The sequence below is a fragment of the Ursus maritimus genome, unplaced genomic scaffold (genome assembly GCF_017311325.1).
Source record: "Ursus maritimus isolate PB19 unplaced genomic scaffold, ASM1731132v1 scaffold_10, whole genome shotgun sequence".
NCBI classification, from domain to species: Eukaryota; Metazoa; Chordata; class Mammalia; order Carnivora; family Ursidae; genus Ursus; species Ursus maritimus.
Genome location: NW_024423344.1, coordinates 66,722,813 through 66,783,760, shown reverse-complemented (window position 1 = coordinate 66,783,760; position 60,948 = coordinate 66,722,813). Strand labels below are relative to the sequence as shown.

The window sequence follows — 60,948 nt, the reverse complement described above, 5'->3', positions numbered from 1 at the left end:
TCTGGGTTTCACTCCTGGGGTCCGTCTGACTACCAACCAACCAGTTCTATGTATGCAGTAATATCCAGTTTTCAAACCTCTCAAACATCTCAATCCAAAGAATACATGTGGGGAAAAGGAGAACTCAAAATCTTCTGATAACCTCAACTTCTTCTCAAGTACATAAGCACACAGGAACACAATGCCAAAAACTGTGACAAGCATTTACAACTGAGAGACGACGGTCTGAACTTATGTATACAGAAATGAGGTAATTTATGTAGAGATATTCATAAGATGATTGCAAAAATAGATATGTACCTTGAGGTTTCTCACTTAATCTTTATGAATGCAACTGAAAGACCGATATAGATAAAATAATAAATGCCTTTTTATTCTTTGTATCAAGTCTAGCCCCTGATGCACTGTAGATGCTAAAAATGTTTAATACTCTAATTTCCAGTGGTCTAAATCAAGTTTCAGAAAAAATATTCTTTTTTTTTTTTTTAAGATTTTATTTATTTATTTGACAGAGACAGCCAGCGAGAGAGGGAACACAAGCAGGGGGAGTGAGAGAGGAAGAAGCAGGCTCCTAGCGGAGGAGCCTGATGTGGGGCTCGATCCCAGAACGCCGGGATCACGCCCTGAGCTGAAGGCAGACGCTTAACGACTGCGACACCCAGGCGCCTCCAGAAAAAAATATTCTTTACTAGGATATCATTCTCAGAAAATCTTGCCCAGCTGGGACTATTAGTTTGATAGTTATACTATGCTAATTCTAGTAGACACTTACAAACATTAAGTCAAATACTAAACTCTATTCCATAAGGAACTAAAGTCAATGGAGGAATAGTATGAGTGACATCTGACTCCTGAGAGAGGGTTCTCCCCATTTGTTATGTTCCACTGTGGCAATCCAGATATAGTATTACATTTACACCATAACACTGGTCAAGGATAATAGTTTGGCAAAAAGAACACAGCCCTAAAATCAAGTTATTAGCCTAAACAGACTGAGTTCTACCAAAACAGGGATGGTATCTCTTTCTCCTTGTATTCCCAGCACCTAGCAAATTGGAATGCAGCAAATACAAAGAACATATATATAAAGACTATATAAAAATACAAAAATCTTTCTAAGAATATCCCTAACACTAGGCCAGGCAGGTTCAGGGAATGTAGCCAGTGTTGTGGCAAACAGAATTTCAACTTCATCTGATTTCACCATGCGCAATCAATGTAAAGATTTCACCTCCCCCTTTCCTGCTCACAAAGAAGAAATGCTAATAAGTACTTATTTCACTCATTCCCTAAGTATTTATTGTGAGCCTACCTTGCATATGAAGAGGGGACAAGTTTTACCTAGTACAACTTTTACCTAGTAAACATCCTGGTTCCTCAAAAATCAAGTATATTTTTCAATGTTACCTTCCTCCAATTAAAATCTCATTAATGAAATTCTGTATTAGAATCAATGAAAAACAAAGTCATTGGGAAAAATAAGAATGTAGAATCCATGCATATGATTATTAAAATACTTAAGCTTATGTCATATAAAAATGCCTAGTCATGAATGCCATGGACATTCAACTTTGTATTACCTGTCAACTACTTATTCAATTGTTTATTCATGTTATTGTATTTTGAGACTTAGGGGCACTGAAATCATTTCTTCAAGCATCAGAAACATTTTTTGTAAAGTTAGAGAAAAAAAATCCTTGAAGATTTAACAGGAACAAAATATAAAGCCCACCAAATGGTTTATACAATAGAAGTTTTAAAAACTTTTAAAAATTTTGAAGACCTTTAATGTTTTCAATATATTACAATAAAGTCTTCTACTGTACTTGATTTCACATTTGAATATAAAACAAGTCACCTTACTCAACAGTTTGGTATTCGTATCAACTAAGTATTTTTATTCCGACGGAGTAAATTACAAAGATATTTACCGACCTTCTGCCAATTCTTTAGTTAAAAAAAATTTCTGTATTTGCTATATCAGACTGTAATACTCAATTTAATTTAGTTTGATTACTTATAAACAGCTCATTTCATAAGGCAAAAGAGGGGGTCTTAAAGTACCATTATATGCAGCTATTTATTTTTCAAATAATATTTTGCTTTCTTAAGAAGCTCTATTTACAGTCCGGCTTTGTGTTATCTGAGAAAAGGAAACTTCGCCTCTAACATTTACCCTTTTTTGGTGTCAAATTAAGAATATTCTATTTTATAATACCTAATTTACATATTGTTTCCGGGATATACAAAGAAAGTAAAAATGTACTACCTGAATGATAGGAATAGAGACTAACAGTACAGTTGACCCTTGAACAACATGGATTTGAACAGCACAGGTCCACATATACTTGGATTTTTTTTCTTTTATGAATCCAGGACAGTACTGGAATGTATCTTCTCTGCTTATGATTTTCTTAATAACATTTTCTCTAGCTTAGTTTGTTGTAAAAATATAGTATATAATACATATTACATACAAAATATGTGTTAATTGGCTGTTTATGTTATTGGTAAGGCTTTCAGTCAATAGGAGGCTATTAGTTAAGTTTTTGGGGAGTTGGGGGTGTGGGCTGGTGTCCCTAACCTCTGAGGTGCTCAAGGGTCAACTGTACTTTTCAATTGTTCTTTATGAGAAAATGTGCTGAATGCTGCTAACTATCCCCAAAGTGATGGAAGTGATAAAAGATTTACAACAGGCACCAACTGGAATTCAAGCTGAACCAGACACTGGTATTTAGTTCAATAGAAGAGAGATTCCCCACTAGGCTTGACAATAGAGACTTAAGCAACTGGAGGGAAGAGGGAGAATTAAACTCGCTTACTAATTACAATGCTGTTCTGCTTTGTAACACATGGCAATTTCTATTATGGGTTGGGATTAAGAACTTATTTTGGTGAAAAATTACCTCCAGAGTTAGCAGAATGCATTAAAATGTTTTTATAGGCATCATCACATCCCTCTGATAGGAGTGCAAATTGATGCCACTAATCAATGCACATTACTTCCAAGGACAAATGCTACTTTTAAGTATTCCACAAGTAAACCCAGCAAAGTCTGAAAAGATAAGTATGCATGTACTCCTATTTTTAAGAGGACATTGGAAACCTAATGTCCATTCATAGGAGGGTTGGTTGAGTAAATAATACATCCATTATGATGGAATACTACATAGCTGCTTTAACAAAATCTCTTATGTGGCAATGTGAAATATGTTGAGTGAAAAATCCAAGCTGCACAACAGTTATGCATATGACAGGCCCATTCATGTAAAAATTAATGTATACATTTGCACTAGTAAAGATATTTTCAGGGACTGACTACTCACAAGACACTTAAAAGTAATTATCTTTGGGGAATGGGATAAAAAACTATTTGCGCTGTTTAAATTTTTACCCTGAACACATATCACATGTATAATACATGAATCAAAAATGATTAAAGTTAATAATTGTTTAAAGTGCTTTTTCATACAGAAATGAACTTCCAGTGTATTTACTTCACATATTATAAAACCACTAAGCGTAGCCAGCATATCCTAATCTATTCAAAGTAAATATTAACAACATTGTGATTCTAAAGACATCTATAAAATTCATGAGGACAAGAGGACTTGTCCCCCAACTTCATTAGCTACATGTAAAATAAATTTCTGCTCTGTAAAAATATCTGGCTGAACATTCTTCACTGAATCTTATAAAAATCTTCAATCTCGTGGTGGCGGAGAACTCTACATATAATCAAGTTTGAAGACAGGTTCTTATAATGCACTTAAAAAAACTAGAAAGTTTCTGCCCTTCCCTTTTAGTGTCTCACATATATATCGTGGTCTCGACACTGACAGCACTAACATCAGTCTTACACTGAACCAAGTGCGTCTTGCTGCTACTTGGTAAAGGAACTTGCAGATACATCTGAAATACTGTCTCTTGAAAATATATCCACAGCTCCACAATTTGGAGGCCAGAAGCCAGAGGTGGTTTAAAAAAAAAAGAGAGAGAGAGAGAGATTCAGGTTAGATTTAATGAAATTAAAGACTTAAACATATGGTGGCACTGGCCCACTTAAACAACGGAAGTCCCAGGACATCTCAGCTATGCTATGAGACCACAAATCTCTAGAGATCAAAGAAAATTTGAAGAAAGAATAAAGGTGGAAGGTACTTAGAAAGAAACCCTAAAGGCAACTTCACAAAATTGTCGGGGGGAGGAGGGAAATCCAGCTTCCGATGTTGGGAACTAGACAAGAGAAAGAGGACTAAATGGAAGTAAGTGGAAAGGCAAGAGAAGACACATATTTCAAAAGGAGGGGATGGGGGAGGGAGGGAAAGACGGTACCGAAGAATGTGGGGACAGGGGAGAAACAGGGGTGATGGGTCAGGGAGCAGCCGGGGTTTGGGGCACCAGGAGGGCTAGGCTGGGTGGAAACCGAGGCTGCAAGGGCGGGGGAGGCTCCCACCGGGAGAAAGCGGGAAAGGGGCGAGGGGAACCCAGCGGCCCGCCCCACACCCCACATCTAGTCCCAGTGGTATAGGCCTCCCTGGGTGCCATGCACTCTTTGATTAACATGGCTCAGTTCCAGGCCCCTTATCTGACAAGATAAGACACAATGAGACAAGAGGGGCTTGCACTGAGAAAGGTGGGGTCCCGCGTTTAGTAAATGTGACTGACCTGGCCTGTATTCTTCCTGTGCCTGGGCCACCTCGCCCCTGAAGGAGCCACTGGCACCCATGTCCTGCCTGCCCTTAAAACAGAGGCCCCATTTCTGGGATCAGTTCTGGCTCAAAAAAGAAGCAGCTGATCTGTTCTAAGCTCATATTCTATGTCAGCATCAGGCCCTACTTACCAATAGCTTGGGCTGAGTCTCTGGATTGTTCCTGGCCAGTTCTCTAGGCCTGAGTCTCTGACTTGGAAACCTTCTTAGTGATGATGATAATAAGAGTAAACACTTGCCTTTAGTTGGTATTTTACCATATGCCAGGCTCTGTTCTGAGCACTTTTCATGTTCTTGGTTTACTTAATCTTTACAACCATCTAATAAAATAAGTACCATTAGTAGTCCCATTTCAAAGATGGGGAAGCTGAGGCATGGAGAGTTTAAATGACTTGCCCCAAATCACACAGCTAGCAAATGCTGGAGTCGGGATGTGAAGCCAAGCAGCCTGGCTCTGGAGCTTGTGCTATTAACACTCACCCTACAACAGTTTAGTGAAGACTATAAACATCTATGGTAGACTCAATTTCCCAAAGATGGATGCAACAGTATCTCCCAACCCACATGCTTTTCTTACAGTGTCACTGTGACATTCATCTCACTGAGCAGTGGGTCATATGCTCAGCGCGGGAGATTTCGGCGCCGCGGGCTGGCCGGCCTCCTCCTCTGCCGCCTGCTAGCCCCTCCCCGCGGCCCGAGGTGTGCTCCCCAGCTCTAGCTTCCTAGGTCTCTGAGACCCTAAACCCCCACTCCCCGGGGAGGAGCTCCTTTGAAACCCACTTCCCACTTAAATTCCACTCCCGGGTTCCCAGATTCCTCCATCTGTCAGACCCTCTGACCCCCCACAGGACTATGACTCAGGCCGCCCCTTCCTCCCGCGGTGCTCACCAGTGACTCACACCTTCGGCTTGTCCGGGAGAGGTGTTACTCAGCCCTGGCCTCTCCCGCCAGGCCTCGCCTCCCCAAACCAGGGTCGTCCTGAGTTGTCCACATAGCACACATGCCTCCATCCCCTCCCCACCCAGGATCCGAGACTATTCCCTTGAATTCCTTGTTTCGGGGTCCCGTTCTTTCAATGATTGGGAGAAGTTGAGAGAGATAACCCCTCCCTAAAGCAACACTGGTTTGCAGGGCTGATCTACATGTTTATTGATTCCTACCGGTACTGAGGGGCCCAGAGACCCGATTTCAATGGCATAGACAGTACACCCAATCTTCCCTTTACTACTGGAGCTGCCCAAATCGGAGAAGGCAATGTTCAGATCAAAGGGCACTTTTCCTGAGCCCCGACCGAGTACAGCGTTTTGAGGTAAGGGTGATAGTGGAGAAAATAATAATTCATTTTTGCCTCAAAAGGACCCTGGTAGGGAGGAGGTTCCACATTGGGTGAGATGGAGAGTACTACACTTCTGGCAGCCTGTAGGAAATTTAAGTTCCTATCGACTATCCTGAAGTTCTGCTCTCTAGAAGTCTACTTAAAACATTTGCATTTAAGTGTATGATTTTAAACGTTAGCTGTATATTAGAATCCAGGCCAGTACGTCCAGAATCTCTGGGCTGAAGCCCCAGGATCGCTATGCAATTGTGATTGCCAGCCACGATCTTTTAAAGGATTCTAATGGATTGGTGGAGAAAACTCCTGTAGAAAGTTTTAGCTGTATCAGTGATGAGTTCTCTACAAGAGGTCTGCAGACCTATCTTTGTAGAATTGATGTTTCTTAGATGTGACAATTTGTTTTTCTTGTGACACATTACTCCTTTAAAGATAGACCATTATGTAGATTAATTTGGGGTAGGTTTTTTTTTTCTCCTTGATATTTATTTATTTAGGTCAGCCATGGTCATGTCTGGATTGTGAGGAGGCTTTTTCCTCACCCAAGATTATTAAGATTTTGGGAACTACTTACCAAAACCATTTTATGACTAGGTTAACAGTGAAATAAAATGAATTGTCCAGAGACTTGCTTAGGGTATGGCCTGATCTCCAGTTACTTTTTAACATCTGTGGTACGTGTTTTATTGGCAATGACCCTGTAGATTATATATATTTGTTTAATAATTATTAAATTATAGAAATTCCAACGTAAGTGTACAGATAAGTCAAGATAGGGAGCTTGTTTTTTGGTGAGGCAAAGCATAATCTTATTATTTCAGGTTACAAATAAGACAAGTTAATGGCGACATCAACTGCTAGAATATGAAATGTCAGCCTAGCCTTATTTTAATATTGTAAGTATCCAATCAAAAGGGAAGGAGATTTTTAAGGGTAAATGAATAAAGAGATCCCCAAATGGCAGAAATTCCTATAAACTTGGGGTGAATATCAGCCATCCTGACAATTGAGACCAGTTGTGGTATCCAGGAAGCGTCCAAAGTGGGAACTGCATTTTCAACAGCAGGCCTGCCAGTTTGGAGAGTTCCTAATGCTCAGCCTTCTGGGAATTTATTGCACTTAGAAACCCATTTCCCATGGAGAGAGTCCTGTTTGTTTTATGAGTATTATCTCTCCATAAGAAAATAGCTCAGATATTGTATAATGGCAGCCCACAAGGATATAGGTTTATGTCCCAAGGAGATTAGATGGTGGAAGGTAAAGAACCTTGAACTTAAGTTGAATATTTAGTTTCTTACTACTTAATGTGAACTTGAGTGAGCACTTAATGTCTCTAAGCCTCAATTTCTCATCTACCAAATGGAATAATAATAACTGTTAAGGTATGATATTAATCACAGTAGTTCTGACATTAAATTATAATTGGAAATGAGATGGAGGGGTGGAAAACCTTAAGTTTTATTCACTCCCCATTAGCTGTCATTGCTTTGGGCCAGTTAACTGTGAACAGCCAGCTCCTGATGCCTTTCACTTCAGCTTATTAGACCCAACCCTACCTCTATTCAATTCTGGAGGCATATTTGCTCAGAGCATTTACAACCCCTTGTGAAAAAGGGTGAGGTTGGGGAAATGGAAGACTTGAAGTTTTTCTCAACTGGGATATGAAATCTAGGTAATTTAGTTTTTTTTTTTTTTAAAGTTTATTTATTTTAGAGATTTAGAGAGAGAGAGAGAGAGAGAGTGGGGAGAGGGGCAGAGGGAGAGAATCTTAAAAAGCAGACTCCCTGCTGAGCACAGAGCCTCACATGGGGCCTGGGGCTGGATTTCACAAATCCTGAGGTCATGACCTGAGCCAAAACCAAGAGTCAGTGCTTAACTGACTGAGCCACCCAGGTGCTCCGGTAATTCGGGATTTTTGGTGTTCGTTAGAAGGTACTGCACAGCCTAGTCATGACCTATTTATAATACAGGAGGCAAGTCTTAACGAGAGAGCATCAGAATCTTCAGGTACTGCTCTTGGTTTTAGGGTTTTCGTGTTAATGGAAATGGCTGGAGAAGTTGGGCTTTAAAAACCCCTGTGAAAGCTTCTCTCGGCTGGAGCAGAATTTGGTTTTGTCTGTCATTTCTGGTTTATTGGCTGCTGAACGTAAATAAAATAAGATTCTCCCAAATGAGCAATCTGTGAATTTTTAAAAGTTGCTCCAGGACTCCAAAAGAAACTCAACGACTTGTTCTGGTAGTTGTAAGCACATGTGCTCTCTGTATCACAACTTATTATGAGGGTCAGTTTAAATAAATAAATGAAAATGTTATAACCGATAACTGTATACAGATATGAGGTGATGTGTTTTTTACAGGTGTTTGTGTTCATAGTTAACATGGTGTGATGAAAAAAGTTGCCTTTGTTTTCTCATTTGTAAAAGGAATAATACTTCATAGGGGTATTGTAGAAGTTAGGATAATATTTGTAAATGCTCATGGCATGGTGTCTGCATAGTACTCAATAATTATCAGCTATTATTAATTAGATGGATTTTAGGGTTAAATAAGAAATAGACCTTAGACAAGTAATTACCCTTAAAGCTACATGTGATATAGATGTACGCGTCATACTTGCGTGAGTAGAAAGTGTATTTGTATATTTTCTATTAGTCTCCCTCCCAATTATGCAGAATAAAATAGTACGTTGATGGATTAAGGAGAGTTAATAGGCATTGGGCTAATAAATAAGATTTCTAACTCTTTCTAATATTGATGCTAGTTGTTGCTTAGATAAGAGCCAGCAAAAGACATGAGAACTGTTGAGAAAAGTTGTTTGATGAAAATAAAATGCTGAACTGTTTACATTTGTTTAGCTGCTTTTTATCGAGACTTTCAAGCCCGGGTCTGAAGCAGTCTGTTACGATCAGAGCATGCCAACCAGGGGCAAGTGAAACCTTCATATTCCCAAAGGGCACTACACACAATAGTCAGCAAATTGTTGAATTGAACACAGGCAGGGGAAATTTGGATTCGATTAGTCTCTTTTGCTCTCTCTGTTTCTCTCTCTCATTGTTTTATATATGAAATTTACTGAATGTCTGCAGGTGCTTGGATACATTTTAGGGAGGTGTAGACTTTGGAGGCTAGGATCACAGGCTCCAAGAGCCAGCCAGAATGAGAGTTCAAATAATGACTTTGCAACTTGCATGCTGTGATCTCGCCCAAGTTAATTAAACGTTCTCAGTTCCAGTTCCCTCTTCTATAAAATGGAGATAACAGAAGTACCTTCCACCACGTGTTAAAATACTTGGCATAGTGCCTAGCACAGAGTAAATGCTTAATAAATGTTAGCTGTCATTACTGATACGGATTGAAACCTCCAAGATTTGTAAATTTAATTCTGATTGCACATCTACTTGTTAGGTTATTATGTTTTTATACTTCTATTATATAAGCAGTCATGTTATAGCAATGTATAATAAGTTGTGGTTAAGAAAAAAAATTAAGTTTGATATGATCATCGTAGAGCATTTTAAGGCCATTTTCAGTTTAAAATGCTATAGTTCTTTGTCCAGAGTGGTAGCTACTAATCATTGTGGTTATTGATCACTTGAAATGTAGCTAGTTTGAAATTAGGTGTGCTTTAAGTGTAAGGTGCAGACTAAATTTCAGAGACTTAATAGAAAATTGAGAATAACAATCTTGGGGTGCCTGACTCGGTCAGTTGGTTAAGCCTCTGACTCTTGATTTTGGCTCAGGTCATGATCTCAGGGTTCTGAGATTGAGCCCGGAGTCCAGCTCCGTGCTGAGAAGGGAGTCTGCTTGAGATTCTCTCTCTCCCTTTCCCTCCACCTGTCCTGCTCCTGCGTGCTCTCTCTCTTATTTATTTGAGAGAGACCGCGTGGGCATGCACACGTGCATGAATGGGGGAGGGGTAGAGAGAGAGAAGGAGAAGCAGACTCCCCGCTGAGCAGGGAGCCCAACATGGGGCTCCATCCCAGGACCCTGGGATCATGACCTGAGCTGAAGGCAGATGCTTAACCAACTGAGCCACCCAGGTGCCCTAAATAAATAAATCTTTAAAAAAGAATAACAATTTAATATTGATCACATGCAGAAATGATAACATATTGGGTTAAATAAAATATGTTCATTATACTTATTAATAAGTGATAATTATTAACTACATTAACAATTTTTCCTGTTTTTACTTTTTAAAATATGACTATTAGAACTTTAAAATTATGTATGTGACTTGCATTTGTGGTTCACATGGTATTTCTTTTCAACAGTACTTTGCTAGAGAGTAAAATAACCAACTAGCTATACACAAGTGTCCTACATACTTTGTTAATTTAGATTTAAGAAGTGACTTGTCAACAAAGTGAAAAATCAGTTACCTTATAGTGCTTTCTGTTGCTTCCAGTTTTCCGACTTAATTCTCAGGGATTTGGAGACATGGTACAGTACTTCCTGAGCAGTGTTCCTTGCTTAGGAATTTCCTTTCCCTGCTGGTTGGACATGAAAGAGATTTGTGAACCTCTGGAAAGTAAGATTCCAGATTTGATCCTCTAGAATAAACCCTTATAAGTTTAAGTCAAGAACTAGTTAAGAGCTGTGGGAAAGAAGAACACCTTTTATTTTTTTTATGTTGATTATTTTCATCTAAATGCGGTGAATGGTTTAAAAACCGTCATTCACTGTATTTTAACACCTGAAATAAAAATAATATACATAGCAGAAGAATTTAGTTTTCAGCGTTTTTCTGTAGAACACATGTAGGTTGAAAGTAAAAGGATGGAAAAAGACATACCATGCAAACAGTATCCAAAAGAGAGCCAAAATGGCTATCGTATCAGACAAAATAGATTTTAAGATAAAATTATCCGAGACAAAGGATATCTTATTACGATCACAGGGTCAATCAATCAGGAAGACACAACAGTTACAAACACATGTACCTACCAAGAAAGCCCCAAAATACATGAAGCAAAACTTGACTGAATTGAAGGGGGAAGTTCAACAAAATAGTTGGAGACTTCAGTCTCCACTCTTAATAATGGGTAGGACCTCTAGGCAGATGAACAAACAGAGACACGAAGAACACTATACACCATCTAGACCTAACAGACATCTGTAGGACCCTCCATCCAACAATAGTGGGATACATACTCTCCTCAAGTGCGCAGGGAACATTCTCCAGAAGAGATCACATGTTGGGCCATAAAACAAGTCTTGGTAGGTTTAAAAAGACTCAAATCATACAAAGTATGTTCTCCGTCCTCAGTAAAATGAAATTAGAAATCAAGAACAAAAGGAAATCTGAGGAATTCACAAATAAGTGGGAATTAACCAGCGTCCTTCTAAATAACAAATGGGTTGAAGAAGAAATCACAAGAGAAATTAGGAAATACTTTAAGATGAATGAAAACAAAACCACAGGAGACCAAAACTTATGGGATGCAGTGAAACCAGTGCCTTTGGGAAACTTTAGAGTTGCAAGCATCTTTAGTAAAAAAGAAAAGAGAGCTCAGATCAATAATGTCACCTAATTTCTTCGAAACTAGAGAAAGGGCAAACTAAACCCAAGCAAGCAGAAGAGATGATAAAAGCAAGAAAGGAAATAAGTGAAATGAGAATTAAAAAAACAAGAGGAAAAAAGTTTTTCCTTTGAAAAGATCAACAAAATTGACAAACCTCAGCTAGACCAAGGAAAAAAAAAAAAAGACTCAAATTACTAAAAAATAAAAGGGGCTATTAATATCAAACTTTCAGGAATAAAAAAATTATAACGAAATGCTATGAACAATTGTATGCTAACAAATTAGATAACATGGATGAAATGGAAATCCCTAAAAAGTCACAACTACCAAAATGAATTCAAAAAGAAATAGAAAATCTGAGTGGTGGGGCACCTGGGTGGCTCAGTTGGCTAAGTGTCCAACTCTTGATTTCTGCTCGGGTCATGATCTTGGGGTCCTGAGATGGAGCCTCGCATCCAGCTTGGCACTCAGTGTAGAGCCTACTTGTCCCTCTCCCTCTGCTCCTCCCCCTGCTTGCTTGTGCTCCTTTTCTCTCTTAAATAAATAGAATCTTAAAAAAAAAAATCAAGAAAATCTTAATAGACCCATAACAAGTAGACTGAGTTAGGAATAAAAAAATTCCCACAAAATTCCAGGACTAGATGGCCTTATTGGGGAATTCTGCCAAACGTTTAAAGAAGAATTAACACCAATCCATTCTAAGCTCTTCCAAAAACAAGAAGCAGAGTGAATATTTATTCTATGAAGCCAGTTTTAACTTGATACCAAAGCCAAAGACATCACAAAGAAACTGCATACCAACATAAATATTGATGCAAAAATTCTCAACAAAATCCTAGCAAACTGAATTCAGCAATAATATAAAAGGAATCATATATCATGACTAGGTGGGATTTATCCTAGGAATGCAAAGTTGACATAACATAAGAAAATCAATCAATGTAATATACCATATTAATGGAATAAAGTATAAAGACCACATGATCATCAAAATTGAGGCAGAAAAAGCCTTTGACAGAATCCAACACCCTTTCATGATAAAAACACTCAACAATCTAGGAATAGAGGGAAACTTCCTCAAATTGCCATCTATGAAAAACCCACAGCTAATATCATACTTATTGGGGTAAAAAATGAATGCTTTCTTCCTGACATCAAGAACAAGACAAGAATTTCCATTCTCACCATTTCTATTTAACATTATACTGGAGAGTCATAGATGGTATGATCTTGTATAGAGAAAATCCTGATGAATCCACAAAAATGTTATTAGAACAAATAAATGAATTCAGCAAGGTTGCAAGATACAAGATCAATACACAGAAATCCTGTATCATATACTATCAATGAACAATCAAAAATGAAATAAAAAATCTCTGATAGCATAAAAAATGATAAAAATACTCAGATCAAGTTTAACAAACATATAAGACTTGTACACCCAAAATTATAAAACATGGCTAAAGAAATTTAGAAAGATCTAGGGGCGCCTGGGTGGCACAGCAGTTAAGCGTCTGCCTTCGGCTCAGGGCGTGATCCCGGCGTTATGGGATTGAGCCCCACATCAGGCTCCTCCGCTATGAGCCTGCTTCTTCCTCTCCCACTCCCCCTGCTTGTGTTCCCTCTCTCGTTGGCTGTCTCTCTCTCTGTCAAATAAAATAAAAAATAAAATCTTTAAAAAAAAATTTAGAAAGATCTAAATAAATGGAATGACATCGCATGTGAATGAATTGGAAGACTTCATATTAAGATGGCAATACTCCCCAAATTTATCTACAGATTTAAGTAATACCTATCAAAATTTCAACTGCTTTTTTTTTCTTTAGAAAAAGCTGATCCTAAAATTCATATGAATTGCTAGAGACTACACATAGCCCAAATAATCTCAAACCAAACAAAAGTTGAAAGACTCACACCTTGATTTTAAAGCTTACTATAAAGCTACACTGTGATACTGGCATAATGATAGACATAAAGGTCCATGAACTTGAATTAGAACTTCAGAAATATTTGTGGTCAATTGATTTTTGAGAAAGGTGCTACGATGGTTGATTTTTATGTTTCAGCTTGGGTAGGTTATGGTGCCCAGTTGTTTGGTCAAACACTAGATGTTTCTGTGAAGGTGTTTGTAGATGTGATTAACATTTACAGTCAGTTGACTCTTAAGTAGATTACCCTCCATAATGGGTGGGTCTCACCTAACCAATGGAAGGCCTTCATAGCAAAGGCAGGTTTCCAGAGGAAGAAGCAGGACATAGAAACACCTTTTGGTTTGCTCTGTAAATTTCAGACTCCATACTGCAAAATCAACTCTTGCCTGAATTTCCACTTGCTGTCCTGCCCTAAGGATTTTAGACATGTCCGCCCCTGTAATCACATGAGCTAGTTCCTTAAAATAGATCTCTTGATACATACCCTATTGGTTCTTTTTCTCTGGAGAACCCTGACAAATACAGGTGCCAAGGCCATTCATGTGTAAGAACAGTCTTTTCAACAAATGTTGCTGGTGCAATTGGACATCCACATGCCAAAGAATGAAGCAGAACTGCTACCTTGTACCATATGCAAATCTCAAAATGGGGCATAGACCTAAATATAGGAGGTAAAACTGTAAAATTCTTAGAAGAAAGCATAAGGCCTTTGATTAGGCAATGGTTTCTTAGATATGGACCCAAAATTACAAAAGACAAAAAAAGAAAAGATAAATAGGACTTCATCAAAATTAAAAATTTCTGTGCTTCAAAGGAAACCCATCAGGAGAGTGAAAAAGCAACCCATAGAATGGGAAAGAATATTTGCACCTCCTATATCTGTTAAGGGACTTGTATCCAGAATATATAAAGAACTGTTACATTCAAAAACAAAAAGACACCCGATTAAAAAGTAGGCAAAACAGACATTTGAATAGACCTCTCTGCACAGAAGATACATGAATGCAAATGGCTAGTAAGTATGTTGAAAGATGTTCAATGTCATTAGCCATTAGGGAAATACAACTCAAAACCAAAAAAAGGGTATACCACTCGGCTAACTGTAATAAAAAAGACACTAGCAAGTATTGATGAAGATGTGGAGAAATTGGACCCCTCATCCTGGAACCCTGGTACATTGCTGATGGAAATGTAAAATGGTGCGGTCAAGTTGACAAACACTTTGGCAGCTCTTCAAAAGTAACACATAAAGTTACCATGTGACCCAGCAATTCTACTCCTAAGTATGTGCTCAAGAGAATTGGAAACATATGTCTACACAAACGCTTGTACATGAATGTTCATAGCAACATTATTCATCATAGCCAAAATGTGGAAATAATCCAAAATATCCACAAACTGATGAATAGATAGACAAAATGTGGTATATCTATTTGGCAATAAAAAGAAAGTACTGAAACGTATTGCAACATGGATGAACCTTAAAAATATTATGCTAAGTGAAAGAAGCCAGACACAAAAAGTCACATATTTTTTGGTTCCATTTATGTGAAATGTCCAGAAGCAGCCAATCCATAGACGCAGAAAGTAGATTCGTGGTTGCCAAGGGCCGGGAGGGGAGAGGAGGGAAGGTGGAGTGACTGCTAATGGATATGGAGTTTCTTTTGGGGCGATGAAAATGTTCTGGAATGTGATAGTCATTATGGATGCAAAACTCTGAATATACTCAACAACTGTACATTTTAAAAGTGCGAACTTTATGGCATGTGAATTATATCTCTATAAAGGTGTTATTTTAAAAAATGTTTTTCTTTAATGATCTGAAGGAAATTGATCCAGACCTCAATTACTATTTTTTTCTATTTTCACATGGTTTTTAATTCAATTCAGAATACATGGATGATAGCGTTCATAACCTTCGAACCTGAGCATTCCTAAGCCATTATTTTGCAGAAAAGGGACTAGGTTGATATGATTTAGTCTATGTGTTTTCCTCTCCATACATGTGCTATTTATAGCAAGCATCTCACAGTTTGGATACTATGATGGGCGCATTTTACCTCATGCATTATGATGGCATTCACAGTGGAATATCAATTGTGACATCAGTCTACGGCTCAAATTTGCATATACTGGCAGGAGAGATTTTTAGCTGTCTGTAGTTAATGAGGTAGAAGCAAGAGGAACTTCATAATATAGTTCATACTCTTCCATTCCACCCACACTATGTGTTGACTGCTTTATGCCACACTTTACTGTTAGCATTTTTTTAACCATTTTACTTATTTAGCAAATATTTATTGGGGACTTTCTCTTGTGGGCACTCCTTGTGGGGATTCAGTGGTGAGCAGGACTGAGTTCCCAACTTCATGGAGCTTATATTTTAGAAGAAACCAGACAATAAAAATTCAACTGAATAGATTAGATAACTCATCCCAGTGACCAGTGAAAAGAAGACAATGGGTCAAGAATGACTTGGTGGAATTGGGTGCTACATTGGGGGAGATATTCGAGCAGAGACTTGAAAGATGAGACAAGTTGAAGAAATGGGAGAAATTCCTATTTTCAGCAGAGGACACAGCAAGTGCAAAAGCCTTAAGACAAAATGGAGTCCGGTGTATTCCAGGGAGGGAAGAAGGGTACAGCCAGAGAGGAGTAAGCCATGAGGGGAGGGCTGAGAGGCAAAGAGGGGCCAGATCACCCGGGACGTTGTGATCCTTCAGTAGTGTGACTTATTCTAAGTGGAACGGGTTAAGTAAGGGATATGACTGGTTTTAACAGATCATTTAACATTTATACAGTCATAAAAGGTGGTTTTGGTGCAATATAGAAAACAGTAGGAGGGAGTAAGGAGGCTGGGGGAGCATTAGGAGGTCACTGTGGTACTCAGGGCAGAGAATAAGGTGGCTCAAACTACAGCAATCGACAGTGTCCAGAGTGGTCTGATTGACATAGTTTGTTTCCGAAATAGAGCAGGATGTAGGGTGCAGAGGGAGATCCAAGTTTTGTGGGACTGGAAACTTAACACAGTTTGTGGGCCCCCTATGAGAAAAATGAAACACTGAACATAAAAATGAGGTCCCCCGGGGGGCTCCGTGTGAGCGAATGATCTGGAAGTTTAAGCTTCATGAGCTCCCTGGTGAATCCTCCTCTGGAGGAAGTAAGATAGAGAAGTTGAAGCTGCCTAGGATTTGGGTCTGAGAAATGGCAATGCCACTAAAATGAGGATGCGTTTGGGGTAAGATCTGGTGAGAAGAAATTGAGAGGCGAGTTTCATTCATGGTAAGATTGAGATGCCTAGGAGACATCCAAGTGGGGATGTCCGCCAAGCAGTTGGACAGGGATGCCAGGAGCTCCGGAAGAGGGTGGGGCTGGAAATACCCACTGAGGCATCATGTTCATGGCATTTAAGGCTGCAGAAGTAGTTGGCATCGCCTGGGGAAGAGACAACAGGGTCAAAGCATCAGCCCTGAGACATCCCAGCATTAAGAGGCCAGGCAGAGGTTTATAATTCACACATAATAAAAATATAATCCTAAGAGGGAACTGACGGTAGTACATTGAACATGATTAGTCATCTTAAATTCTAGTTCCCTTTTGGTCTCTGGTTGGCCAGGGATTAACACCTAGGAATCCACTAATGAATGTCAAGATAGTTGGAAGAACAAGTAGGCACAGATGTTAAAGAAAAAGTCAACCCTATAACATTTTATTTGAAAGGATTATTTTTTATTTATATGTATTTTTGTACTTCAGGGGTAATAGTATTTATCTGGTGCTAAGGAAATACTATTTTCTCTAAATTTTCTTCAGCTACTCCGCTCTCTTACAGTCTAATCTACCTTTCTACCTCTCACTTAGAAACAATGCTATAACAATACGGAACTAACATAATTATTTAAAGATATTAGTTCCAACTAACACTGAGATGTCAGATGCTGTCCTCCTCCCGTCTCAATAGAAGTGTGTATCTAATTCGCTTTCTTTATGCTGACGTTTTTGCTCGATTATCTGAGAGATAATAGTTCCTGCCCTTTTAAAGAATGTGGAAAGGGAGTGGGGAAAAGCAGAAATGTGTTTTAAGTCCTCACTGCCACGTAAAATAAGAATGATATTGCAACCATGTTGTAGAAAGGCTTATGTTACTTGGATTCAGCTGTAAGTCAAGTATTTTCTTTTAAAACAGAACTGCATATAGGAAATCTTGACAGAGCACAGCTTCAAAGTGGAATATTGATTGGTACTTGTGTCTAAACACCATCATTATAGAGGGATTCCATCATTTCTTATTCAGGTTGGATTCAGGCAGAATCAGTTGCAGGCACTTCTGTTCTTCCGGGAGCTCGGCCCTTATGCATTGACTGTGTAGTGGTTCTGAGCTTCAGAATCAGGGCTAAATCTCTTCCAAGGAAAGAAAACTACTCTATTTAAAAACAGAAAAAAATGACAAGACTTAAACTGCTAACTTGAAAAGAAGCTTTAGAGGAAAGGTATCTTTAAGTGATAGGTTATTAAGTATATTAAGTCAAGGTAAAGAGAAAGTGAAAGTGGTCCTATTTTTAACAGGTGGTCAGGGGAGACCTTTCTGAAGCGGGGACATTTTAACATCTGAGAAGGGATGGCTTCATGGAAATTAATTTTCCAAAAGAGCAAAGTTATATCAAGGATTTGTATTAAAAATGCTCCACCGTTTTGTGTATCAGATTTGTTATTCACAATGTCTTAGCCAATGAGACCTCGTGCCCTTCTGTGTCTGAATGCTAACCTTCTGTGCATTAGCTCATTTGGTCGTCATGTTTAACCAATGAGGCTTCAACCATTTTTTCATGAAAAAAAAAATGCACTGGGGTCAGGGGATCCTGGTTCCAGCGGGAGTTGCCCCACTAACCAGCTATGATGCTGAACTTGGCCCTCAAGGCTTCTCTAGGCCTCCACTTGCTCATCTGTAAATCGGGAGCGTTGAACTCCATCCCTAGGGTTATCTTCCCAGCCCCAGCACTTGAAGGCCATTCAGTCAGTTATCACACTGTGTTGAAATAGGGTGATGACTACAGAAGCCACTTAGGGTTGCTCATCCTGAAATGAAATTGCTCTGGATTTCTGAGATTTGAGGTCTTATATCACTGCCTGCTTTTCTCGAAGTTTTTTTTTTTTTTCATTTTCCTGTCAGTCACCTGCCACTTAAGGTAGCTGCCAACATAAAATGACGGCTGTCTCTTCTTGTCAGCTGCTCCCATCATCCGGTTTGCTGTGTGCTTTGGAAACCAGCTAACCATGTGCATTAAAAGGCTATGAAACAGGCAGAGGACAGAGCGGGACATATAGAGTACCTCGCATGAGCTTTATGACAATTATTATTTGGCCACCCAGGTATTTTTAATTCGAGGGTTCACAACTGTGTTCCAGCAGTGTAACTCTCCCACAATGCTAACACAGTGCTGTCTCCCACTACTAGAGTTATGGAAGTTCCGACACGTGTACGTATAAGCAAGTGACAGAACAATAGAGCGAAACTGATTAGAAAGGTCTAAATTAATCTCTGTGTAACAAGGCATTGCCATTGACAAGTCCCCTGCATCTAATAGTTTTCTTTGTAATTTTGGCTTTTTTTTTTTTGAAGATTTTATTTATTTATTTATTTATTTTAGGGAGAGGGCATGTGTGAGTATGGGAAGGGGCAGAGGGAGAGGGAATCCTGGAGCCCAAAGCAGGGCTTGATCTCATGACCCTGAGATCATGACCTGGGCTGAAATCAAGAGTCAGACACATCACCAGCCGACTGAGCCACCCAGGCGCCCTGACTTTTTTATACCTAGTTAGGGGATTAAACTCTAGGAGAAGCAGTTAAGGAAGGTAATCCATTAGGTTAGTAGTCTTTTTACTACTTAGTGGTTGATTTCATTTTCCCACAATGAAAATGAATTATGTTTTCCTTCATTTGCTTGACTAGTGATCTCTGAAGATTAAGATAAAATGAACTCAGCCTCTGAGGGGACACGACCATATGGTATTTAAATATTTTTAATATTTTTAGAGGCCTAAGGTAGGACCTCTAAAGATTTTAAATAGAATTTATTTTGAGGCACTTGAGAAATTAAGAGTCAGCCCTTAAAAGTCAAATTTTAAGGGCTTTCCTTCTATAGGAAAGTACGATAGAAAATCCTGGTGTATTGGATTTTGGCTAGTCCGTGAATAAATGGTGAAATGATCATGAATATCACAATTGTAGGAAAAAGCAGGACCTTTTTTTCATAAAGGAAATAGCGCAATTAGCTGTGGCCAGAGACAGAACAAGGTCTGATCGTGATAGTCTTACTTGGGTTCTGCAAGGATCCTGATCAGGGACAACAGCTGTGCCCATACATGGGTCCTGGAAAGGTTTCTCCCCGGAACCACCTAAATGAAATAAAACCTTATTTCTTAGTGTTTCGAGGTGGTTACACGCATAGTTAGGACAACGGTCAACATTCTTTTGGGCAACCCTAATCAAGTGATGCTTGAGTACATGAAAGCAGTTGGCAGCTAATCTAAGAAGACACAGTATCAAGGAACAATGAGCAGTCATGGTATTCTCACTCTTTCATTCTTGGTTTCTGTCTAGTAAGTTCTCTGTCCTTTCCCTTCCTCGTCGATACTACCCTGGGGACTCCAGGAGGTAAGAGAGCTAAAAGGGCCTCCTAGATCTCACACAGAGAGACTTCCCCATCCAGAACCACCCAAATCGGTCCCTTGATATGGGTCAAGTTCTTAAAATTTTTCATCTAAATTTGAGGTTTGGGGATTACTTACAGTAGTCAGAGCTGTTCTCGGCACTGTGGCTGTTCCAGTCGTGGGATGTCATTAACCCCACAGTTCCGGCCTCATGGCTCAGAGAGGTCACCATGGAGACATCTGATTGCAATTATGACCCGCGGCAGGCAAGCAGTGTCATGCTGTTGGCCTGTGTCAATTTGCCCACCATACGAGCTTTGTAGTCCATCCAGGCATCCAGATATTATAGGTTAACCAGTCTGTTCCCAAAGCCACAGACGGCAAAGAGAGCTCTGACCTCTGAGAACACAAAAAGCATGTTGTCGAGGGCTACTCAGATTGGGAGCACATGTTGTCATCAACGTCAGCTTTGAAACTATAGGAGTAGTTTCCTTATCTACGGATTTCATTTCTATTCTAGTATTCAGCACCAAAAAGAGAAACTGATCTCTAAAGTAAAGATAAATTTCTATGGAAACAAAAGAAATTCCCTATTAAAAATGTTTTTGGCAGTTTGGTTTATAGTTCAAGTTCTTACACTTACCAAGTTTGGCCTAGATTGTCCTGGTTCTGCGACCTAGTTTGGCTACGTCTAGCATTCCATCCTTCTGTTTATTAATTCTCGTAGATAACTAATTAAAGCTAAACTTTAATTAAAACTCAGCTTTTTGGGGTTTTTAAAATTGTTTCATAGGACATGTTCAGACCCTTCTGGATGGGACATATTTTTAATTGGAGACATTTGAGGTCTAAGCACTTTCAAGGTCTCTGCAAATCCTGAAATTTCCTCGGCTCCATTGCTTGCTTCTTTGTCCTCATTTCTGTCACATGTTCTGATGTCTTGGCTCATAGGCAGGGGTGATGGCAGCGAGATGTCCTTGTGGCTTTTTGCTCCAGGATCCTACCAAGAATCCCAAACCAGAACTTTTGCAGCTTAGGAATCACTGATTAAATTATAAGGTGGCTATAAGGTGTACGAAGAACACATTAAAAGAATGAATTCCAGTCCTCCCTCCAGCCCCTATGATATTGACAGTCGTTTTGTTTTTTGAAAGGTGCCGGCTGACCTTGGCTGCTGTAGCTGACTTCGGGCATTACAAACCTACACCAAAGACCGGATTCAGGGGAATAGCTATTGATTTGTTCATCAGCGGGCAAAACAAGTGCGGGAATAGTTGAGTAGGAAGTATCACGGTGGATAAAGGTAGGCTAGAGAATCAGATATGGGGATGACTTTGGTGGGTGTTTTGCATTATGGCCCTGTTATCCTTTTATGCCACAGATGAGCCAGAAGAGTCTTGGGTAATCAGAAAGCTCTGTGACTTGTTTTTCTTCTCCTTTTTTAAATGTAAACTTTCTAATGATCATTTAGATGTTTTGCCCTTCTTCAGTTAACAATAGTTCGGGTCCTTCAAGCTGTTCATGTAGCCTTCATAACATTTCTTTTAATACTGCTATTGGGGATGGTGGTTTGCATGTCAGTGCTGGAAACTATAAATGGCCTTTTGTCTTAAAAAAATAAAAGAAAAACTCCTATACTCAATACTTAAATATTCAAGGAACTCATATTGTGTTCAAGTGATCAGCTGTGGTGCCTTCAACTGCCCCAGAACTGGTCATAATTTTTTACTCGTAATTCTCAAATCTTACATCTACCCGCTCACAAGTGGGTACATCCTTATTTCCTTCCTACCATCATGAGCCTTATTTTTGGGACTGTTCAGCCTACAGATTAAAAAAAAACAAAACAAAACTTAAAAATATTTTTGAAATGTTCACATTTAAATGAAGCAACATGATAAATTATTATAGAGATGAAGGGAAAGGCCTGGAAGCGGAGGGCTGGCTTTGCCCACCCATGGCCGTACCCTTCGTGAACATGTTCGCACTGAGCCCCTGCTGAACTGCTTATCTTGAGATGCACGTTACCATGTTACATCATTCATTTAGGGACACAGCTCGGCTATACTCTCGGCTGGGACTGAAGATGGATCACATCATAATGTAATTCAGACAAAAACCGGGCTTGTCTTTTCAGGCAATAATTTCAAAGTGTCATAGAAAATGAAGCACCTTTGCCCACCGGCCCCTTCTGTGTCAGTTTTTGCACCAATACAGAGAGCCTGCTTTGCAGGACTCACTGCTCAAAGGGCCTTCCTGAAATGTATCTCCATGATCCTCTACTCCAAAGTTCATCGCTGCAGGAAGTGGGGACCTTTTGAAGCATTTTATCTTCAGCTTCCATTCTATGACAATCCAACGTGAGATATGAAGATTCTTTCCAACCATAGATTCATAGACTTAGAAAGAACTGGGATAAATCAAATTCATTTGATTAGGACCCATATAATTTATATAAGGGAGGATTAGGTCTGAAGCAAGCCAGAGAGTAAGAAGCTAGTATACACTTAAGCTTTCAAAAAGAAATTTTTCTGGGCTCCTGGGTGGCTCAATTGGCTCAGTGTCCAACTCTTGGTTTTGGCTCGGGTTGTGATCTCATGGGTTGTGGGATCGAGCCCTGCTTCAGGCTCCTTGCTCAGTGCGGAGTTGGCTTCAGACTCTCTTCCTCTGTCCCTCCCCCCACACGCACACATGTGTGTACTCTCTTACTCTCTCAAAATAGGTAAATAAATACATCTTTTAAAAATTTTTTTTTTCATGGGAGAAGGATCTGAATAACATTTCTCCAAAGAAGATATATAAGTAACCACGAGCATGTGGGAAGATGCTCAGCATCATTAGTCATCAAAGAAATGCAAAGCAAAACTACAAGGAGATACCCCTTCACTCACCAGAATGGCTACAATAAAAAAAGTCATAATAACGATATTGGTGAGGATGTGGAGAAATTGTAACCCTTCTTCACTGCTGCTAGGAATACAGAATGGTGCAGCCAATTTGGAAAACAGTCTGGCAGTTCCTCAAAGCTAAATAAAGAGTTACCATTTGACCCAGCATTTCTACTTCTAGGTATATACGCAAGAGAAATAAAAGCATATGTCCACACAAGAACTTGCACATGAATATTCATAGCAGCATTATTCATAAAAGCCAAAAGGTGGAAACAACCCAAATGTCTAGCAACCAATGAATGGATAAGCAAAATGTGGTCTATCCATACAGTGGAGTATTATTTGGCAATAAAGAGGAATAGAGTACTGATATACGCCACAAGAACGAACTCTGAAAACATTATGCTAAGAAGACAGTCACAGAGACCACATATTATATGATTCTATTTACATGTAATATTTAGAATAGGCCAATCCATAGAGACAAAGTAGATTAGTGGTTGCCAAGGGTTGGGGGAGATGGGGGTGCAGGGAGTGATAGCTAAAACATATGGAGTTTTTTTGAGTTGATTAAAATGTTCTAAAATGGGTTCCATTTATTGTTGCACAACTATGAATATACTAAAAACCGTTGAATTGTTCTATCTTATCTATCTATCTATCTATCTATCTATCTATCATCTATCAATCTATCTATCTTCTACCTATTTATTTTTTGAGTAGGCTCCACACCCAGCATGGAGCCCAATGCAGGGCTTGAACTCATAGCCCTGAGATCAAAACCTGAGCCAAGATCAGGAGCCAGGAATTGGATACGTTACTGATTGAGCCACCCAGGTGCCCACAATGGTGTACTTTAAGTGGGTGAATTGTAGGTTATGTAAATTCTACCTCTAGGTTTCCTAGCTCCGTTTTTTATTATCCTGACTGCCAGAAAATTCTTTTTTATATTCAGCCTCACAGTTTTTGCTCCCTGTAATCAAAACTCATTCCTTCTTGTTTTGCTTTTAGTAATGACAGAGAGAAGTAAAAGAAAAACCTTCCTTATCTTGAACCATAATTCTAATACACAAAGGTCATTATTAAATTATATGTTTAGGGGAACCAATTTCAGTGTCTTTAACCTTTTCTTGTAGAATCCATTTTTACACTGTTGATTGCCTTTGTGGTCTTGTTGCTCTTGTTGCTTCTTAACCTCTGGGCCCCAGGGCCTTCATCTGTAAAATGAGAACATTGGACTAGAATTCAAAGACCCCTTCCAGCTCTGAAGTTGTGTGAATGCCGGTATCCTTTGAGAAAGCATGGACATAGGAGATAAAGATATTTTCCTGAGCCATTGTAGGCATATCTAATCAGCTATGAAAAGAAGCTGGAAACGCAGTGTTTTGAAATAAGTGAACATAGCGTGAAGTGGGCACAGCAAAAGACTGAGAGGCAGGACACTTGATTTCTGCTTTTATGACTTGTGGGGAGATTTTGGAAAAAGCACATGGCCTTTCATGTACACTTTCTTTTATGTAAAGTGGGCATCATAAAACCTGCATAGCTCCCTCTAAGACACGTTCCCATTGAATGATTAAATGAGCAAATATTGTAATGCAAAGATTTTAACAATGGTTTCTATGCAGTTCAAAAAAACCGATGTCATTGCCAGGCTTCTTTCCTTCGAAAGATTTTTTTTTGGGGGGGGACCCATTTCACTTTGGTCTCATCTCCTCTTAAATTTAATGAATATGGTGTAGTAAAACTTAAAGCAAACATGAAAAGGAAAGCTTAATGAAATCATGACAAATGTGAATAGAGCTAAGAACCTAAAAAAATTAATTAAAATATTTTCCTTTTGAATTTGTCCTTGTGAAAGTCTATGTGAATTGTAAAAATTGTTAAAGGTATTTCTAGTGGACCCTTCCTCCACAGCTCTGTGGATTTCACTGGTAAGCTGTCTTATGTTTTTGGTCAGATCGCAGACACCAGAAGTCAAGGGACCGTGTCTGATTTCTCCTTTGTAACACCTCAGTGCCTATAACAATGCGTATACCTGGTATTTACTCAGTAAGTCCTGGTGTTCTTTGTTGCCTAGTAATGGAAGAGATTCAACTGATAAATGTAAACATAAAAACGAAAATTTTGCAGTCCAGATAGGTTTTTTTGTGTGTGTGGGCCTACTGATTTCTGAGGACCTTAAAAACTAATTTAAAGCACCTTAGGCAATGACAAATAGGATATTCATGAGGCCAATTACATAATAACAAGACTTAGAAAATGGAATGACAGGCACAAGTGTTTACACACCTAAGTGAGGACTGATCTTCAAAGTAGGGAGACTGTATGCTTTTTCCAGTGATCGCACCGTTGCTCAAAACAGTATGGAAATTTCCATGCTGGGAATTTTGTTCAGTCAGATCGCCATGTTTAGGAGAGTCAACCTCATCACTTGCACTCACACAATGTTGTTACTTGTGTCTTTTTCCTTTCTTGTAAGCTTCTGAGTTATCAGAGAATAGGACGCTTTGTCCAGGTGACATTGGCACTCTGCCAATTACTGTATAATTGAAGTTAGAGATGGGCTGCCTAGGAGGGAGGCAGATGGACATCCACAGCGCTGAGACTGACGTCCTTCTGGGTGCTTTCGGGGTGTTACTGCATCCTTAAAACAACTGTTGGAGATAGGTGGCATTTTGTTCAAGAATCGGGGTGCATTCAGGAACATACGCACGCGTCCTAGGTCCTAGACGAGTCCGGATGGGCTTTGCCAAGTCTGAAGCTGCTGGGGGTCACCTGGCACCTTGCTCACTGTTGCCTGGGAGGCCCTCTGGGGACGCAGCAAAACTACCACAGCTCCTTAGCAGAGCAACAGGCCATGCTCGTGAATGGCAGGGGTGGTCGCTAGCTTCGGCGGAGGTCCCCAGCCCACTTTCAGTGCCGGGACTAAACGCCTTCACCTGGATAGGGCCAGGCTGTCCTGAGGCCCCTCTGCTCCTCCAGGAGCTGGGGACACACTGTCTCCCCTTCTCAACCCTCGCTGGTTTTCTTGTGCTCCCCTAGGTGGTCTCGGGTCCTCCCAAGCTCTTGTTTAAGGATAAACTTCATGGATGGCCGCTTCAGAGCTTTGCTTTCTGACTTAAAAAAAAGGAAAGAAAAAAAAAAGAAAGAAAAAGAAAAAAAAACAGGTTTTGGCTGTTTTAAAAATTGTTTTAAAACAATTGTACAGGAGTGCCTGGATGGCTCAGTCGGTTAAACGTCGGACTCTTGATTTTGGCTCAGGTCATGATCTCAGGGTCGTGAGATGGAGCCCCGAGTTGGGCCCTGCACTGGGCGCAGAGTCCCTCTCTCCCTCTCCCTCTGCCCCTCTGCCCACCCCTCTCTAAAAACAAACAATTGTACATGTTTAGGTCAATTGGAAAAAGTTTAATGTAGAAATGTACTCATTAAAACGGATTATGAGACACCGTTACAGTATAAGGCCATTTTTAGGTCTAGTAGACCACACTGAGGGTCTCTGAATGGTGGAAATGTAAAAATTTTAGTTATTTTTACATGCCTATTTTTTCAATGCACAGATATTCTTTCTATGTGCATAAAACATTATTTTAAAAACAATTCCAGTAATATCATTTTTATTGTGATAAAATACACATAAAATTTACAGTTTTCATCATTTTTAAGTGTACTTCTGTGGCATGAAGCACATTCGCATGATTGTATAGCTATCACCACCGTCCATCTCCAGAACTCTTTTCATCTTTCCAAGATGAAACTCCAGACCCATTAAACGCTAACTCTTCATTTGCCCCTGTCCCCAGCCCCCAGCATCCACAATTCTCTTTCCTGCCTCTAGGTACCTCATATAAATGGAATCATAGAGTATTTGTCGTTTTGTGACTAGCTTATGTCACTGAACACAATGCCTTCAAGGTTTCTCCTTATTGTAGCATGTGTCAGACTTTCCTTCCTTTTCATGGCTAAATTATATTCCACTGTATGTACACACCACGTTTTATTCATCCACTCATACATCAACAGACACTTGGGTCGTTTCCATCTTTTGGCTGTTGATTCTATTACTGATCATCTTTTTACCAGAGGTAGTGGATGGCTTTGACTGAAAAGGGGAGCATCATCCACGCTGAGTCAGGGGAAGGAAAACAGGAAAAAGAGAAAAGACAAGCCACAGACAAAATGTTAGTATTCAGAGTGTGTAAACATTTCCTACAAATCTGTAAGGAAAAGATGCACAGTAGAAAATAGGCAAAAACTTGAGCAGACACTTCACAGCAGAGAAAATCCAAGTGGCCAATAAATGAAACAATGCTCAAAGGAAGAATGTCAGGGAAATGCAAGTTTCAGCTCCAATGAGACCCAATTATGCATCCACCAGAATGGCTAAAGTCTGTCTTTTAGTATGCAAAAAGTGCAGCAAGAACTCCTCCCACAGCTGATGGGAGCGACAAGTGGTACAACCCTTTTGAAAATAGTTGACCATTCTTTTGTAAAGTCAAAAATAAACATACCCCAGGACTCAGCAGTTTCTTTGGGGGGGGGGTATGTTCTCTAGAAAAAGGCATACACATGTACACTAGGGTATAACAGTGTTCACGACAGCATTGCTCATAACAGCCCCAAACTAGAAACACCCCCAAAAGCCAACTGCAATGAGATGGGCAAATACATTTTGGCATATTTGTTTGATGGAATACAGGGCTATAGCCACCCATGTAATGGATGAAACCCATGAACAGGATGTTTAGTGGCAAATAGCCAAGTTCAAAAAATTCCATATGATGGCTTCCAATGTATCCAGTTTCAATTAGGCAAAAAATACACTATATTTTTAGGGAAACATGTAGAGATGGATATATCACACGAAGCAAGAGTTGACTGCCACAGGGTCCGCGTGGAGGGTTCGGGGTGGGGAGGAGTGTGTGGGGCAGGAGACTTCTGGAGCGAGAGTACTGTCCTATCTTTTGACTTCGGTGGTGGCTACTTCAGAATTTAAAAAAATTATTTCCAAATTATTACACATTTACAAGAAGATGCAAAGAGAGTACAGAAGGTCCTGAAGACCCTTTACCAAGTTTCTTCTAATAGTTCCAACCAAAGTAATTATAGCACAAACTGATGTTGGCACATGTCTGTATATAGTTCTGCAGTCTTTTATCACATGTGAAGTTTCCAGTATCCACCTCCACCAACGCCGTCCAGAGCTGATCTGTCACCACGAAGATCTCCCTTGTTCTGGCTCTTCCTAGTCACCACCCACATCCTGTCCCCCAATCCATCCCCGGCAACCATGAATCTATTTTCCTTCTCTACAATTTCATCATTTTGAGAGCATTACATAGATGGAATTGTACAATATATGATTTTTTTTTGAGATTCCCTTTTTCCAATCAGCATAATGCTCTGGGATCCACCCACATTGGTGTTCTGATTAGTAGTTTGTTCCTTTTTGTTGCTCAGTAGTATTTCACTTTGTGTCTCTATCACTGTTTGGTCAGCCAATCACCTGCTCAAGGACATTTTGGTTGTTTCCAATTTTTTGCCATTATGGAGAAAGCTGCTATAAACATTTGTGAACAGGCTTTAGTGGGGACACATTTTCCCCTTCTCTGAGATAATGCTCAGGAGTGCACTTGCTGGCTTGTGTGGTGATTGTATGTTTAGTTTTATAAGGAACTACCAGTGTTTTCCAAAGCGGCTGTGCCATTTTACATTACCACGGCAATGTGTGGGAAGCCAGGTTCTCTGCATCCTTGGCAGCATTTGGTATTGAAGTTATTTTGAATTTGAGCTGTTTTGGTGGGGCAGGTAGTGATAGATCACGGTCCTAGTTTGCATTCCCTTAGTGGCTGGTGATGTCGAACATCACTGGAGCAGGACAATGTTCTTTCTTCTGACTTGGGTCGTGGTTACTTTGGACATACAGCTCTGTGATGGCTTCATATTTCACAGTGCAATAATTAACAAAAGAAGAAAGGAAGAACACTTAGTTTAATATTTTGACATATCAGTCCCCTACATCCATTTTTAAAACAGGGTGACCACGAATCAAGCATTGAAGTAGCCTGGCTAGTGGCACGTAGGGTAGGGAGTTGGGAGTGCCTGAGTGTGAAGTCGGTGCTATTTTCACTTGGCTATAGCACCTTCTGCGTGAAATAGACTTCCAAAAAAACAAACCTCTTTCCAAAGGACACTGACTTGAAGTAGTTCAAATGCAGAAAAAACCCATCCATGACGCATAGACATGGCATAGGAGTTTCATGGGCTGCAATGGGGAGTTTTCATATCAGAATAATTTGAGCAAAAATGAGAAACCCAGCAGCTCATTTCCAGGAAAGTGGGAAGGGATTTGGGGAAATGGCAATGTAAGAGTCCTTTAAGAGGCTCTCCCAGGGGCGCCTGGGTGGCTCAGTTGGTTGGGCATCTGCCTTTGGCTTGGGTCATGATCCCAGGAGTCCTGGGATCAAGCCCCGTATAGCGTTCCCTGCTCAGTGGCGATTCTATTTTTCCCTCTCCCTCTACCCCTCCCTCCACTCGTCCTCACTCTCTGTCTCTCAAATAAATACATAAAGTCTTTAAATAAATAAATAAATAAATGGCTCTTCCGGGTGCAACAGAGGGAGGGATGGGGCAGGAAGGTGTTACTTGTCATTATAAGCACTTCGGTACTATGTCTTCTTCTTCTTTTTTTTTTTTTAAGATTTTATTTTATTTATTTGACAGAGAAAGAGACAGCCAGTGAGAGAGGGAATACAAGCAGGGTGAGTGGGAGAGGAAGAAGCAGGCTCATAGCGGAGGAGCCTGATGTGGGGCTTGATCCCAGGACTCTGGGATCATGCCCTGAGCCGAAAGCAGACGCTTAACAACCAAACCACCCAGGCACCCCTATGTCTTACTTTGATTAGAGAGGAAAAAGAAAAGAAAGAAAACATTTGGCCTAGTATCTCGTACTTGTTTTCTAGGGCTGCCATCACACGGTACCACTGGCCGTACAGATTGGGGGGCTCAAACAACAGAAACATATTGTCTCATAGTTCGGGAAGCTAGAAATCTATGATCAAAAGAGTAAAGTTCCTATATGTTAGAAAGCAGATGGAGCAAAAGGAAAGAGAAGTTTCTGGAGTTAGTTTCTTAATTATCAGGAAATTCAGGCATTTGGGTATGTTAGCTCTTCACCCCAGTTTCTTGGAATTTGCTGACTACCGCAAATGGTCGTTCTCGCTCCTGCGCATTATAACATTTTTCTCTCAACCTCTTCACCTCCCTACTAGTTTTGACATAGATATTATTTATTGAAACGAAAAAGCACTGTTATGAGGACTTTACGTGTGTTAACCCTTTGAGCTCAAATAACACAAAACCCAATGAAATAGGAGCCAAAATTCCCATTTTACAGATGAGGAGACAAAGGCACAGAGAAGGTGACTTACTCCTTGTTTCAGAGCTAATTACCTGCAAGCTAAACTGTGAACACAGGTGATCTCTTTTCAGAGCCTGCGTTCCTAGGCACTCAGCCGCGGTATTTCTTAGAAAATTAATACCACAACAGTTACAACAAGGTTTCACCGAAACATCAGTAAGGTACTTTTTGCAGTTCCTTGGCATATGGTATGAATCTTTTTTCCAGCTTTTTTGAGATATAATTGGCATATAATGTTGTGTAAGCTTGAGGTGTGCAGCGTGCTTTGGTATACATATATATTGTGAAGTGATGACTGCAGTAAGGTTAATTACATCCATCAGCTCACGTAGGTAACATTTTATTTCTTGTGGTAAAACATTTAAGATCTGCTCTTGGCAACCTTCAAGTATACAGTATGGTATCGTTCACTGTAGTCACCATGCTGTATGTTATATCCCTAGAACTTACTCACCTTTGAACTGGAAGTTCGTATCCTTTGACCAATGTCTCCCCAGTCCCTCTACCCCCCTGCCCTGGCACCACCAATGAACTTTCTGTTTCTGTGAATTCGACTGTTAAAAATGCCACATGTAAGTGAGATCGTACAGTATTTGTCTTCCTTGTATGAGTGCTATTTATCCTTTCTTCCCCTTCGGATATCCCTGTTCTTCCTTTTACTTATTAGTTTGTGAGACAGACATATTTGGGAGCCACAGAGTTAAAAATTACAGTGCTTGTCTAGAAATTGTGTAAACCAGTGAAGTTAGCCAGTTGTTGACATTTTTCTGTTGCTAGATTGATAAATGGCCCAGAAGATAAAATTTTCATGATAAGAATACACAATTTGCTTTTTAAAAATTTTTTTTAAAAGATTTTATTTATTTATTTGAGAGAGAGAGCATGAGAGCAAGCATGAATCAGGGGCAGAGGCAGAGGGAGAGGAAGGAGTAGACACCCTGCTGAGCAAGGAGCCCAACGCAGGGCTCGATCCCAGGACCCTGAGATCATGACTTGAGCCAACATCAAGAGTTGGACACTTAACTGGTGGAGCCACTCAGGTACCCACCCCCACTTTTGAATATTTTATTTATGAACCTGCGACTTTTGGAGCAAGCAGCAACCAAGCCTGCTCCTTGTCCCCAGGGAGATATGACCTCATCTCTCAAGGTTACCAGCTGAATAGACAATCCTGCCCCAGAGAAAGATCAGACAGTGGTGAAAAAACTCAGTAAAGACTGGATGTGTGCAAAGCAAGTGCTCGTGGAGACTGGAAAAGCCGGGAGGAAACTCCTCTGGCAATCTGGGGGAACGGCAGGTGGCATTATGTGGTGTGCCACAGTTTGTGAAACTGTTGTCTGTGATAAGTTGGAAGATGGGACATGCTGCTAATAAACTTTTGGATTGGGCTAAACAACTCGTCAGGCAGAATGTTGCAAGTGTCAGTTGGTCGGTCCTAAATGCATATGATAAGGTAGAGGAAGACACAGATGAGATCAAAATGCAAACTACTTAATTTGCAAGAAAAATTTAGAGACAATATAAAGGATCCAAGAGTTGTTGGGCTGGAAAATAAAATTGCGTATTTCCCCCAGTGTCCATAGACAATGAAAATTCTCAAAATGAAATGAGGCCTGGGGCCCAGGTCCAAATGAAGTGGGTGACTGTAATGTCATACTCAAGATCACTGGAAGATTGAAGGCAGGGCCAGCTCGACTCTCTCAGCGGACAAGAGAGCATTGTCACACTACTGCCTGACTTAGGACCCTAATAGAAAGAGACTTGTCTCAAAAAGAATTGTAAATGTGACTTTTGCCCTCACTGAGTAGACCTGGATTGGAGTCACAGGAAATCCACGAAATTTTAAAGAGAATGTTGCTGGCAGAAGCATGGCCAGTTTAGTCTCAAGGGGACAGAGACAGTCAAAATGGGCTCCCCACTCTCCGCAGGTAGGCTGCAGACCGAGAAAGCTACTCAGCTGCAAAATGGGCCATTTCTGATGGAAAAGAGAAGTTGTTTCAGAAGGCCAAGCCAAGACCCCGGGGTGTAGAGCTCAGAGTCTCCAAGAGAAATGGACTGGATGCTTCTGTACCAAGGGATCAGCAACGGACCCCAATCAAGAAACATCCCCTACTTCTGGTGTATTTCAGAATTGCCATGGAACAGTGACTTCAATGCCTCTCCCAATTTCCCCTCTTGATTAAGAGTATCTACTGTGGTTATCCTGCTTTACTAATACTTTGGGTTTTGGGGGTGGGGCAGAAAACTTGCTTTTTTAATTGATGAAGCTACCCAGACTGAGGGAAGCTGCACTGGAGGATAGGTACCCCCAGGGTACCTACGCCTCCTTTGGACCTGATGCAGATGGTGAGATCCTACACTTTGAGGATGATGACCCAATTTGATGAGACATGTGGCATTCCTGGGGTAGGGTGAGTGAGTTTTACATGAGAGAGGAAAATAAATAATGCATTCAGATGGAAGATGATAGTAGCTTGGGGAAAAAAAAGCATAATATTTTACTGGCTTTCCCATCAAGAGGTGGAGTTTAGTGTTCTGCTCTTGAATGTGGATTGGCCTTTGCATGGGCTTTGACTTATGGGATGCAGAAGAAGTGAGGTCATATGGCTTTCTAGCCTAGGGCCTGGGAGGTATTACAGCTTCAGCTCTTGTGTTTTTGGAATGTTGCCCTGTGTGCAAAGCCCAAGTTTGCCTGCTGAAGATTGATGGTTCAGCCAAGGCGTAAGTGAGGACATTTCATCCCATCTGATCTGAGTAGTGCCACTGAATAACCTGATTGGCTTAGCCTTTGAAATGACAAACCTACAGAATCATGAATCACAGCAAAATAGTTGTTTTAAGCCATTGCATTCTGGTGTGGTTTGTTATGGCCCCAAAGTAATTGATATATAAGCTCTTGATGCAAATTGACCCCAGGCATATAATCCTTCCAGAAGAGACTTGTACTTGATAAAGCTTGAAAAACTGAAGTTGTGTCTACTAAAAGCTGGCCATATAGAGCCCATTATTCAGCAGCTCTGCTCTAAGGTATACACAACAGGAATGTGTGTATATCTTCATCAAAAGACATGTAAAATAAGGCATATTGGCAACATCTTTGTACTCCTGAGCTGGGAAAACCCAAGTTCACGTCAATGGTAGAATGGATAAATCAGTTGTGATATATTCACACACGGAATGCTATACAGAAAGAAAATGAAAAAACTACTTCTTTAAACAAATACATGGATAAATCTCAAACATAATGCTAAGTAAAAAAGCCCAACCCAAAGCACATGGTATAATTAGCAGTTTAGGATATTGGAGACCTCCGTGGTGAAAGAAACAGTACTGGCTGGAAAGGGGCCCATGTAGGGCTTCTGGGGGGCCAGTCATGCTCTGTTTCTTATTACCGGTGGAGATTACAAATGTGTGTTCATTTTGTGATAACTCATTGAGCTGTAAACCTATGATTTATACACTTACCTATATGTATAATTCAATAAAAACAGTTTCTTAAAAAAAAAAGATCTCAGATTGATAAAGGAATTGGAGAAAGGGAGAAACTATTTTTTTATGCAAAATCTAGGACTTCTTGATTCATACATTCCAATGTCTTCAGGGGAGAACCTGGTTTTGTTTTGTCAAATATTCTCTCTGTGACAGTTCTGATCACCCTTTAATAAGTGTTTTCTTTCTAGATCTAAGTCCTGTTTTTATCTTGATAATGTTTATCCAGTACGACTAACACATTTTATATAAAATTTGACCTAGAGTAATCAACAGCAGTACACATCTTGTGAAGTTACTGGTCTATAAAGAAGAAGCAAGAATCTTTGGCAGTTTTGGGGGGCACAGGAGGGGAGGATGTGAGCCACCTATAAGGCGGAAAAGATCAGGCTGGCCTCTGACTGTTCTACATCATCTATTTATAAAAGTTATATATGTTATGAATTTCAAGAGAAACATATTTTCCATGGATGCTGTATAAAATTGTCTTGTGGCCAGTACAGCAGTACTGTGAGGAAGGAGCAAGATGAGGTCTAGAAACAGGCTGGGGCCCGATTATGAAACACTGGGGATATGCATGGTTTTGCACTTTATTTTTATGCAATAATAAAAAAAAATCAACAATCATTCTGTGTTTTATAAAGAAAAGGAGATATCTGTGTTTAAAATGGCGCAGTGTAGTTTTCCTCCAGTCTCCTCTCTAAAAATATCTGAAAATAAAAATAAACAGAGAAGCAAACTCCATATTTGACTAGACGAGGGGATAGCTGTAATGCCGAAGCACAGGGTGTGAGGTAGGGTGGCCAGATTTAGGGCAGGTAAAACACGGGCTTGGGTGTCAAGAGAGAGGGCACCTGGAGTGCAAAGCTCCCAGCGTGTTCACAGGGAAAAACCAAGCACAGCTAATTGGGAACCAAGGGAAACACACAGACCCGCCATATTTGCCAGAAGCAGTTTACCCATGAAGAGGTGTAGAGAGACTCTGTTATGGGGAGCACGAAAGATAACAGTCTGGATTGCCTGTGGATACGTAGACACCAAAAAACCCAAACCCAAACAAAAAACAAATGGCAACAAAACAACAAACAAGCAAAACACTTCACTGGCACAAAATCCTATGTCAGAGGGACCTCACTGTAAACCAGATACTCTAGAAATTTCATCCCTTTTTTATGAAATTTCTGCAATTAGCTGGTGTAAAAGAACTGATTATCCAACAATAACTAATACCAAGCATCAGTAATTTGTAATCGGCAACCTATAACAAACTGTAAAAATTATAATGGTAATTATACAAGGATCCTGAAGGAAGAATGAGGAAAGGGGGAAAATAAATGGCAGACCAAAAAAACAAAACAAAACAAAACAAAAAACTCATCAGAAAAGTAATACCTCAGAACAGTTGAAAATTGTGGTCAAACATGAGCACCATTATACAACTAAAAATCACAGCAAAGTAATGCTCCATTCGATGGTGTCTATAAAACAAGAGCTCAGAGAAGAAATATACAAAATTCGGGAAAAATATAGCAGGGTAACAGAAGGAGATGAAACATAAACTAACAGACTTCGGAGAAGAAGAGGAAAATAAATTTTTACTATTATAGAAATAAAAGCTCCATTAAAGTAGCTCAAAGTAGCATATGGACAACACTGAGAAAAGCAAACAAAATGTAATACAAATGAGCAAACTTAAGAAGGCTTAGAAAGAAACTGAGAGCAACGGAAGACAAAGGATAGCTAACACAATACACAAGTGGTTGTGTGAAAAAGAGAATTGACATCAGGGGACTGGAGAAATAGCAAAAGGTATGTTTAAGAAACATTACTCCTGGAAATTGTCACAGAAAGAAACAAAATATTCCAAATGCTTATTTATTTAGTAGTAGTAAGAGAAGACTTGAATCTGCAGTTTGAAAGGACCCATTTATCTAAGAAAAATTTGACATAGACTAATCAACAGCAATACATTAGGTCTGCGGGTAGGGTTACTGGTCTACAAAGGTGAAGCAAGATTCTTTGGCATGTTTTGGGGAAGGAGGGGAGGACTTACGCCACCCGTAAAGGGGAAAAGATCGGACAAACCTCTGTTCTACAGAACATTTGGTGTTAGAAGACAATGGAATTTGGTTCACGGAAGTCCTAGAGAAAGAAAGTGGGACTCAAGCATTTTTTTTAACCTAGTTACAATTTTTAAATATACAAGCAACATACGCATCTTTTGAGTAATCAAGAAGGTAGAGCTTCCGCTTCAATGAGCTTTTCTCGAAGAAATTACTCTAGAACAAACTTCAGCCCCGTGGAGAAAATAACAGCACGAACGTGAATCCTACTCAGAGGATTACGACTAGAACGGATCTCGTGTAATGATTGAGGAGTGAAAAATACACTATAAACTATAAACTCTGACAATGTAGAAATGATGTAACTATTGAAATTTGGGATGGTGAGGTAGTAAGACCATAGGAGGTGATCTCAGTACTGGAATCGCAACGCTTGATGTTGGAGGTACAAGAAATCATTGGACTCTGGTGTGTCCACACATGTGAAATATATTTAAAGGATAAGGATAAGCACTAAGAGAAATGTTCGATTAACAAAAATAAGGCAATGGTGGGGATGTGGAAGAAAAAAGAAGTACATTAATTGTATTATTGCTCATAATGGGAGTAATTGACAGCATCTAAAAAGAAATGATTGAGTAAACTGTATGGAATTATAGCTATGAAGAATTCTGTAACAATAATCACTTCTAGGATTAAGAAATGGGTGCTGGGAAGGCAGCAGAAGGAGGCATTTTTTACTGGACACTCTGATACCTTTTGAATTTTGTGCTATGTCCATTTCTTAGCGACTATAAAAAGAATAGAAAAATACAAAATAATGAAAAAAGCAAAATTATAGTTATGAATGTGCCCATTAGAACAAAAACGTGAAGTTTTCCAACTATTAAGAAAACACATACACTAAAACTAAAGCAATCACAGCATATAGAACGAGAGTATTTTTTTTAAAGATTTTATTTATTTATTTGACAGAGAGAGAGAACACGAGCAGGGGGAGCGGCAGGCAGAGGCAGGGGGAGCGGCAGGCAGAGGCAGGGGGAGCGGCAGGCAGAGGCAGTGGGAGAAGCAGGCTCCCTGCCGAGCAAGGAGCCCAATGTGGGACTCGATCCCTGGGATCATGACCTGAGCTGAAGGCAGCCACTTAACTAACTGAGCCACACAGGCGTCCCGAATGAGAGGATTTTTAAAGGCAATGAAAACATTTGTAATATAACAAAATAGCTGGACAGAACGAAGACCACACAAACGGCTCATATTCATAAATGTCTGTGGGTTAACCTCACTTAATAACAGCAATAAAAAGACTGAATGAAAGACTATGCAAAATCTGACTACCTGCTGTCTCAAGGAAACGTATCTAAAATAAAGTGAGGCAGAAAATTGGGAATATAAAGATGGACAATTGTATCAACCCAATATCAATTGATAAGAGACTACATCTGTGTAATAAAAAGCATGAGCTACTATTCATATCAAAAGAAAAAAATTTACATATATATATTATATGCATAGCTACCTGCTTTACATTTTGGGGTTTTGTGCCAGGTGCATATATTACCCATGGTAAAGAACAAGCAAATAACTTATTTAAAAATTTTTTTAAAAATATTTGTTTATTTATTTGAGGAGGGAAAGAGCAAGAGAGGGGGAGAGAGAATCTCAAGCAGACTCCATGCTGAGAGCAGCACCCAATGTGCGGCTCGATCCCACAACCCTGAGATCATGACCTAAGCTGAAACCAAGAGTTGGCCGCTTAACTGACTGAGCTACCCAGGTCCCCCTGCAAATAATTTGTTTAAAAAGAAGATAATGTTGGTAACAGTGGGGACTATGGATTTTAGGATATAGCTGAGGCTTGCGATAGGAAGACTAGTTATACCTAGTTAGACCAGCTTAAATTTGGAAGGAGTAAGCTAGAGGATAGGGGTAGTAGTAAGAATTAGACCTTGCCCTATTATGCTGTAAGATGTAACTTAATAATATGGTGTTGTCTTATTTTAAACTTTATTTATTTTGTGCCTTTGGATTAAGGTAAAGGAGAATTTGACAAAAGTCTGAATCCCAAGGTGCCTCTAAAAACATTTTTTTTCTGCATTTCCATTATTAGGAAATAAATACTCATACCAGAAAACTTGAAAAACATGCAAAAAAAGTTAAAGAAGAAAAATTCCTTTAATTCTAATACTGTTGGATAACCAGGGTTACTATTTTGCGTATGTCCCACCATTATGCTTGCCCCCTTACGTATACATACATGTTTTTTAGAAGGATCATAATACACACAATTTTGTGACTTAAAAAGAAACTTTGTTATATTGTATATGTTTCTTAATGTTATTATAAAATACTCTTCTACAACATGCTTTTTAATGACTACATATTATTAAAATTCTTTATTGTTGGACATTTGGATTGTTTATAATGTTTTTCACTTATAAATAACACTGCAATGAATCATTGTGTACATGCCAATATACTTACATCTCTGATTGTTTCCTTATTATATGGTTCTGGAAATGGACTTGCTGGGAGAAAGGGTATGCATATTTTAAATTTGGATACTTACTGCCAAATTCCCTTCCAAAAAGTTTGTCCCCGTGTTTCAGCTCTAGCAAAATGCTGTAGTTGGGAAAGGAGAAAAATGCAAAGACCTACTTCTTCTGTTTGAAAGTTCCCTCATGTAGCATTACCATTCATTTTCATCTTTGTGAATTTACTTGGGTGACAAAAGATGCTTCATTATTGTTTCAGTTTGGATTTCTTCCATCTCGAGGGACCTGGAATTTTTTATATGTTTGTTGGTCATTTGAAACTCTTGCTTTGTTAGCTATTCATTCTCTTCGGGCTAATTTGCTTCAATCCATGATATTGTAAAGAAATATATCTAAGTACTGAATATCAATGAACTTTGCAAGCATCAAAAAGAAATAGCCAGATTCTGTTTAATTATAATCTCAACTTTGGAAGGGCATAGTGTCCTAAGGAAAACTGCAGAAGCTTGCCATTCATTCAAATTTTTTTTCCTAAAGAGATTCCGAAAATAGCAAAGAACAGATGTGATCCCTTTCAGTTTCCGTGGACCTAATGGAGACATCCTAAGTCATCTAGGAAAAGGAGAGGGACTAAGGAGGGTGCTGGTCTGCTCTGCACACTGTTTGTATTATGAGCGTGGGGGCAAGGTTGTCTGGATAGCTAACTCCGGTCCCAATGAAAGCAAGAAGCACGATTAAATAATGATAGAACAGTCTTTCATAGTCCCCCATAACGTATTTGTTGAGTGAATGAAGGCATGCGGACGTTGCCCCTTTCAAGGATGCAGGAAAGTTAGACTGCCGGCTTTCAGTTTAGCACAAGCCGAGTTGCCCAGCCAGAAATGACTTTCAGACAATAATGTCAGAAGCGAGGAGCTTAGCAGTGGTTTATTGAATCACTTCATGTTCTTGGCATCATTTATTCCTATTTTTTTATTATATTATTATGTCATATTGCAGGTGTTTAACAAATTCTTGATAAATACAGATTGAATGAATGATAAAGAATATCATTTTCACTGTAATTCTCCTAACAATATATTTGAAATTGCTCGTTATTATTCTCACTTTACTGATAAGGAGTGATGGCCCTGAGGTGTTAAAGAGACTTAGCAGTCAAAGCTCATACAGTTAACACACAGCAGAACCAGGCTTAGAAACGATGACTTCAAATCCAATGCCCTTATCTCAGTACTACAATCGTAATTTCCCCTGGGTCACTTTCTTGCTCCCTATTAATTATGTTAAACGCCAATTTCTCAGTCTGTGACTGTTCACAACCTGGGCTAACCTCATGCTCCAGTCTCAACCCTCCCATTACCCTAGTGCATGTTACGGTGGCCTCTCTGAAAGCTGCTCTTAACCTGTGAGTAGCCACAGTGCAGTGGGGGAGATTTAGTTCAGTGGTGTGCCTGACTGTTACAAGAATAAGGGAATCCTCCCGACCAGGGAATGGGTTCATGCACAGACGAGTGACCCAGCTCTGGCCAAAGAGATGCAGAGAGTGTTGTTTCTAGGAAAGTTCTCTGTTTCTGAGACAGTAATAGCAAACCCCTCGCTTTCTCTTGTTGGATGGGAGCAAGGAGGTGCATTTTCCATCTTTTTTCACGAAGTGTAATGTTTTTGAGATCCATCCATGTTGTCGTGTGTATCCGTAGTTCATCTCTTTTTATTGCTGACTCGTAGTCCATTGCATGGATGTGCTTTTAATTCGTTTTTCCATTTTTGTGTTGATGGGCATTTGGGAAGTTTCTAGTTTGAGGCTCTTAAGAATGAGGCTATTATGAATATTCTTATATACATCTTTCTGTGGATATATTCTTCTTTTTTCTTTTTTTTTAAAGATTTTATTTATTTATTTGACACAGAGAGAGGGCCAGCGAGAGAGGGAACCCAAGCAGGGGGAGTGGGAGAGGAAGAAGCAGGCTCCCAGCAGAGGAGCCCAATGTGGGGCTCAATCCCAGGACTCTGGGATCATGCCCTGAGCCAAAGGCAGACGCTTAACGACTGAGCCACCCAGGCGCCCCTCTGTGGCTATATTTTTCTTGGGAAAAGTCACAGGAGTGAGACCTTGAGTATTATGCTCATTTTTAAGTTCCAGACTATTGGGGTAAGAACAAGGGCTATAACTACTTAGTTTAGAAACTTCTCTAGATTATCCTGAACTCATTTTAGTTTTTTTGTTTTAGTGGTTTTTTTTTTTTTGGAGAGGAAAATTAATCATTATCAAAATATCAGAAGATATCATTAATATATACCCAATTTGCACTCTAGGCAACTTACATCATATATTGTTGCCTAATGCTGTTATTTACTAGCTGTTTGACCCGGGCGGATTGCTTAACCTCCCTGGTCTTCAGTTTCCTCATTTAGGAATTAAAAATAGCACTTACTTCATAGGGTTTTTGTGAGAAGTAAATAACATATGTAAAGTCCTTATCACATTGCCTGACATATAAAGGCACTCAAAAATATGAACTATTATAATTATCATGATGTGGCATCTTATAACAACCCATGAAATAAGAATTCATACCCCATTTTTAGAGGCGATAAGCAACTTATCCTAATTACAGAACTGGGAGTGGGATTCAAATTTGAGTCTACTTTGCCACCAGAGCCTGAGAATATTCCGTTACATGATTTCCCCCAAGGTACGTTTTTCATAGAGTATCTCATTTAAATCTTTACTGCAATCTTATTAGGTGACTTCTCTCAATATGAAAGGAACAAGAAACTGTAAAGGAAAGAATAATGAACTAGAAAAAAAAAGGCCTGAGACAAAGTCTCAGAAAAACTTGGAATACAATCTGGTTTATGTTTTTTTTTTTTCTGTATAGTAAACTATAGATACGCAGAGTACTTTTCAAGCTTTTTAGCTGCTGTAAGAGTATTTTACAAGTAAAGATAGGATTTAGGAGGGTTTTTTGTTTTTGTTTTTGTTTGTTTCTACTTTTCTAAAATGTAACCATATATTCCAGTGCTTTTTCTGTTTTTTTTTCCTCCCTCTTTACTGCCTTTGTCCCCTATTATAATCAGGCAAGATTACAGATGGCACGCTCAAATGGGTTTATAGGAAATTTTAATAAAGGGATTATTTATAAAAGTGTGGGCAGAGTTGAGGAGAACCAAAAAAGGTTACTGAAGGGCTGTGAGGATGGAAAGAGTAGGAAGTCAGCATGGCCCTTGTTTTGGAATAGGCAAGGGAAGGTCGTGGTTACTAGACTAGGGAGTACAGGGCTCTGTCTGCAGGAAGGGACTGCCCAACAGGAGTTTCGGCCTTTGATGGAGGGACCCAAGGCATGTCTGGTAAACTGCCGGGGTAGCAGGCAGGAAAAGAAATATTCTGACCCCTTTGTGTGGAGGTCTGATTTGTGAAGGGGATGGGAATGGTGGGGACACACTCTGAACGTCACTATTTTTTTAAAAAGATTTTATTTATTTATTTGAGAGAGAGAGCGTGCATGAGTGGCAGGTTGGGCAGAGGGAGAGAGAGAGTCTCAAGCAGACTCTCCACTGAGTGCAGAGCCCAACCCAGGGCTTGATTGTGACAGGAGTGGAAATCTAGAGTCAGACGCTTAACCGACTAAGCCACTCGGGCGTCCCCCTGAATGTCACTATGACAATTAGACATTTTCATCCACATCTTGCAGACGTGGTAATAGACTTTGGGAGCTTTAGTAACTTGCCCAGGGTCCTAGATCCAGGAAGTGGAGGAGTTGAGATTTAAACCTCAGTTTAGCTAAGTGGTTCTTCAACACGGAGGGAAGGTTTTAAAAAATACTGAAGTCTGTGCCCCATCCTCTGAGATCCTGATATAATTGGTCTGGCTTTGGGCCCAGGCAGTGTATTAAAAGCTCCCCAGGCGATTCTAATGTGCAGTGGGTGTTGGAAAACATTGGTTTGGTTGAACTCCAGTATGTTTTCACTGTAATATGAGCCGCTATGGGCACAGGGCTAATGACAAGGAAATCACCGAGAAAAGGGAACCCACGGTCTAATGCTAAGCGAAACATCACAGTACGGTAAGGCAAGGTGCTGGAGGCAGTGAGGAGGGAGGGGGATGCCTCAGAGGAGGTCGAGCTGGACAGGAGCTGTTAGTGTGGTTGTCCCTAATGCCCGCCATTGCTTCAAGTGCTTAATGGTTTTAGCCAATCGAATCCTTATCACCATCCTAGGAATAGGGACTGCTATTATTATTCATAATCGAGTAACTTTAATTAAATTAACATTTTATTAACCCATCATTATCTCAGTTTTACAGATAAGGACACTAAGACATAGAGAGATTAAGTGTCTTGCTCAAGGCCCAGCAGAGGTAGAAGTGGTCTTGAACCCCAGCAGCTTGACCTAAGAGCCCACGGGCGTTACCATTACATAGATTAGCAATAGAGGCTGGGGGTCACGGAGAGGAGTGGGAAGACAGAGGCAAAGAAGGTAGTGTTTCAGGCGAAATCACTAGCATGGGAACATTGGGGCTGTTAGATTGCATTTAGGGGAAGTAGAGTGCATTTAGGGGAATCTGTGCTGGTTGGAGCTTGGGGGTGTGTGCGGGGGGCATGCACCCCATACCACATTCCCGGGGTGGGGCTGCATCGTGCTTGGTATTCTAAAGGCAGTTGGCAGCCACGAGAGAGTGACTTGGTCATACTGGCATTTCAGAGAGAGCCAGAGAAAGGATGGGACCGTAGCCCAGCAGGAAATGGAAGCATTTGGTGGGGGCAGTGGGGAAGGTGGAAGGAGAAACAGGGTTGGTCTGGGTGTAGAGGGTAGGGAAAGGTTAAAATAATACTGCAGCAGAGAGGCGGTTGAATTGAGTTCTTTGTGGTGTCCATCAGACATGCCACAAATTATTTACCCTTATAATAAAGCACAGACTTTTGATAATGAATTCTTTAAATAATGAATACAACCTAGCATACGCCAGAATGGCCTCGTAACTGTGCACTCTTATTTGTTTGGGGGAGACAGACATGGGATGATGGGCACGGTTGGGAGTCGCAGTCATAAAAAGGAAGAAGGCCAGGGCCGATATGAACATGTCAAAATCTGCAAAATCTATGTCCTCTTCATAAAAAAATTACATTTATTTATGCATACACTTCAACATTTTGTATCTGTTTCATTTATCACCATTGGTGTGGAAGTCTTGAAAAAATAAAGAAGACATTTAAACATTAAAGTTCAATTTGGGGGTCTAATTTGGTCATCCACATTTATTTCATTTTTCCTTAGTCTCGAAGAGGATGAGACACAGAAGCTCTCCTCCTCACCCTGGTAGGAACAGAGAGGTAGACGATGAGGAATTTGAATTTGGGTGGTAGCCTGGGCCTTGAGAAACTCATCTCAGGATTCTTTCCTGGAGGAATGTACATGTTGGCACATTTAAAAAAGGTCGTCACAGCGGGAAGCCTGTGGATGGCCAAGGCCAGCAGGGGAGAGAGGTTCGGAGGAGCAGTCTGCGCACCACGGGGTGGGGGTGGGGGTGGGGGGCTGCTGAGAGACCCTGGCTTCTGGGAGCCCAGAGGGAGCGCCAGCAATGAAGCAAAAGCCCCAGACCAGGTTTTCTGGCCTTGGGATTCTTACATGATTCTCTGGAAACTGGGAGACGTCCTGTCCTAACCAGGCTCACCAGGCTTGCTCAAGGGAGTGGGCTGGATGGGACTCCAAGGGATCCACTTGACTTAGAAGAAGAGGGAAATGTCAAGTTTCTCAGATTGGAGGGTTGAGGAGTAAGTGTCTCATTTACCACAGAGAAGAGGAGGCGAGGCTTTTTTGTTTGCCTGAGCCTGAAAGACGGGGGTTGAGGGGTGGGGGGTGATGGATGGATGAAGCCTCAGGGGTTGAAATCTTAGCATAAAGACACTTAAGACCTGGTTGAAAGGTGCCTGAGGGGAGGTGAGGGAACGTGAGGGCCCCTTTGTAACATCGGTAGGAGGTGAAGTTGTGTCACCTTTCAGGAGGCTCTGCAAACCACGCGCCTGTTCTGAGGAAGACATGGACCCCCCTCCTCCCCACACCTCTCCCCTCAGGCACCAGGAGGATGTACCCGCTGATTGCTTTGTGGGAAGAAGGTAATGACATGTGTTTATTTATTTCTAGTCTTTGCAACCAACGAGACCAGACAAGTTTTGATGGAGGTCCCCTCACTGAATGAAATCAATGGATTAAAAGCTTAAATCTTTATTTTGGTTTAAACTTTCTCTCAGCCCACAGGATGTCGCAGGCCTTGGACCTCATCCCAGGGATGGGAAGAGGGTTTTTTTTTTTTTCTTTTACATTAATTGATCGGATGTAGGTTTAAGGACTGTGAGAACAGACCTCTTCACATAAAATGCTGGAAGCACCATTGACCCCGGCTCTGAGGCTGCCAGAGAGCCTTCACAGGAGGAGAGGGCAAAGACCGAAAGCCGCAGAAACCACGCGTGTGTGGGTTATAAGAGGCCTACTTTACCCACCCAAAGGCTGGAAAACATTTTATCTTCTTTGAGTCCAAAAAAGATATCTGATTTTATCTGCTCAAGGCAAAATAATCTCATAAGGCCACACGCACGCAAAATGACTTTCCTTTTGCTCCAACTACTTGTTACAGAACAGCCGAGCTAGTTCTTATGTAGATAGAAAGGTAGAAAAAAAACGAGTATAGGGGCGCCTGGGTGGCACAGCGGTTAAGCGCCTGCCTTCGGCTCAGGGCATGATCCTGGCATTCCGGGATCGAGCCCCACATCAGGCTCCTCCGCTATGAGCCTGCTTCTTCCTTTCCCACTTCCCCTGCTTGTGTTCCCTCTCTCGCTGGCTGTCTCTATCTCTGTCGAATAAATAAATAAAATCTTTAAAAAAAAAAAAGAAAAAAAAACGAGTATAAAAGGCACATGTTTCTTACTACCTGGAGTCAACATAGAATATTTTTGTTACGCTTGTCTTTTTGTTTTTTCAAGAAAATGAAATATTGCAGATGAAACTTAAGAGACATTTGACCTCATGTCCCAGTCTTGTTCCCACCACCGCCATCATGAATTTATGATAGGTGTCCATTCAGTGAATTCTTTATTTTCTTTTCATATATTTAAGTATCTACAACCAATATATAATACTGGTTTGTGAATAGGTTATTGCTTTCAATTTACGTCAGTGATGTTACTCGTATTGATTTAACATGTTCATTTTTCCGCTTAACATTGTTTCTGAAACATATCCATGTTCACGTAGGTAGATCTAGTTCATTCTTTTTAATAGCTCTCGAGTGAATGTACCTAATTTTATTCATCAATTTTTCCCTGTTACTTCAACAGTCTTGCCATTATAAGCAATACTGCAATGAACATCCTTATACGTGTTTCCCTGGGCAAATGTGGTGGCTTCTCCATGTTATATACTGGAGATTTGCCGGGTTGTAGAGTACCCACATTTTTTAAGAACCTACCAAAGGCTCTCTATCAATTTACCCTCCTATCAGAGATATCTTAGACTATTAGGATAACATTTCTCTCCACATACAAAAGTTAGGTAATCTGGAACCATCTAAACTCCAACTCCCCACAGCCTTTCATCATGCTCAAGACCCGAACCCTTAACAATGGCCAACAAAGCTCTACAGGGAAGCCCTTCCCCATCTCTCCTACCTCCCTCTCATACCTCACTGCTCATTCTGCTCTAGCTCTGCTGGTTTTCTTGCTATTTCCTGATGTTCCAAGTTCGTTCCTGCCTCAGACTTCTTGGACTTTCGTTTTTGGCAGACTAGAATGTTCTTCAGTCCGATTTTCTCATGGTTTGCTTTGTGATTTCTTTCAGACCTCTGCTAAAATACTCCACTAATAGAGTTGTCTTTTTGGACCGTCCACCCCTCCTCCCAATGCCATTCTGCCCTTCACTACCTTCTTACTTCTTTTTGTTTTTATTCATAGCACTTCTCACTATCTGACATTACAATAGGTATTTCTGTTTGTTTGTTTATTGCCTCTGTCACTAAAATGTGACCTTTGGGAGACTTTGTTTCTTTTGTTTCCTGCTATAATTCCATAACCACGATAGTGTTGGAATAGTAAATGCTTCCTAAATGTTGAGCAAATAAGCATAATTCTGGAGAGTCAAGGCTGGAGGGGTGATTGGTGGGTAGTGAAGGGATGTTAAGCATCTTTTGCTCCCTCTCCTCTTGCCCCACACCCTTGTTCTGGAATACGTTTCTATAGATGACAGTGCAGACAACATCCAGAAAAGAATGGAGAGGAGATATTGGAATATTAGAATCTGATACCTGCCTGAACATTTTCTTTTTTTAAGTTAGGTTTAAACCAGGATGTTGCCTGCCTAGCATGGTGGGGGAGCTGCTGTGTTTCCGTAAACTATCGTAAATTTGTGTGAGTCACATTAGCCTCTGTTTTTATTTAAGTTATGCACAGAAGGCTTTGACCAGGGGCACCTGGGTGGCTCAGTCGGTTAAGCTTCTTCCTTGGGCTCAGGTTATGGTCCTGGGGTCCTGGGATCAAGGTCCTCGTCAGCGGGAAGCCTGCTTCTCCCTCTCCCTCTGCCCCTCCCCCCTCTTGTGCTCTCTCTCTCTCTCTCAGGTAGATCAACAAAATCTTAAAAAAAAAAAAAAAGGCTTTGACCAAGGTTGAAAGGGCCAAGAAAGATATATTAGTTAGTAATTGCTGCGTAACAAATTATCCCACAATGTAGTTATTTACCACACATCATCTCACAAAATCTGTGGCTCAGGAATCTGGGAAAGCTTAGTCAGCTCGTCTGCTTCAGGATCTCTTGCTGGCTGCAGGCAAAGTATTGGTAGGGGCTGTCGTTATCTCAAGGCTCCACTGGGGAAAGATCCCCTCTCAAGCTCACTCATGCGGTCACTGGCAGGATTCAGTTCCTCGTGCTGTTGGCAGGAAGCCTCAGTTTCATGCTCGCTGTTGGCCAGAGGCTACCCTCATCTCTTTGCCACTTGGGCCTCTCTAACACAGCAACTTGCTTCATTGAAACAAACAAGCCAAGAAAGCAAGAAAGAATATAAGCAAGATGGTGGTCATAGGTTTTTATAATCTCATGTTGGAATTGATATCCCATCACATTTGCCATGTTCTCCTTGCTAGAAGCAAGTCACTAGTTATACAAGGAGATGGGATTGTACAAGGGAGCGAACACCATGAAATGGGGCCCTTGGGAGCCAATTTAGAAGCTGCTTCCTACAGAAGGATCACAAGAGAAGGGAATATATGGAAAGAGTAAATGAAAGTGGCTGAGGCAATGACGATTCCTTTTCCTAAAATCATCCATCAGGTACTCTACTCCTATACCCTAGTACATAAGAGAATAGTATGTAGGAAGACAAAAGAGGCCAGAGGTATTCTTCCTGTATTTGTGGCTCCAGGGGAATGGAAAGGTGGAGAATGCATGCTCCTTGCTCTGCTGCGGCCTGCTGTACTTCTGGGACTCGGCAACGCCAGGACCCAAGGCTTCCGTGTACACTCAGGCCAACCCAAAGTCCAATGGTATTTGTGGCAAGTAGGAATATTAGAATCTGATACCTGCCTGAACATTTTCTTTTTTTAAAGTTAGGTTTAAACCAGGATGTTTTAAATGTGAGGTTCAGAGTGAAATGTGAGGCAGGTCATATTCTATAGTCACTTGCCCTTTGAGTTGGACTCCACCATTAATCTGCCATGTTCAGTGTCCTACTAAACAATAGACTTTAAAAATGATGCACACGCAGCCCTGAATTTGCTGAGCTATTCTCATACTCAGCCGAGCTCATTTCAGAGCATTCAGACTGTACCACAATTAGCTGCTGACACTATCCTAAAATAATATAAAGCCAGGCCAGTAATTATACACTGGAAGAAACTATGTATAGAAAAGCTCATTAACTTGTGGGGTGGTACAAGGTTCTGAAGTGGGAACATCTCAAACCGGATATAGTGCTCATGTGGGGATGGGTGAAAATCCAGTTGCAAGTCCTTAGCTTAATATTTGACAACATCCTGCTCAGAAAGCATCAAACAGGTCTTCGGGATTTGTGGGTCCATCAAAAGGGTCGGGTCTTTCTCAAGTTTCCCTGTAGGTGGCATTGTAAGAGTATTCGAGGGAACACCTACACTAAACCAGGGGGCCTTACAAATTGACTATTCATTAGGGTCACCAGCAGGGTCGCCATTGCCACCACCACCATCATTGTCATCTTTATTGCAGTCGTTATTTAGCATTGTTGGCTTAGGAACGAATTGCATGAAGTGTAGTTTCTGATCACGTTTTTTCTCTGTTCTGTAACCACAAACTTTTACTGCGAGGGAGGCTAATCTCCCATGTGCCTGCATTCAGCTTTGGAATTCCCACCTCTGGGCCTTGGCTCCTGTGGCATCCGTTGGCTGGGATGTCCCGCTGTGCTCCTCCCTGCCTTGTTTTGAGGGGTGTCCTGCATGACTCACCACCACCCCACTCAGCTTCCCGAGATACAGTTCATGGAGCGCTTCTGTCAACCACACAAAGTTTGTCCTGTTTCCTTGCCACTTTCTCACCCTAGTAAAGGTTTTTGCCTCTCCCTTCTAATGTTGGAGTCTAAACTAAGTCCTAAGCAACTATCTCCTGGGCTTCCTTTTGTTTACGGCCAATGCCCATCCAGCTCCCCAGAGTGGAAGGTAGCTCCTGACCACCTTTGTTTATTGTCTGACTGCAAACACCTGCCCTCCTCTTTGTGTCACTCTCTTGACATTGCTTGTGAGCTCCTAGAATTCAGGGACTTTGTCTTATTTTTTGTTATATTCCCAAAGTTGGACACAAGTTCTCAACAAATATTTGTTGAATGAATGAGTCAAAGAAGAAGATTAAGTAAAAAAGCCCCATAATACACTTTCTTAAAGGTAGGGGTGCAGAAAGGAAGAGAATTTCCAATCTTCCTCTTCCTAAAAAGTGTTACCTTGACTTTGGGGATCTCTCTATCTTGGGGGAAGAAGGGAGAAGCTATGAGAAAGCCTATCTTTTATTATTCTCTCTTGAGATGAGCATGTTGGATATTACCCCTCAGAAAATTTCACCCGTTATTGACAGAGTCCTGAGTTTATGGCTCCCCCCGCTGAGTCTCGGAGGTCAATCATGATGGTAACGAATTTAAGTGACAGTCTCAATTACATTGCCAGGGAATAGTTTAGGCCTGAATTCTGGCTGATGAGATCTGAGGGTATTCTTTTTGGAGAATTTAGTCCTCACTAAAATAAAGAAAACCACGGAGGCAAACATTCTTAATCTTGACTACATGTTGTTGGGTTGGTGTGTGACACCTGGAACATCTGCAGCCATCTTGTGGCCCAGAAAGGAGACTTTGCTTTCATGTCCATGATGTGGAAAGCCTCTTGCTTTTAATGACATGGTGGAATCATGGATATACCTAGCTCTGAAACTACCTTTCTTCTGGACTTTCTGTAAAATAATAAATCCCTTCTATAAATTTCTAGTAACTGGGTCTACTCTTTCTTATACCCAGGAGTATCACAACTGACACACCTCACAATTTTCTGTGGTGTTTTCCTTGTGGAATGCACTGGATAGCTTCCCTTTGCCTTTCTAGACCTACCTTCCACCTTTCCCATCCTGCTCTCTACTCTGAAAGGCTGACCTATGTTGACTATCTCTGTCTTCTCATCTTACCAAGAAGGGTAATAACCAGCACCTTTTTGAGTTCGCAAATTGTATGTCAAACATTATTTTCTCCAAGGCTTCTCATCAAGTATCACTTGATCTGTGGTTGCCCTTTTTAATTTTGCCCAAGGCCAACTCCAAATATGGTGGCTTATAATTTGATTCCATGTGTCTGTCAGGGTCCCAACAAGACACAGGTGGCACATTCAAATTTGGGTAATTCAAGGAAGTTTACTTACAAAGGTGTGGGCAGAGTGGTGGGCCACTGTAACGTTAGTCAGAGTTAGTGAACCAGCTCTGTGCTTGAATCCAACTCAAGCAGATTCAAATCCAAAATCTGTCAGAATCCTAGTTCTTCCTAGAGTGTTGTTGGATCAAATGTCGCCCACACTTCCTCAGCCAAATTCTCTTTCTTCTAGAAAGACTTCAACTTATGCTTTTTCTGGAAAGTTTCCCTGTTCTTCACGAACCACTTCCTGAACCTTTCCTTTAGTTATACTACATTGTTATTAATGCTCAATATATATCAGAGGTTCTGGAGAATAGAGAACACACCTGTTACTTATAAAACCCGTCACTTCTGAGTGATATCACCACTATAACATATACCACACTTTATCATGATTACTTTTATTGTGGTAAAATATAAAGTTTACCATTTTGGCCATTTTAAGGGTGCAGTTCATTGGCATTAAGTACGTTCATATTGTGCACCCATTACCACTGTCCATCTCCAGAACCTCTTCATTGTCCCAAACGGAACCTCTGTACCATGAAACACTAACTTCTCATTCCCACTCTCCCTCCGAGCCCCCACACTACTATTTTACTACTGTCTATTTTACTTTCTGTCTACTTTCTGTGTTTATGACTATTCTAGGTTCCTCATATAAATGGAATCATACAATATTTGTCCTTTCGTGTCTGGCTTAGTTCACTGAGCATAATGTCCTCAAGGTTCATCTATGTTGTAGCCTTTTTAAGGCTGAATGACATCCCATTATACACGTATACCATATTTTGTTTATCCATTCATCCACTGATGGACATTTTATTATGATTATTTTTAAAACAACCTTCCTTATTGAAGTACAACAAACATATAGAAAAAAGTAAGCCAATTTGGAAAAGTTGGTAAATTTTCATAAAGTGGACAAATTCATGTCATCACCACTCAGATTAAAAAACAGAACATAACCAGGGCACCTGGGTGACTCAGTCACAACCCGACTCTTGATTTTGGCTCAGGTCAAGATCTCAGGGTCGTGAGATTGAGTCCCGCATAGGGCTCCACACCGATGGAGGAACCTGCTTAAGATTCTCTCTCTTCCTCTCCCTCTGCCCCTCCCCCACTCCCGCTCGCATGCTCTAAAACAAACAAACAAAGAAAAAACAGAACATTATCATCAGCCTAGAAGCCCCCTTTGAGCCCCTCTCAGTCACTACTGAAATGTAGCCGCTGTCCTGACCTCTGTCACCTTGGATTAGTTTTGCCTGTTTTGAATTACTGAAATTACAGTGTGAAGTGACTTCTGTGACTCAACATTACATTTATGAGAATTCGCTGTGTCGCGTGTGTCGCAGGGGTTTGTTCGTTTTTACCGCTTTGTGGTACTAAATTGCCACATGCCATTATTTGCATACCATACACTTTTATACGTCTATTCTACTGTTGATGTACTTTTGGGTAATTTCCACTTTTTTAGATTGAATATGTTTACAAACACTCTGTATCTACCTTATGGTGCACACAAGTTTATATTTTGCTGAGTATATACATGTGAGCAAATATACACATGCACATACACGGGAGTGGAATTGCAGGGTCATAGAGGATGCAGAGGTTCACACTTAATACTGACAAAGAATTTTCCAAAGTGGTTGCGCCATTTTATACTCTCATCAGCAGTGTATAAGAATTCTAATTTCTCCATATCTTCATCGACAGTTGAAATTGACGGCCTAAATTTTTACCATTTGGGTGGGTGATACTTCATTGTGGTTTATTTTGCGTTTCCTGATGACTTACGGGTTTGAATACATATATATATATATATATATATTTAAAGATTTTTAAAATTTATTTGAGAGAGAGAGAGAGAGAGCACAAGCAGGAAGAGGGGCAGAGGAAGAGGGAGAAGCAGACTCCCTGCTGAGCAGGGAGCCCGGTGTGGGGCTCAGTCCCAGGACTCTGAGCTGAAGGCAGATGCTTAACCGACTGAGCCACCTAGGCACCCCCATTTTTATATTTTTAATGGCTATTTTAGATATGTTCTTTTGTGATATGCCTTTTAAAGTTTATTTTTTAGCCATTTATTTAGAAGCAGGCACTTAAAAAAATGAGAAGACTTTACTTTTTAGAATGGTTTTAGATTTACAGACAATTTGAGCAGATAGAGTTCCCATTTCCTTGTGTCCTGTTATTAACACCTTGCATTTGTATGGTACATCTATTACAAGTAACGAACCAATGTTGATAAATTATTAACTGAAATTCATACTTTATTCAGATTTCCTCAGTTTTAATCTAATATTTTTTTTTCCTGCTCTAGGATCACATTCAGGGTACCACAGTCCATTTATTAGTTTTGTCCCTTTATGTACCTCTTGGTTGTGACCACGATTTTTCCTATTTTTCATGACCCTGACAGTTTTGAAGATATTTTGTAGGATGCCCCTTTATTGGAACATGTCTGACATTTTTTTCTCCTGACTAGAGAAAATCTAAGGAAGGAGATCACCAACATAAAACACCATTTTCATCACATCATATCAAGGGTCCTTACTAATCAACATGATTTATGATACTCAATGTCATGATCAATGCCTTGATCATCTGGCTGTAGTCGTGTTTGTTAGGCATTTCTTTTGTCAAGCTACTCTTTTTTCCTCTCCTTTTCCATACTCTACTTTTTGGAAGAGAGTTAAGGAATGGGAGTCACAGAGTTAGTTTTTAAATTATTGCAGGAGACAATTTCTGTGGCATCTACCCAGCTCACGCGATTCCCCAGTCCTTGGGAACTTCCCTCCCCTAAATCCTGAAAGGCAACCTTTCCCTCCCAAATACCATTCCTTTAAACACCTTCTCTCGTAAGCAGCCAGATTTGTTCTACGAAACCCTATTTTGTGGCGGCAGATATTTAGAGACATTTGAGTCAACGGGGTTCCTTCTACAGGCGCTTGGAATTCTAGGGCAAGTCAACCTGTGCTCGCCCAAGCTCAGTACATCGCTACTAAATTAATGACTATTTAATAATACCCTTCCTTTGCCTATTGATTATGCAAATAGTCTAGCTTACATGCTTCCAGCATTGTTGATTGCCTATTAAACATCCATCGTCCTTCCCTCCTTGACCACACGATCCTAATTTTATTTCTCATAGACTATTTCTTCAGTGCAACCCATGTGTCCCAAGAATGGAACCTCACCCCCGGCTCCGGGAGTAGGCTGAATTGCTCCACGAGTAATCCCTTCTTCCTTGCCTGTGCAGGTGCAGGAACAGGAACGTGCCTTAGCTGAGGACAATGTAATGTGTGGAAAATTTTTCCAGGGTTTCCTGGGTGAGTGCTTCTTTGCTTTTTTGGGTGTACCTTTGAAGGGACCCTGTCTCCCATAGACTGGAACCATGGCATATAGCTCCATACCTACCAGCCCCCACAGGCAGCTGAACACAGAGGGCAGCCTAGAGAGTGTCAGGAAGACGAGCATGAATCACTGATGTCCACCCTATGTCTAGACCAGTGCTACTCAAAATGTAGGGTGAACAGTCATCAGCTTTCTGTGCTGATATGAGCATGGAAAAGGAGAGTGGTGTTGAGAAGCTTTTGCAGTGATTTGACATGGCGGAGACATGCAAGTGACCAGTGGACCTGTGTGGTCGCACAGGCTATAGGCCAGTTTGAGTGCTGTCCAACGAAGGGATGGGTTGCAAGGGGTGCAAACTGTGTACACGTCTTGTGCATTAAAACCATGGGTCAACCTGCATTGGATGGAAATAAGCACACATGTTGTGAAGCACTGCTCTGGATTTAAAATGACACAAGTCAGCTAATTTCTCTGTTTAGGACAAAATGGATTCTGTGTTCTTCAACTCACATGCAAAAGCTTCTGACCTGATACAGTGGGTGGATCCGGTAAAAAGACAAGAGTCCACAGAGGCGTTTTCTGTAGGGCATACCTGTTGTTAAGTGTGTGTGTCTGTGTGTCTGCACACATGTGTGCGCATGTGTTTACCTCGTTCTGCTTCTGGGTAACCATTTCCCAATTTTAGTGATTGCAAAAACTGCAAGAAGAGGATAACTTCTTTCTGGTTCTTTTGCCGACTGCTGGCATTTTTCAGCCCTCGCTCTTTGATTTGAATGTGATGCCATCACAAAACACCTGGAAGAGATTCTGGATGAAAAATACGTTCATATCTCTAGGGGGAACTAAGAAGAGAAACCAGAGTTGACTGTGTGCCATTCACCGGTTATATGTTTACCCTTGTATTTCAAGATTTTCTAATATTGGGAGAACATCAATGTGATTTTTATAACATTTTTTTTTGTTACAGCCTTTAAGGAGTTAGAATTATAAGTTATAAAAACATTACTTATAAGCTACAAAAATAGAGCTTTGCCCTCTTTTTTATTTTCTAGTGAAGTGAACTAAGGCTTATAAGGAAATGATTACTGTGTGCATAGAAATAGAATAAATGCATTTGTTAATAGATATAAAACTTATTTTTGTGGCTATTCTCTCTTGATATTATTTTGATCCCAAAGGCATGTTTTTGGAGAATGAGATTATTTTTTGCTTGGGAAATAACAATTTCCCCTCACCATCCCAAGGATGGTCTTTAAACTAGTGATCTGAGAAAAATTGCTGTGTGAAATTAAAAAGTTTAAGTCTTCTTGCAACTGTGATGAAGTAGGCACATCTTTTTAGCCTCAATGGAATGAAGCCACATGACAATTGATTTATAGTATTTGCTGCCACAGCCATTAAGCGCTCTGGAAGTAGTCCTGGTGTTGAAGGATGAGGCAGATGGGGTGTTCTGAAGAACAACTAGGGAGTTTATTTTGGCTTCAAAGCTGGTTACTATTATAAGAGATAGAGAACTGGGCAATAGCAAGCTGCAGCAGAAGGGACGGCCTCAGCAGATGAGCCTGATATATTATTTTAAGAACTTTTTTCCAAAGCCAAGTCATAATACCTCATTGCTTTGCATGAAGTAGAAAACACATTTTCTGTATAGGACTTGCTTTCCTTCAAAATGGAGAAAATCAATTACGTAAATATGGATCTTATTGTAATGTGAAAGTGGTGGAGCTCTTGACTCAGTGGTGCAGTAAAACATGGCACCATTGCCACGGACCTTGTTGGTACAGCCATCTCTCTATACAAGTGGCATTCCGTAACTAGTCCCCTGGTACCATTTTGTAAAAAATTCAGTTGGAGAGATAGCAATACTCACCCAATATCCCATGGACTCCTCGAGTTCTCAGCCTTCTTGTACTTGAATGGGGGCCATGGGTCTACATTAGGCCAATGGACCATGAGCGAAAGGGATTGCTGTCACTCTTGACCCAAGGCAGTTAAAAACAAGCATAGGTTTCATAATCTTCTTCCCTTTGGTGGTGACCATTTTGACATGGAGGAACCACAGATGGAAGCAGCCTCTCTTATTAAGTCACCGCATTAAGAACACCCATATTAGACATCTTATTAGGCTTTGAAACTTTGGCTTCTGTTGCCGTAGCATAGGCTAGTGTTATGCTGATTCTTATAAGTAGTTCTACAACCGTGGTAGAATTGGAGGTATTCACAACTTGTAGTGTGGAGGTAATTCCAGAAGCAGGGAGATTGATATCTGCCCTAGACGTGGGCACATGGTAGAGTTCCTGGGAGCTCTAGCTCGGCATTGCTTGTTTCCTCCAAACTATTATTGTGTGAGCAGAATTGTCCTAGGAACTTTGATGCTATGAACAACAAAAAAATTGAAGTTAGCCCTAAATCAGTTCAGGCCAAGGATGAGTAACAGACACTTTCTCCCTTCAATAAACTTGCAGTCTGGTTGGAGAGATAGGATAGCTATCAAGTAGCTAAAATATAAGGTAGAGTGATGAAGAATGTTTCATAAACTTGGGGAGATTACAAGTTGTAGACTGTAACTTGGCTAGAAAAGACAGGTCACCCACATTAATCCAATGAACAATACAACATGCAGCCGTAAGTATTCATGTATGAGTTTGCATATTCTAGGCATAGTTCTGGGTGAATCTGGAGAGTGAAGAGATCGTTAGGAGATTGAAGTTTTTTGAACGATAATTTCTATGTTTATGTACAGAACGGTTAACATTGTACTTTTATCCCAGTTTGGTGGGCAGAGATCTTTAGGCTTTGCCTTTCCAGCTTGGCAATAACAGCCTTAGATTTTTCTGGAACTCTGATATTGCCTCCCAGTGATGGTGGATCTTGTCATATATGTCATTGTAATTGGCCCTGATGGCTTCTACCAGCTTAGCCAGGGCTCTGCTTTTTCCAAGCGGGAAAAGGCGACAGTGGTGCAGGTTTCTCCATGGACAAGACACATCCTAGTCTGTCCTTCCCCCTCATAAATGAACTAGGGAACTCCCCTCTTACTGCAGAAGGCAGGCAGGAGGACAGCCAGCCCAATGGGACGGGCATGTGTGCCATCACCTTTTCGTGAGCCCTTTTGTTCTCCACAAAGCAGTGACACTATTGATACCTGCTCAAAGGAGAGGTTGGGTCAGCAGGGACATTCTTCGTTGGCAGCTTTTCCTAGCCTGGGACGACAGCTTCTGCTTTTCTTGCTTTGTCTCTGGGCTGCGCTCTGGGCTAGCTGAAGCAGGTGAACAGCTGGTTGACCCCTCCAAGGCCTGGGTGAACTGGTTGTCAGAAGTAAGGAGCTTTTGGATGTTTACAGAGGAGAGCCTCTGCCACTGGCAAAGCAGATGACAGGGGTGGTTATGCGTCCCGTTTTGCAGGCCCACCTGGAAATGACAATTTGCTTCTGATACGAACATTTTCAAACATTTTGCTAGCATGTCAGGTTTTGGTCAAAAGAATACATGTGTATGTGCAAAATTAACAAATCTTGTGTCAGGCCTGTTGCCACCCTGGTCCCATGATGGTTTACATTTGTATAGCAGTTTTCCAGATTATTCTCATAGAAATAAATCTGACCACTCAAGGACCATCTAAATCTGGACTTTCAGATTTCAACATATATAAATGTGACTATTTTGAGTTCTTTCCCCATTGTAGAGATTTGGGTTTTTTTTTAATCAAAAAGACTGTATCAAATCAATTTTTATCACTTTTCTGGTAAGGAAAAAAATGCATGTTTCATATAAAGATGTATATTATCAGATCTTTTTGTCCCCTCTTGAATAAAGGTATGATACTCATGATACTATGAAATTTATCCTCAGCGTTCTGCAAATAATTATACTAAAAGACATGTCGTGTTTGTCTGTTAGCTGTATTAATCTCTCTTTCCTGACATTTTATTAATGTACTAATGAAGAGATCAAAGAGACTAAAAATTGGGGTACTAGATGAATATCATTTATATGCATATTTTTAGAAAAACCTAGGCCTGGGGCGCCTGGGTGGCGCAGTCGTTAAGCGTCTGCCTTCAGCTCAGGGCGTGATCCCGGAGTCCTGGGATGGAGCCCCACATCAGGCTCCTCTGTTAGGAGCCTGCTTCTTCCTCTCCCACTCCCCTTGCTTGTGTTCCCTCTCTCACTGGCTGTCTCTCTCTCTGTCAAATAAATAAATAAAATCTTTAAAAAAAAAAAAAAGAAAAAGAAAAACCTAGGCCCAATACAATTTTCAGAAGAAACTATTATCCTAGGATCATTTTAACTGTCCATTATATATCCTCTGAACCAAATTCTCTAGTTTTTATTACATTTTCTCCTGGGAAAGATAAATGAGGCACCCCACAGTGGAATAGAAAACAGGTTTGGCTTTTGGGAGTTGGGAAAATTCTGGTCAAATGCCAAGTGCTGAGCTGCAGGTTTTCAAAAACTGTTTATTTTCAAGCCTACAGATGTCGGAAAAATATCACATCAGAGCACATGTCCTTGTTTCCAACCGTGAAATAGGTCAGCCACTCAAGTGGTGTGTAAGAAAAAGCCCAGAGAAAGAGGGGATGTATACATCTCTTTTTCAGCCCAGACTCTTCACTGTGTAAGAGGCTCTGCAGGGTTGAAAACTCATCGTACCATTCTTTGATTAAATCTCTTTCACTGGCGATCTGACTTTGATGATTGTGGTCACAGTTATTAAAAGATTCAGTTATTTTTTTTAACTTTGGAAATTCTAAATTAATGCAGTACTGATACACTCATGGCAACCTAGAAAAGCAATTCTCGTTCCCAAGGGGCATAGGCCTAGATCCTTTTTAATGGCAAATCGGTATGGAATTCTAAAATACCATTATTTGGACTCTAGTTCACACGGTGAAGTCACAGAATGCACACAATGTGGGAAGCAGCAGCAGTGAGCACACAGGGAGGGGCAGGGAGCGTTCCAGACCTGACAGATGTCAGGTAAAAAAGTGTGGGAGGAAGGCTGGGGAGCATGAGCCCCCCAGGGTAGAAGAAAAGCTTCCTTGGGCTTCTTGTCCCAAAAGGGGAAAACATATTTCGTTAGGCGAACTGTTTAGTAACTGTTCTGTGTGAGATGACGTGGTGTAAGTTGAATTTACCAAAGAAATGGGGATGACACCACTTTGGAATCAATCCAATTTGTCAAACGGTAATAGGGCAGTCACTGCAGTCAAGATGTGCCCCAACCATCAGACACCTGCAGAAGACAGCTTCCCTACTCTTCCTCTCCCTCAGGGAGGTGGTGGTGGCAGATTCAGAAGGAGATTGGAGGATCCAAGAATATTTGGGGTTGATCGTGAAAAGGCAAGTCCTGAGCACACAGAGAAGGGATTTCTGCAGACAAGCCTCGTCCCACATCTACAAAGCAACCTAAACTGCCCAGATAAGCTGCAATTTGAAGTTCAAGGTGTCTCTTTGGAACTCCATTCTACCTAAATTTTACTCTTGGAGACACAGAGCTCAAGGGACTACTAAGAACATATCAGTGACTTGAACTAAATCATCAGAAACTTTAATTTTAAGATAGAAGTTAAATAAGGGGAAACATTGGCCATGAGAAAGATCACATTAACCATAAAAGAATCTACAAACACATCTGGTGCGTAGGGTAGCCTAGGCTGGACTACTACATCAAACATTTTAAATATTCCTCAAAATGCCCAAATGTTTTTGAATGCTAGCAGGATCTTGTTCATAAATTCTTATGGCCCAAATGAAGCATAGAAAATTCTCAACCTTTGAACTATAGCTCAGAAGTATCTGGAGAAGAAAAGATTGTCCAATGTTAAAAGTAAAAAAAAAAAAAAAAAAGATCAAAAATAGATTTAACTGCCTTACGCTTTGCATAATGGTTTAAAAATGGCCAACTGTTTTTGTTTCAGAAATGAATTCCCACCGAGTACATCAGGTAATTCTTCAAACTAAAAAAGGGGGGGGAGGGGAAGAGACAAGATAAAATCTGCTTGACTTTTTCTTGTAAATTTTTGTCTGATTGAAATTTTTAAATCATTTAATATTCATAATCTGCTTTTTTATATTGAGTTGCAACTTATGTACATTGAGATTTTTTAGGTGTCCTGGTGGGTGTATAATGGGATCTCGTTGTGGCTTTAATTTGCATTTCCCTAATAACTAATGATGTTGAGCACTAGAACTTACCAAGATGCCCATAATTTTATTACTCTATTTTTCTTTTTTCTGTATGTCTTTTCTGTGTAGCCCATCTATTTACATAATCAGAGTACATCTAGAATTTTGTGTTTTTAAACAAACCATTTTTAAGTTTTTTATGGACCTTACACTTATCTTTTAAAATGGCTTAATAGCTCACTGATTTTGTGTAATAGGATTTACTTCGCCATTTCCTCTTGTCGAACATCAGGTTCCTCCCCATTGTCCCTCTGGCTCACTGTTGTCCGTTGTCCCGGAGAGGAAGAATACAGATGCGTTGCCCGGGTCATCTTTTAATAGACCGGAAACTATCATTTGTGGAGCGGGATGTCTGGGCTAGGCATGCCAGCTAGGTGCTTCAGATATGGTTTTTATTTTGTTCTCAGTAGAACCCGCAGAAGTGTCATCTCTATTTTACAGGCAAGGTATCTAACTCGAGGCTTTATCACTTGCCATCATCACATGCTCAGTAGGTGACAGAGCGGGATCTCCAGCCCAGGTAATGGGTCCCACTGATGTAGAGAAGGTTCCCAGCCCCACCTCCTGGTTCTTCTCAGAGTCTCTCCTTGCCAGCTCCTGACCTCCCTCCGGATCTCACTCTTTCAGATTGTGCACAGTTCCAGTGCTCCACGCTCAGTGTGTTTTTACCCACCTGTTTCTTTGCCATTTTTTTTTTTAAACCAGAACCATATATTAGTGAAATTGCCTGGTCAGGAAGCGTTTGCATCACTTTGAGTTTATATCACTTTGATTTCATGGAGGTTAACGCTATCCCAATAATAGCCTCCTTCGTTTGAGAGACTTGAAGTTCTTCCTTTTTCTAATGAAGCGAAAAGTCCTGTCAGTAAGATTTATTTTTATTGTGGTGATGGTGGGAGAGTGAAGAAATTGTAGTTATATTCTATTTCTATTATTTGATGTATCATTTCCCTTTATTAACAGTGCCAACAGTGCTGGTCAGATGTAAAATGACACATACTCTG

General features: G+C 40.5%; 1 long non-coding RNA gene across 1 annotated transcript; it reads left to right on the top strand.

Moving 5' to 3' along the window:
* The first annotated feature begins 5,341 nt into the window (after window positions 1-5,341).
* On the top strand, window positions 5,342-21,762 carry LOC103657584. The gene is made up of 3 exons (XR_566900.1): window positions 5,342-5,410; window positions 5,843-6,020; window positions 21,306-21,762. It is a non-coding gene; the product is annotated as an uncharacterized LOC103657584 (long non-coding RNA).
* The last annotated feature ends 39,186 nt before the right edge of the window (window positions 21,763-60,948 follow it).